This window comes from Seriola lalandi, unplaced genomic scaffold, assembly GCF_002814215.2.
Source record: "Seriola lalandi dorsalis isolate HSWRI2012SDOR001 ecotype SW California unplaced genomic scaffold, Sedor1 jcf7180002054927, whole genome shotgun sequence".
NCBI lineage: Eukaryota > Metazoa > Chordata > Actinopteri > Carangiformes > Carangidae > Seriola > Seriola lalandi.
This window is the reverse complement of record NW_019525479.1, coordinates 2,328,310-2,389,659: the sequence shown is the minus strand read 5'-3', so window position 1 is coordinate 2,389,659 and position 61,350 is coordinate 2,328,310. Positions and strand designations below refer to the sequence as shown.

At 41.2% G+C, this 61,350-nt stretch overlaps 1 protein-coding gene and 1 long non-coding RNA gene across 2 annotated transcripts; one reads left to right on the top strand and one right to left on the bottom strand.

Moving 5' to 3' along the window:
• Window positions 1-1,772: 1,772 nt before the first annotated feature.
• Window positions 1,773-38,456, bottom strand: LOC147817637 (uncharacterized). The gene is made up of 3 exons (XR_015436197.1): window positions 38,331-38,456; window positions 36,153-36,218; window positions 1,773-1,854 (listed from the first exon to the last, which is right to left on the bottom strand). It is a non-coding gene; the product is annotated as an uncharacterized LOC147817637 (long non-coding RNA).
• Window positions 38,457-39,662: 1,206 nt separating this feature from the next.
• Window positions 39,663-43,433, top strand: zfp64 (zinc finger protein 64 homolog (mouse)). The gene is made up of 6 exons (XM_023431706.2): window positions 39,663-39,903; window positions 40,063-40,230; window positions 40,339-40,485; window positions 40,644-40,706; window positions 40,800-41,051; window positions 41,136-43,433. The coding sequence occupies exons 1-6, from the start codon at window positions 39,882-39,884 to the stop codon at window positions 42,566-42,568; spliced, it is 2,085 nt and encodes a 694-aa protein (XP_023287474.1). The 5' UTR covers window positions 39,663-39,881; the 3' UTR covers window positions 42,569-43,433.
• The last annotated feature ends 17,917 nt before the right edge of the window (window positions 43,434-61,350 follow it).

Sequence of the window (61,350 nt, the reverse complement as noted above, 5' to 3'; positions counted from 1 at the left end):
CCCCCCAACCCCACCCCAAGGGGTAGACAACAGCAGCCAACTGCAGAAGGACGAGTGTTTGACTTGGGCTAATGAATTGCCTGGTTGAACAGAATTACATCATGCTTGTTTTCTTTAAAAGGATTTGACAGGTACTCAAATACGACGGTTGATGTTATAATTTAAACTACGACGCCACATGAGGGATCAGATAGAAAGTGTTACTGTAGATTGATAAAAATGTTACGCTGCCCAAGACATGCAGCATGTTTATTCATGAAAAGCTCATATTAAGTGATGTGCTTTGAAATCTAAGGAAAATCTACAGCTATTAAAGCCAGAACAACAGTGGCCTCTGTTTGTTCTCTTTGTCCCCGGTTAGAGGGCCAGAGAAGGAGAGGGGAAGTTGAAATGCCCTGCTGAAGTCAGCCATCAAAAGCAGGCCAGTCATGCAGACTCCTGTTTCAGAGTCTACTGAGACCGCTCCCAGGGACTCTTTGTTCCTTTTCAACCAGACTGCTGCTGTCTCCGCGCTCAGGGGGCTCACTCACCAGTGACAGCCACAGTCAGATCATACCCCCACAATCAAATACAGTTTTATTAGATCTGTCTTGCAGAGCGGCACTCCACTGCAAAAACATGTTTTGTTCTCTTTAACCTATTCCACCGGGGACACAAACCAACAGTGACACTGTCATTTGTGAGCAATGCAGTATGACTCCCTTGTGGTACAAATGTCAGATTATACCGTGCAGTACTAGTTATCCTCCCTAAATATAGCCTCTCTGGTATCATAGCCTGTCGCAAGAAATTCATGGCTTCACACACATGGCCTTTAGTGGAACCCCAGACACTGTCACAAACCTTAAGAAGTCGCCAGAATGAGACTAATTGTAAATTCATATCCGTCTGCAAACTCTCCTTGTAATTCTGAGAGGAGAGGCACCTACCCCCAGCTTGATCCTGGCTCGTAATGTGTGATGTGCACTTTTCAGTCCCTGTAGATATCAAATTGATTTGCACATGGAATTGCCATCTCTTATTAAGCTGGCATTTAAATGGCGTATTAGATTTAAACAGGCACATGTATTTGGAAGGTATGACCAGCCATGAGATGGTTTTAACCAGGGCTTTAAAACCCCTGAAAACATGCTTGATCCTGATCCTTGTTTGGTCACTGTGAGTCTAGCCTGATCAGAACCACAACCACAGAGTCCAGATGAAGCAGATTTTAATAAATCCTATAAAGCAGTGGTAATTTTGGCACCTGTTGTATATGTATATCAGTTTTTGTAAGTGAAAGTTTAGTCTCAAAGTAGTCTAAGCATTTTACAGCTGCCACCATCTTTGTTGTGTTACCGTGGATACATGCCTCATTCTTGTCAATCGCATGGTTGGTGGAAAAGACGCTGTTTATTTGTTCCCGTTCCCGTGTTTTCATTTCCTCATTTCCCCAAACTCGGGCTGTTTGAACAGAACTGCTCACTGCGCATCATTCCTGCTCACCTAGCCCTAGCATTGGCATTAGCATTAGCACAGAGCAGCAAATCATCCAGAAGCTGGATTTACTCACTTGTTCACTAAAACACTGTTCATTGTCTGGAGTTCAGCTTGAGAAGAGAAGCTAAAACACTGAATAACATCGAGATATTTCTGTAGCAAGTCGACGGTTGATCCCGACATTAATCCTGGCATTTACACATTCCTTCAAATAGCAACACAACACGGATACCCAACTTAATACTAACACTACATCCACAGCACTTGATAATGTTATGTAAGCTTACCTTTATGTAAGTAATATATTATTTCCTTAGTCCTGGTACTGGGGTCCTGGGACCACAAGGGGTCCTTATGAGGGTTCCTGGGGGTCCCCTGCAAAAGGGGAATAATTTATTTTCACTACAATTCCTTCCATTAGTAACACAATGACGGAATATATGACAATATGCTCATGGGTTTCAAACACTTTCTGTAACTAGAACATCTAAAAGCAAAATCTTATCATCTAATCTAATCATACTGGGGTCCATGGTCTAATTTGTGTCACTTTAGGGGTCCTTGATGCCAAAAAGTTTGAGAACCACTGACGTAGTCAACCGTCATTCTCATTTTCATGTAGGATACTTTCTGTTTTTTATCATAGATTTTGTTGATAAAACAATGATTGACCTGTAGTTTGATTGTTGCTTATTTAGCCATGAACATTCAGTTTTAGGGAGAGCTATTTAAGATTTGAAGCCAAGCAAGTTTTCAGGGACTTTAAATCCCAAATATTACTGGGCTATTAAACCATTAAATTACAGCACAGTTTTCTACAGAAAAAAAAGGAGTTGCTTGTGATCTGAAGGTGAGGTAAATCAAAAGCAGTCATCACTGTAACGTGATCGTCATTTCTTCTTGAAGAGCTGTTTGTTTTTCCCTCTTTTCCTCACACATGGCTTAGTATAATTCATGGGCTTTTTCATGCTGCTATCACGGGAGAGAATGAAACCCAAACAGCAGTTGAGATCATAGCCACAAAAAGTGAACAAAAACACCATGTTTTTGACTGTTTCATCCTCATGTCATTCATCTGACCAGCATTGCTCATATGCCACAGACTGAGTATGACGTATGTCCAGTGTGTCATGTCCAGCATGAGAGACAGCTTCTCGTGCACTGGCAGAAAGTTTCACTTGAAGAGGATGTAATAGATTTCTCTGACTGTTCAGTCTCAATATTTTATGGCCATTTGAGATTCTAGAAAAAGTTCTATCTCACACTTCAGACTTTATTCAAAAAAAATCTTCACTTTGTGAGTAATAAATAAAATCCTTACATTGTTAAAACAACAAAAAAAAAATCCAGAGCAATAATAATCTTATATTATTACTAAGAGGAAATCATTCAAAGCAGCATATAGTATTTTTTCTTTTCAGACATCCAGCCCTATAAATAATCAAGGCCTTCTCTGATCCCTCCGAGTAATTATCTGTGTTCTCTGACAGCCACAGGCAGCAGCAAACTGACAGGCCTCCATGAGGGAGATGTTGTGTAAATTTTATGAGTGACAAAGGAGATTAGTAGAGTGACTTTGTACATGTAACTTTGACCTCCTTGGAGCTGTGCATGCAGGAAGGTGAGCGGGAGGCAGGAGAGGAGTCACCCGAGGACTCGATTCTGTTTCATTTTGTGCCAAATCTCAATCCCACCGTCGAGATAAACACGTTAAGATAAAGTGATATAAAGATATTACATAAAGATATTGATTAGACAACAGTGATCTGACGTCAGAGATTGCCAAGTGTCAGTTGTAGTTCTTGTCTATGTAAGGAATCTCGAGCAGCGTGTATCCTTTCTCCAAAGTGTGTTTACATCAGTCTGTTGTCATATTTTGGCAGATGGTTGGGGGTATTGTGCTGAATTTGGGTGAAAGCAATAGTTTTCCACAGATATAGTGATTCTGGAGAGGCACTCATCAGTTAAATAGCAACCTGCCTCAACGATTTCTGTCTCTGAAACTCCCCCTTTATCATGCTCCTATTGTGTGCGGCTGCCGACAGACCAACCCTTAGCATTCTTTGCTCTGATTTGCCATTGATGGTCTTTCATATAGTGAGTCTGCTCGGAGAGGCTTTGGTTCCCCGTAATTACAGGGCCCGTGATTTCAGCACGTACGTATGTCTTGCCGCCGGCTCTGTGATTGTCAAGGAGATTTGATGGAGGCATCAAGCACATATGAGTGAAGGGGAACATGGTCGTGCCATCACACCCTTCTGTTTACCCAGGGTGTCAGAGGGCGGATGTCACCCTGAGAGAAAACAGAAGAGGTTGGCCTCGGTGGATTCCTCCACGTCTCTCTCTTTCTGTCTGTCTGTCTGTCTGTCTGTCTGTCTCTCTGGACGTGTTGTGGGAAGCGATGATAACAGGGCGGCTCGTAGAGTTCAGCAGCCACGCAGCGCTGCAAATCTCCCTGGCCATCTTGCACGGCTCACGCTGTTCAAACAGGTTCCACGCCGGCTTGTGTCTTGTCCTGTCAAGTGGCTGACATTCTGATTTAATCAACATCCACGCCTGCCAGATGAATTAGATCACTATCAAAAATGCACAGGGAGCACCATGTCCCTCACTTGTCAGAACCAAACTCATCTGCTCATTTATTTATTACATTCTCCATGAGAGGAGGATTGTAGCGCTGTGTGGGCTTAAGGTTGTCTGTCCTTGGTGCTTTGTTAAACTTGGATGAGCCCTGGGGACTTCTATAATTTTATCTCCGACTCACATCGTATTGAAAACACATAATGGTGGTCTGAAGAAGGAAAACAAACACGGCATTCCTTCCTCCTCTCCTCTGAACATCCGACTGTGATCTGCTCTCTGTGGAAAACCAACCAACTTCAATGTTTTAATTTCCATCCTATCTAGTTGTTAATAAATCTAAGATCCAGGTTTTCTAAATAGATACTGATATATCCTTTGTTTTTATTTGACGAATGACTGAAATGTTTAGACGTGTGTTGATTATGATTCCCATGGAACGCCACACCTATTACTCCTCTTTTTGTTTTTGTTTTTTTTTAGTTTGATGTGATGATTAAAATAAATGGGGAGGTTGAGTGCATGCTGGCAGAGCAACTGAGAGCAGCATGATAATGTAGTAACAGCTGAAAAAGGACTGATGTTGTGTTCACCTGATGGTATCAACGTTAAACTGCTCATCCCCTAAATGGAGATCATTTCTGGAACTATATGTGCTTTGTGGGGAAAATGCTGTGTCTTATGTCTATCACTGAACTCTTCATTAAATTCACTTTTCTTTTGTTCAACATTTGAAGCCACAGCAGGAGCCGCAATAGATATTGAACTGATGCTCATTGGACAATTGTGTATCAAAGTGATGGCCAAGTCTAAGACATGGGAAAAAAATCCATTTCATTTCAAGTTTAACAGAATTACTGAGCTTGATGTTGCCTGTGTATCATTGCAAGAAGGGGAGAGTACAGTATAGAGACGGTTCAGCGTGCTGCTAATGTGAGTGTATGTTGCATGAATTATCAGTGGGAGGACGGCTGTGGTTTAGCTGAGCTGAAGAGATTCAGATTGAGATGTCCACTCACGGCTCACTGGTTTGATATTTCCATCATCGACAGCAAAGGAGACTCTGACAGTTGGGCTGCACAAAGCCAGCTGTTTTCATGGTTTGAAGCGTCCTGAACGTGCACCCAAGTTGAAGGATTGGTAGGAGATTATTAACCAAAGTGACACCCAGAACACAGGCATCCACTGTTGGAAAATCACTGGGTCTCTCTCTCTCTCTCTCTCTCTCTCTCTCTCTCTCTCTCTCTCTCTAATTTTGGAGCTGCAGCAAAGTGCTCCAGCATGTTTGCGTCAAAAGTTCCAAATTGAAAAGTGTGATAAGGTAGGAGGAACATTAAAAATAGATAAACACACATCTGCGGACTAATCTGGACGTGAATAAAAAAAAAAAAAACACACACACATTCACACACACACACACACACACACACACACACAAAAAAAACAATGAACAGGGCGGGATGATAATCACAGCCATGCTTATCAAATGATTTGAGAATAAAAAGCACAGATTAGATCTATGATTGGGCCGGCAGATTGATGTCATGACATGACTGTATGATTCCTGATTTATTCAGACACGTAAACCCAGACTGTCTGGCCAAGTCTGGTCTCCATTAACAGACAGTGTTGTGCATCAGGTTCACCAACAGAAAATAAACCAGTTATTTAACTGTATTTATTTGATAATGGCATTTTAATGTTGGCCTAATTAAAAACAGTCTTTGAGTGTAGCTGTATTATCGGGATTTATGTATTGATAAACATGACCATTCAGACCTTTATTACAGGCTTTAGACTCTCATGATGTTATAACTACCTGCAGATTTATAAGTTAACACAAAGTTAATATTTCTTTCGCTTGATTCTGTGCAGAGCTCAAAGTGGACTTTTGAGTTAGTGTTGCAGTCTCTGAGGTGAAAATATTGGAGTGATTATACGCAAAAGAGAGTTAATACTTCATCCATTTTTATCACTTACTCATCCTCTAGGAATTCTGAATGAGCAAATTTATATTTCATGGGGAACAAAGTTTTCTACAAGTAGCGGCTACAAGGAAGGTAACCAGAGAAAAAAATAAAAACACATTGTAAACTACTTGTGCAGCCGGAATCCAAATTTCATGCATCTAATTGTATGTTATAGGCAAATTCAAAGAAGCTCTCATTTAGCAAAATTCACCAAATTCCCTTGGAGATATTAAGATAGAGAGAGTTCACTTACAATTCTGCAACATTTCTCTTTCTGTAACATTGCAGCTGCTTGTAAGGGGAGTAAAGAAAGCCCTTTATATATCAAACTCAGAAAATCACATCATGGTTTAGTTGGGATGAGCAGACAAACACCTGAAGCTTGAATTATGCCGACTGAGTATAAGTTCTTACAGACATTTTGACATTGTTTTGCTGTTGTTAAAATTGTTCTTTGGTAAACTTTATTTTGACAGCCACCTACTTGTCCTTTCATCCAAATTTTGATTACTTCCAGAATAATCTGATGGAGGGCAGTTACGACACACAAAATACCTGATAGAGCGCGTACTATTAAGGCTTATAACCACAGCGGCCCGGGTTTGAATACGACCCGTGGCCCTTTGCATGTCATCCCCTCTCTCCCTCCCTCTGCCCCACAAAAATATATATATTTCTTGTACTTTACCTACAATATTAAACACAAATTTGTAAACATTGTAATCTGGGAGGTTTTTTTTCAACTGGGGCCGCTCCAACATAAATATGCTAATTTTAAGTCTGTGAGGACTTACTGCTGTTGTCTATACCTCCAAATCAATGATGAAAGTATTTTTCTTAGCTTTCCTATCAAGGTACCAGCTCTCATTTCACATTTTATGATTACTATAAACTTTCCTTTTTCTGTATTCGACTACAACTGGGGATTATTATGTGTCAATTGAATAATAGTCTGTGCAGAGTGGGTGCTGCTTCATTGTTCTCCCATCCAGGTCAAGTTTGGGTCATTCCTGAATCTGATCTGAAAAATGTAACAATCTTCGGTGATGCTTCATACATGCACTGTAAAGAAAAGGAAAAAAAAAGGTATTTGGCTTCCCTGGATCAGCATTCTTTTCAGGCCTGTGTGCGGGAGTGAAAATACAATATCGTTTTGGAAGATTCCTCACATTCATCTTTGAATGAGCCTCTCTAACCTAACCCTCACTTTGAGCCACCTCACAAAGAAGAAAGAAAAAAAAAAATCCGGGAGGTTTAGGAAGAAATGAAACCCCCAGCGCTGCTCACTCATCTAAGAAACATTAAATGTACGGTTTGTTTACCCGCATGTGCACTTATGAATCCCAGGGGTGCCGCAACCTGTGTATAACTCACCCTTAGGGCCTTGGAGTATTTTTCACTATGAAATGAAATTTTATAACATGCGAGATTAGCCGACACTAATGCAAGGTCAAAAATAATAGAATCAATAGGCAGGCTTGGCGATGTTAACATTTACAGAAAATAATAGGCTGAAAAGCGCTGTTGAAAACAGAATGAAATGAGTCTCTGCAGAATTCTTATTGATGGCTTTTCATTATTTCTAATAATTTGACTTTCTTTTGTGTGCTGTTGCCGGGGGTATGGCCCTTGCTGTGGTGCTATGGTTTATCTCTGTATGTGTAGGTGTTTGTGTGTGGACGCGTGTGCGGACGTGCGCTTGTGCTTTTATGTGTACACGCACACGTTCCTTTTTTTTTTTTTTATGGTCAATAAACTGCTATTTTCTGCCAAAGTCTCTGAGCTGCTGATCAGATCTCTGGTCGTGGTGCAGCAGTGGCTGCTTTGGAAGATGAATCTCGGCGGATCGGCCAACTTCTTGTAGATCTGAGCCTCATGTCACAGTCAGAAATGTTTCACAATGCAAGATGTTTATTGCCTCTGACACTGCTCACTCCTTCAAAGGATGGGGCCGACATGAAATGAAGTGTCCAAGATAAACCCAAGTGAGAGTTGTGTGACCCCGTGTTTTATGGCCTATTGGAGTATTTGCAGTATCTGCAGCTAATTCAAGTGTGATTACAGGGGGGGGTCTGAGATCCCTCTCCAATATAACCCCACTCACTGCTATTGTCTTTCTCTCAGACTAATGAAAATAATGGTTATGAATGTTTTTGGTGCACTTTGATTGTCACATCAACTGTTTTTATTGCTGTCATTATGGTTTAACATCGCACTGTTAATTCTGTTAATTAAAAAGCTGATTGCTTTTGCTAGTCTGTGATCTCCATTTGGTGAGTCCATATGGTAGAGATTGCTTGTTGTAAATTTCAATGAAGCCTTATCACAGCGTCGCTATGTATAATCAAGCCGTACAAATGCTTGAATTGTCTAGAAACCCCTCTTCCACCACCCACCCCCATCACCCTCCCCTCGCAACTCTTGTCCACAACTTTCACTCAAACTACCATTTCTTTAAACGGCTTCGGTTTGGAATCATTACAGAGATTACAGGGTCATTGTTTGTTAGCAAAGTAAGCACATTTAAATGCACACAGCACAATACATGATATCTGATTTAAACAAAAACCTCAGTGTCCATTTAGGAGTGACTCTTTTTCCATTCTTAGATGACCACACTAAGCGAAACGCTGCAGTCATTTACTGAAGATGCAAACTGACAGAACACAGATGAAGGAAGCTGCATTTAAAAGCAATCTGGTGTGTTTTACGCACCAAGAAGCAGTTAATTAGTAGCCACCAAGCTCTTTGGCATTCAAACAGTACCACTCAAATACACATTACAATTTAAAATACATGTAAGAACTGGATTTGTTGTTTCGGGGTTTCTGCAGGTTTCAACGTGTTAAATTTAAGACTTCTTGAGACCTTTTTAAGACCTCTACGACTTCAAAAGGTTGTTTGAGGGTTAAGGCTGGTTTTACGGTTCAGGTTACAATTAAGTTTAGGTTAAGCGTAGAGTTAGAGTCAGGATTAAGCATTAATTTGTGAAGGGGTAAAAGGCTAGGGAATGTGTTATGTCAATGACTGTCCTCACAACTACAGAAACACCAATGTGTGTGGGTGTTACGGGAGTTGCAGGAGTTACAATACTGGGTGATGACTTCCCATTCAACTCTAATGACTTCATACCCTTAAGTTCTTAATTTTAGCGTTGTCTTGCACAAGGTGCAGCGGGTCTCATATTTGTTATTTTCAACTAAGCCAGATTCACTGAACTTGCACTTACCCATGTTAGATGAAAGTAACGTTTACAGAAACAATTTTAACTTATTACGTCTAGAAGTTGCCTCATTAGCCCACCAAAACACCGTATAGCGATACACTAGCTAGGTGTGCTGCACAGTTTTGCATTAGTGGTTTTTGGTTCCAAGTTGTTTTTGTTACAGCGGGATCAATACAGATTTTTCCCAAAAACACATTTAAGAGAGAGACTGAGGTTAATGCAACTTTATGAAAGTAACATTCATAATCCAATCAATTTTAAAGACCTGTCAAAATTGTAGTTAAGACATTTTAAGACATTAAATTCAGATTATAGGAGTTCAGACTTCTAAAGATTCTTTAAGAGACCCACAAAAACCGTGTGTTTGCTTTTGAGAAGTCCCTGCCTCCCCTCCTCTGTCTGTACACAGACTGAGTGATTACCTAAAGAACAGATTGGATTCGTTCTCGGACATCAGGATATAAATGTTACACTAAATATGGAAGCACGGGAGCCAGAAAAACTACATAAGGTTTTTCACAAACTTGGTAGAAATTAAAATCTAAATTGTGCTGACATTTACACAAGTGTGTGTGTGAGGTTTGTTTTTTACCAGACCAGATGTACTGGGACCTGCTGTCAGCTGGATCAAAGCCTTGTTTCCTGTATCTGTCCTTTGGGCAGGTTTTATACATAAAGACATCAGAGTTGGGATGTACTGGCCTCTGCTAGAACTCAGACTGGAATTAAAACGCCACAAACATGTCTTCCCATGCAAATTGTAAAATTCTTAACTTAAAAGTTTGTCAATACTACATTCCCTGCAACCACACAAAATTCTACCTGATATCAGAGCCCATTTAACATCTGTCCATGTTGCCAACCCCCCCTCAATCTGACTACATATATCTCTATTCTAAACAGAGGAGATCTCATGATTCATGGGGCGACGTAAAACACACCATTCTGGGTGAGCCACATAACTCTTGTCATTGCAGGTCTTTGAATTCTTGACAAAGCTTTTGCTAAATGATGTCCTCATGCGTGTGGAATGCCCAGTGTTTACAGAAGAGACGGGGAGAGGGTGCACTCACGGACACGTCTGCCCCCATCAAGCCTGCTTGGGAGTGGACGTCTATCAGTTCAGAAGTCAGCAACTCGCACGAGTCATCCATTCCTCACTCTCATTCCCCCTGACAGGCCGCGGCTCTGTCTCTTCTCCGCAGTATTTACAGCGGTGGAATCTGTTTATGTCACACAGATGTAAATGTTTATACTTGACGAACGCTGGCTGAGTTTTTACAGTCCGAAAAAGATGTGTACAGTTTTGAATGTGTGGAGATAGTTTAGCTTAATTTACTGTCATCATTAGGAATGTGAGATCTGTCTCAGACGCCGGGCTATTGGTTTTAAAGTATGGTGCCAGGTTTACATGTTTAATAGTGGTCTGTTTGTAGTGCCAGACCCAGCAGCATCCTTGTTAGGCTCTCGTTTGCAAATGCCAGCTGATGTGGAATAAATTAGATGGTTTATAGTTTGTTTTTTTTTATTTCACACATGAATAAGTTTCTTAAAGCTTTTTTTCTGCAACCACATGCTCAAATTCAGTTTTGTAGAATTAAAGTACAACAAAATGAACTGGTAGGTATCATGTACAGTACATTACTGGTCTAAAGTTATCCATAAGTGAGTGTGATGACCATAATGGAAATCTGGACAGAGTGTTATTACCAGGTGATATTTTGGTGAAAGAGAAGAGGGGCAATAACACCTTTAGGCAGAGCACTGCAGTCTTAATTTGTTAAAGCCATTGTCCTGAGCTCTTTTCAGAAGGCGAGCTATTTATCATTTAGGCGGCCGTTATTTTTAATGAGTCTGTTATCATTCATTTTAGGGCATCCCACCTTTCCCTGACACGGATAGTATTTCTTTTTATATAGGACATAGGATTTATGTCTCCCTCTCCTCTCTGCCTCTCTGCCTCTCTCCCCTGGCTGGGAGCTGTCAGCTGGATGGCAGTTTGGGAAGGTGCAGTGGTGCACTGCCCTCCACCACCAAGCACACAGGGGCCACGGGGCTCATAGAGCTCACACCATAACCTGCCTTTGTGAAATCACTTACACGACAGAAAATGTGTCCATAATATGGCCCTATTCTTCTTTCTGTTCTTTACAGAGGGTGTCACCAGCAGAGGACGTGAAACACTTTTCAGTTTTTAAACAAACTTACACAAACTGGCCACAGGTTCAACTACTATCATTTTGTATCCGTGTAACAAAATACATTCATGGAATTGGAAATTAAAGTCTCTGAAAGCTGAAAATCAGCAGCTCTAGACTGAGAAGAGGACCCAGCCTCAGCCTTGACTTGCCCCAGTAACTCTAAAGGTAACTCATTCAAACAGTATCTGTGATAGCTGCTGCAACAGATCCATGAGTCTGAATCACATACAGAAAAAACGCTGCACAGCAACTTCTGAAACTCAGAGACGGGGTTTTATAACTCTGCAAAGTTCTCACAGTGGCAATCACTTTATTTTTCACGAATGTGGGCATGCATGTATTTGATTGGCCAATGCACTTCTTTGCTAGATGGCGAAACTTAAGCCAAGTTCAACTTTGTTGCCAGGCAACCAAGTTTATACATTTATATTTAATAGTATATATTAAGCAGAGCTGCTTTTCACACTGACAGAGTAGTATGAACTCTGCACTCGTCCCACTATTCAGCAAAAATAATATCCAGTTAACAAAACAATTTTATTAACTTTTGTTACTCACGCAAGATTAAAGGAGCCATGCGTTTTTGCTATTGCTACAAACATCAGCATTAACAGCTGTTTACCAACCAGTCTGGAATAAATGTTGCAAGTTCAGCATCAAACTTCCTTCCTTCACTCACACTCACAAGTTAGCACGCTAACCAGCTAGCCTTGGCCTGTCGCATCACTTTCCGATAGCGACTCACTGTAGCCTCCCGTCTGCTCTGAAGACATAGCGCTGCTCACAGGACGTATTATAACCTCTTGTCTTGTAAACACAACAATGGCCGAAGCTACTGTCAAGCGACAATCACCAACACCCGAAAAACCATATTCGGCAGCAGGGAAAACTGACAAATAGCTCCTGAAAAAAATCCAAACTCTAAAAAAAAAAAAATTCAGACACAAACCGGATACTTGAAAAGAAAAGAATCTCACTACCTGCAAGTTGCGGACATGTCAAAACTGCTGCCGTTGTTACTTTTCTTACCTGTAGGTGCCGCCAGTTGGTCGGGACATACAGTTCTGATATTGAGCGCTGCAGATCTACTTACACCAAACACTACACTACATTACATTACTTACTTAGACCACCGATGGTCATCTTGTCCAACTTTTCAGTTCAAACCAGGGCTCTACAAAGTTTATTGTGAATGTCTGAGACAATATGAACTTAATTATTTAAATTCAGTACCTGTTTCTTTAGGTTATTGCTGTTATTAGAACATCATGATGTCACACTGCTGAAATAAATGTGCATTTACTTTTACTGTAACTAAGTGGCTCCTAAATAAAAGTGCATGTCTTGGTCATGCTAACATTAGATGTGTTTGTACTTCTACTTTACTAAATGTTGGGCTATGATGCCTGTGTTGATCCAGGCCATATGTAGCGCTGGCACCAAACTGAAATGGCAGGTGAAAGAATGTGCACTTGGCATTTCGCTCACTATCTCAGATGCACACACACACACACACACACACACACACACACACACACACACACACAGACACACAGAAACACACACACACACACAGGACATTGGCTCAAAATTTCCTGCTATAACAGAAATGACCCGACAGGTTTTGCACAGCAAGATGTTTTCTGCTCTACTACACTTTTGGGTGGTGGTATCAGGATGTCCGCTCAGCGCCAACACTTCCTCAGCTCCTCACAACATCATATGCCACAGCTATATCTTACTACTCAGGCCTCAACAGAATTCATATGCGCAATTCTACATGTGAAAACACGTGTTAATCTGCCAGACGATGCTTCCAGCGAAGGCCTGAGATGTGAAGTGGGATAAAGTAACAGACTAAGGCGCCCTTCATTGAAAGTTACTGCCAGGCAGCCGGGGGTAATACATCACAGCTTTTGTGAGGACAATGCTCCGAAGCCGGATCCAAGTACAGATGCATCATAGTTGCACAGTGAGCATTTTGTTACAAATAATGTTGTCATCAATTTTCATCTTTTGTTTAAACATATTAGTCTTTTGGACAAGATAGGTCATATTTCAGCAGGTTGATAAATTTTCTCCCCTCTCCTCTTCACAGAATGTGCACTTAATTAATTACACAACCTTTAATTGGACAGATTATTCCTAATGGTGGTACAGTGCTAAATGTACAAACTCTGAGAGGGCTCACAAGTAATTATTTTAATGCCACTTTCTCAGCTAGCTGTAATCAGTATATTTCAAATAATTAGTATTTTTCATAGGCTAAGGTACGGACACTCTAAAATAGACAAATTACATTTACATTTGTGTGCTGGAGTTTTTGCAGCTGATCCCTCATCTACTGCATCATTTCCATGTGCTGAGGCTGTACATTGCTGAGGGGTGTATGATCACCCTTTGATATTTTACGATATCTGGCGGTATTACCTCCTGTTTAATTACCTCAGTAATGTGCATTGATGTACATGATGGATTTTTACGGAAGCCCACTTCTTAACTATCGGATGCGGCGGCATGAATGATCGTCGCTGCCGCAGTGGTCTTAAGAGATAAATTAATAATTGTGATAGAGGAAGCAGAATACAATTAGCAAATGCGTCTGCGGTTAGCTAAAGAAGACAAACACAAACACGCTCACATGCTGTTGCATCACTTAAACTGCTTATATCAATGGATCATTTCATTTCATGTCACTTCTGACTTGGGTAATTCAGGCAAAAGAAGCTCTTTACATCAATTTAACTAAAGATCACCAATAATCTTATGAGCATTCCCACTCTGCTCTGCTCTGGAGGTGGAACAATTTAAAGAGGAAAAAGGGGGAATGATGGCACAGTTAAAACTTCACAGCTTGACTGCGAGATAAGGAGAGAGTGGTTGAACTAATGGCCGAGGCCCGGTTTTGAGGGTGCCTAGGCCTCAAAGTCATATAATTCAAAGCATGCAACGCCGGCCTTGCACTCATTACCATGACTGATCATACTGTCTACCAGTATCCTGCCCGCCTGGCACCCAGGACCTGCAGGTGGTACTTTATCTAATGTCCGTGTCGATTTCTCACGGAAAAATTTTCTTCTTGCTAAGCAGTCTGAAATCACTGCTTGGCAAGGAACAAAAGAGCAGAAACAATGCACTCAAATGAATAGTTGAACAACTGCATACAGCTTCTGTTTGTCAAGAAAACACAATGCAGCTGTACTGGGGTATATCAATTTGTTGTTTTATTGTTAGAAAGAAAAGAAAGGACTGTTCTTTTTCCAGTTGTAGTGGACAATATAATACCACCAAGTGTATTTCATGTATTTTTATGTATGTTTTTGCGGTGAGCGGCCAAATACCCCACCGCGCATTCCATCTTGACAAACCCTGATTTCATATATCTAAGTGCTCAAATGCCCAAAAATCATGCGTCACCGACCATCATTCTTCCCTCTCCAGCATCCATAGATCTTTTTTTTTTTTTTTGTTTTCCCCTCATTCTCCCCCTCTGTCTCTTGTCCTTCTCTTTTATTGCTTTGTACAGCAAAGCACCATTACTGATCCTTTCCAAAGCACAAACTAAAAATCTATCCCGTTGTCATTTGCTGCACCGTGCCATCTATCATCGGGGGTGCTTGGCAGCGTCTCCATACGAGAGAGGAGGTGCTGGAACAGGAGGCAGAGTCAAGGACTTTCACGCGCAACAAAAAACTTGTCACAATTATTTATGGCTCTTGCTGGGACACATAATAGGACACATCAAACTGCTGTTTTTTTGTGTGATGAGCGCCCTCACATCGCTGGCTCCCTTGTCGAAGTGGGTCACAGGCATCTCTTGCCTTACACATACAATTTCCAAGACAATGGCGGAGCACTTGGGGAAGTGACAGTGACAAATACTGGAGCCCCCACGGAAAGCTGGGCAGGCTGTTACATGAGTGATTGCGCCAATAATCATGCGGAGTTGTCACGTGTCTGTGGAGCAGGAGGGAGATGGGCAGCAGGGGTGGCAGGGGGTGGGAAGAGACAGAGCAAGAGAGGAGAGGGAGAGTGAGAGAGAGAGAGAGAGAGAGAGAGAGAGAGAGAAAGGGGGAGAGAGGGAGTGTGTGCGACTAAGACAGGGAGGAGCTGGGGGAGCAGCAGGCCTGTGTAGAGAAGTGGCTAACAGGTCCTGGCAAATCATTTTTTATTTCCTTATCATCCATCTCCCACTTCCTCCCCTCAGATGAGTTGCTGCTAAATGACTGTCACTTTGGACGGTGCTGTGATATGTTCTGCTGTAGCGCCCGTAATTGGGAAGGGGTCACCAGTGCCTGTTTCTCTGTGTGACCTTTCTTAAACTCGGCCGCCCAGGGAATTGGGCAGAGCCTCAGATTAAATTACTTCTCCAGCGCCTCGGCCCTTCACCTTAAGTGCTGGCACTTGGCTCCAGTTCATGGGAAAGAAGCCCCTTGTTCTCGCTTCAGCGCTTCAGGCGCCAAATGCAGACTTGCCCGGTTTGCCAGCCTGAGCTAACAGGAGAGAGGAGAGAGCGTCGGCCTGTGCTGTGGACGTACGGCTGAAAAACTCTGTCTTTACATGGTACCTACAGATCCTCTTCCACATCAAAATGTGGAACTGTATCAAACTGAGTCACACTGAACACTTCCTGGAGGGATGTCCACAGCAAAACTGGAATAAACAGTCAATTTTTTGGCCAGATAATATAGGATGTAGCATAATATGCAGGCTAAAGTACTTTCTTTGTTTCTTATGTTAGTTTCTGCTGTGAGTAAACAACAACATAGAGTTAAATGTGAAATCATCATTTGGCTGTCAACAGTGTACCCCCACCTCCTCCCTCCCGTCACCACTTAAAAAATGGCACATTGACCTGACACAGCAATGTGAGGAGAGAGGCAGCTATTCACTGCTCTGTTAGATATGATATAATGAGACGCCACCGCTCTGAAAGACTGACAGAAGAAAAAACACCACCCAATTGTTCTCCAAACATTGTGAGGACGTCTAAATAAAAATGTCACATTTTGGCTCGCTATCATGCAAATTAATGGCATATCTGGCTGTAAAATAGACATTATGTGAAATCAAATCATCTCAGAAGACATAAAAATGCTCTGATCAAGTGTTCGTCCTCCCCTTTGAGAGCCTTCAACAGCTCGACTACCTCCTCAATTACTTTGGGTGTCAACAGACAGCTATCTGCAATGAGGGCATGTTTTCCCACATAATGACAACTGATAGCTGGTGTCAGACAGGTTATGCTTTTCAATTTGTGTCTGGCAATAATAACAATTACAGCTCATGCAAGTCCTCATTACCTTACAGTATGAATTCATTTTGCTGTGCATATTTCCCAAAACACTCATCCCCACGCCCGTCATCTGAGACAGACAGGCAGACAGCAGGCAGGACAACAGAGGATGGAAAACAAAATGGGAAACTTTGTTGTCGTCGACCTTTGACTTTGAGAAGAATCAGTGCAGCCAGACCAGCCTCTGATTCACTTTGGCTGCTCGTGTACTTGATGCTGTTCTGTCCACTAATCCATAAATAGAATAATTGATTTGGAAAATATTGCAATATTTGGCTTTTCAGAGATACAGATTCTCCAGTTAGTGGAGAGGATTTTGTTGCTGTTTAACTAATTATGATCAAAGTCTATTATCATTATTTCAGCATGTCTGCAACAAGCTCTTGGCAGTGGACACACAGGTTGTGTGGTGAAGCTTTTGAATCATCTTATACTGACAAATATATGCAATGCATTTCAGAACACATTCCAGATTATATGCTATATTATGTGTTTTACAGTAAAAAGTGACAGTACTGGGACTATATCAAGCAAGAGTTTCAAGTGAAGTTTGAAACAACAACTTCACAGGTTGCAAATAAATGGTGTGAATTCAGCTTGTCAACATCAACACCAAATTTGCAGGCTAATACTGAAAGCTGTATCAGCAGGTTTGCTTTGTCAGAAGGCAGATCTACTTAGCTACTACAGTGATAAATTTGTACACAAAAAAATATGGATGAAGTTTCATTTAAAAAGTTCCAATTTTGTCTGATAAAAAGTCAAAAATTTAGGTTTGAAAATAAGAGACAGAAAATCCAACCCTCAGCCGGCTGACCAGTGGTGTAACTTCATCACTCACTCAGTCACTCAGTCAGTCACGGACATTCACACTTGCCCAGCTGTTGCGGTCCAGCCAAAAAGTTAAATTGAAATTAGCATTCATATTTTGTAATAAACTATTATATATGTCATTGATGTTTGTTTTGACTTGTTCACTTGTTTCTAAATTGTAGTCAATATAATTTATATTTCTTTAAACAAAAATGGGGAGAATTTGATTTTCTGTTCAACTTTAGTGATTAAGAAAGTTATTAGGCGAAGTGTGAAGTGTGCCATGTACTCACATTATATGGCTTCTGGGTAATTAAGTCCTTAAAAAACCAACTGCTGTAATATTCTTTGACTTTGGGTTGCCAGAGTCTGAAGTGGCCCAGTAAAGCGTTATTTAATTATTTGAGAATTAGAATTAGAGCAGAGAATTATTCCAGTGATTGGTGGCGCCAGCATAAAAGGCAAATGTCTAAAAATAAAGTCACTGTCCTTAATTTGTTTGGTTACCTTTAATTTTGTGTTTGTCCTAAAGTGTATCTAAAGTCTCAGTCTGGATCTGCACAATAAATAAAACAACTCTGTGACTGGTGGATTCAAGCTACACAAACTCTTGTGGCCTCAACCCTTTGGTCATCCCTGTGGGAAATGCTGCCAACTCTCTCTTAATACATGAAAATATAATGTTCTACACTGGCTGAACAGCTTTAAAAGTGGGTCATTATAGCTACAGCACATCCGTAAACAGTAAAAGATGGCTGAGTTGAGGGTCATTGCTTCTGTCACTGAGCTGCAGCCTCTCATTTTCTCTGTCTGGCATCTAGCCCTATAAGTCACTGCCCTCAGTCTGGAAACTGGCTTGGCATATACAACAAACACAGACATGTCTGGGCTCCACTCAGCACTCCATGATACAAAGCCCACCCACTCTGAAGAGCTTGTTTTCATGCTATGGCATGAGCAGTGAGGTATTGTCCATCTGACAGAAATTTCCCACAAAAAAAGTTATTCCAGGAGAAACATTAACCTGTTCATCAAGTTTCTATCTTTGTATCTGCACTTCTCACCTCTCCACCGCTCCTCTGCATGAGAACTTCCATTCGCAAAACTTCCCCTCCAAGAAATATCACATTTTACTGCAGATGTCAATCATGTTTTTTGGCCACAATCCAAATCCGAGTTTTTTAACATTGGATAAATAGCGAGTCCAATCCAATACTAGCAGTTATCTAAATATGTGTCTGACACATTAAAATAGTAAGTGTAACAACTAAATGGCACACCTTATTTTTCACAAGCTACTTGATCCAAACTCTGAAGGTCCCAATTCAAAACTATTACATTTATAACCTAAAATTATTGATATGATTTGAGAAAAGTTTAAGTGGGAGAATGTGACTGCTGAAATTCACATGATGCAGTCAGCTTGAGAGAAGACATTCACTCCGTTAGCGTTGTTGGGACAACAGAAACACTCAGTCCATTCACGATTTGTACAGTGTTGTTACAGACTGGAGGTTCTTCCCTTATGAATGATATTACGGAGTCCACACACTGGCTTGTAGGGAGCATTTTAACCAGATAACAACCAACTTTAATTTTGTCCTCTCATTATGTTACGTAAAAATTTTGTAAGCTCTTTGCTAATATGAACAAGAGAGAAGTGATAACAGAATTGTTACTGTCGGAGTTTAGCAAATATTTTTCTTTATTTTTACAGCTGTGCTTTGAGCTAAATGCTACCATGTTCACCATCTTAGTTTAGCGTGTTACAATGTTAATTAACACCAAACACAAAGTACAGCTGAGGCCAAATGAAATGTCATTAGTTTGCAGGTATTTGATGATAAAAGTAGTGGACATATTTAAATTTTGTCCTGATAATGGTGCAAGACAAGAAGTTAAGAAATTTAATTCATCGTAAGGAGGATTTGAATGTAATATCATGGCAATCCATCCAATAATTGTTGAGAAAATTGAGAAAACTACAACGGTGAACCTCATGTTGGCAATAGAGAGAAAATCAGGAATCACAGAAGTCAGTAGGATTCATCCTCTGGGGACTGTGAATTTATGTAGAAAATCCATCTATTTAGTTTGGATCAAAGCGATGGAACAAACCAACCAACCGGCCCACTGACACACCAACACTGCTGCTGGCAGGGATAAATAACTTACCGCACAAAGCCAAGACTAAACCCAGTCCTTATGTACCTGCCTGAGGTGCTCTACTCATCCCTGAAAGAGGATGATGTGACTTTTTGCTGACCTCACCTCACTTGAACAAGAACCGGTTGATGCTGGGGCCATGAACCTGGGGTGTTGCTACTCACTGTGCCACCCTGCTGTCCCTGTGCTGTACTGACCACACGGCTGTAATTTGGTTCCGGTCCATCAGTTTTTATGATCAGAGCAGAGTAGGATTTAGAAAAAAAAAAGAGATAAGAGGCTACATAACAAAGTGCTCTGACACACCTCTGTTAGTGTCATTTGAGAGGATTTGTTCTGACCATATATATACTGCTGCACCATACCTGTGACTGGAAGCCTGTGCCAGTAGATGCAACAAGTCCTCAAAATGCTTTACAATATCCTGTTTTATCATTACATGTTTTTGGGAAGTTAATAATGATTAGGGTTTTTTTTAAAGTCAGCTGTAAATGCTTTAAGTGGTCAGCAGCGAGTGGTGTTTGGGGGATTTAACATATTCCTCCAACGTCCTCCTTAATTCTAGTCGACATCTTCCAGCGGAGGGATTGCATTGCACTGGCATCCGTGTGTGTCTGCTCCTTTTAAACACCATCCATGTGTGGCCGGAGCCTCACTTGACAATGACGCAGAGTGATGCCTCCTCAAAAGCAGAGAGAGAGAGAGGGGATCTGTGATGAATCACGTCCCATGGAGGGAAAATGTGTTAAATAGTACTTGGACACTGCAGCATGATAATTTTCTATCACAGCAGCCTATAAGTATCTGACAAGCCCTATGCTGACTCGGCAGTCTGTTACAAAATGGCAGGCGTGCCCTTTTATCTCGGTACATGTTTCACAGCAATTGGACAATCAGCCACTGCAGTGAAAATCCATAGTATTGATCGGCCTGTATCTTCTCTATAATTCTCCAGCAGGAAATCCCTGATGACAAATTATATCTGCACCAGTTTTTGATTGGTGCTTTGATGTAAGCGATCTCCAAGGGCAGACTGAGGAACTGGTGGAGGCTTTATTAACTGAGTGTAACCTGGCTCTTTCTCGTCTCACACCTGCCCAAAGCCAGACCTTCTGTCAGACAGTCAGACTGCGATCAGCCAGTCAGTCAAATCTGCTTCAGCGACTCTGGATTTATAGCTGCACACATACAGGCCACCCAGCATCATCACAGACAGAAACGAAAGCAGACTGTTCAGAGGAATAGCTGGCTGTGAAGGTGACTGTCTACCTCCTGTGTCTAGACTTGTAGAACACACACACACACACAGACACACACATGCCAATACAAGCGTAGCACAATAAATCCTGCATCAGATATCACACAACTTTTTTCCAGTTTATTTCTAGATCAGAGGAAAGTCATTGCTGTATTTCATTACAATTTACAACATGTATACTGCTTCTTTTTTTTTTTTTTTTTTTACAAGTCTATCCTGAGCTAGTCGCTGCCTTTTACTATGCCTTTGTAAATTGTGCCGCAGTGTTAAGTTTCAATTTACTGTCAATGTAAGCGGCCATTTCATTCAAGTAGGCCCTGCGTTGTTTCCCCCCCTTACATCTGCTGTAATGGTGCTGCTACAGTGCAGCTAGCCATCTCCTCCAATCTGCTGCTTATGAATGTAAAGCAAAAGAGGTGGAAAAGGCAGCACGAGACAAATTAAATGTGATAGTGTTCTCTATTGATTCTAAACAAACACACATGCTCTTTCTCACTCTCTGCTTTTAGCACTTGATGTGTATAACGAGCCTTATCATTATGCACTATGTACCGCTGCCTCTTTTTTTTTTTTTCCCCTCAGTTGATAAACCTGACCACAATGCACTGCTCAACACACTGGAGTGCACACATCAAGAGGGCCTCTTCTAATCCTGCCGGGGTACTTAGCAGGCATCAAAATTGGCGGAGAACTTTTCCGAAATCCACTGTCATAAATCCGATGATTTTTTGAAAGGAGAAGGGGAGAGAGAGAGAAAGCCCTTTATTGGAGAGTCGGCTGTGTGTGCGTGTGTGTGTGCGTGTGTGTGTGTGTGAGGGAGGGGGGGCTGTGGATAATGTTGGACATAATCCAGCCTCTGACAGAGGAGGAGGGGGAGCCAGCATCGTTTACAGAGAGGCATATGCTCCCTCCCTTCACACAGACATGAACTACAGCAAAGCAACCTTTTACCAGCCAGTCAGAGAAGGATAATCTTTCCCCTCACAGCACAATGCGAGAGATTACATGGAGAACATGTCAGTCTGCACTGGATTTGCTAGACACTAGATCTCTTGTCCCTATCGATTTGCAGGCTGCTCATTCATGTTTTCACACGGGTCTCACAGGCATAGAGGCCAAAAGCATATGGTTGGGGAAGCAAGCCATTCTTTTCGTCTCTGCTCTCTCACCTTCTTTGTGTGATTGGGTGCTTCAGTCTGTGTGTGTGTGTGTGTGTGTGTGTGTGTGTGTGTGTGTGTGCGCACGCTTCAGTTTGCAACAGCATTTGCACATACATGATCGCGACAGTGTCAATGTAACACCTGCTCCCGGGAAATGCGTTTTGTAATCACAGGACAAGTTAACCTCGACACCACATACTGCAGATGTTGTAATCCCCGGTGCTATTCTGTCGCTGTTGATTTGCTTCGGCGCAAGCACAATCATCGCCCTCATTTTAGGGGTTATAGTTTTCCCTAAAGCTTTGCATTATTAATCAATTATTACATTGCGTGCCCTAACACAAACAACAGAAGCCACTGTAGTTTACACACACACACACACACACACACACACACACACACACACACACACACACACACACACACACACACTGCTGGACCCAGGTGGTTAGGACTTTCTCTATCATACACAGGGTGCTTTCTTCTGTGTTATTTTTTTAATTTTTTTTTTTTTTACGTGACGCGTCACAGCAATTTAACTGGTGCAAACAAAGCTCCATTGTTGTTCAGCAACTCAAGGAAGCATAGCTCCTTGGTTTATTGAACACATATGTGCCTAAACACATATAACGTTTTGACAAATTAGCAAACCATCCTTTGATACGGTCGCCAGTAAACTGCTTGTTCCATAATGAAGGCATTAAAGCAGAGGAGCAAGAAATGAGCCAAAAATGCAAGATACACTTATTTAGTTAAAAATCCCATATGTTACACTTTTCCAGTGTTTTATTTGAAGTTTTGATATCTATAAGAATATATATTTGTTCAGGCTTCTCTCTGGAGCTCTAGTAACAACAGGTCTGTGAGCCAATCAGAAGAGAGACACTGAACCTCTCCTCTGATTGGCTGACTGTTTTCTGAGTTATCGAATGACAATATAGCAGATTTCAGGTAAACACTCAGAAACTAAATCCTGCAAGGTTGGATGGTGGGTCCAGGTGGGCTGGGCGTTGGACATGGCTGAGTGGTGACTGATTTGTTGTGACATCATAAAGTTAATGAAGTCCTGACGACTCATTTTAAGGCTCAGTTTCTGAATTTAGGCTGTCTGCATTTCTCTGTGGACTGAGCACTTTGATACTTTCACAGTATTAATAAGGAACCCAGTGCCTGCTTTATCATCCAAAAAAGACATGGAAATCAACCTTTATACAATATGGGACCTTTAAAATAGGTAAGAGCTGACTTGAGACACTAGACATAATGTTTAATATAATGAAATATGTTGTAGAAATAAACTTTGTTTCTTAAAACTTCTCTGGAGGAAAGTTTCAACAAAGTGGCAAAGAAAGTCTTTGGTGAGTTCTTGGTCCTGAATGACAAAAGCCCCCCATATTTTATGCAACTTTGAAGAGGGCAGATTAAGGCCCAGAGCAGTAGACTTTGACAGAGGAGTCCAGTGGACTCACCATGCCCATTTTAAGGAGCAGAAAACAAGAAGTCCTCACTCATGCGTTTCTCAGTGATCAATATGCTAACTCGGGGAATGCTAAAATCGAGGCGGATGCTTGACAAAGATGGATAGATTTGCACCGTCCGTGAAATGTCACCGATTCAGTGGAGGATGTCACCTCAGGATCGCTCGGCTGTGTGATAAGCCTGACACATCAGCTCGGGGTGGGAAGTGGCGTGGCGCCACTCTCTTGCTCTCTCTTCCCTGTCAGAGCAGACGGATGACAACGACCACCGCTGCTGCGGGTCCGGTGGGACCCAGGTAAAAATGAACGCAATTAAAAAATGGATGAGTTGCAATCTGTGGAGAAAAGTCAATGTGTGAGGTTTCGGGTGGTTAGCGACTGAGTGGTCGCAGAAAAATAAAATCATTAATTTCAAGTGAGGGCTGTCAATCTAGATTTGATAGAAACCCTCTGACGTGCAGAAACTTTTATTTATTTATTTTTGATTAGTTTAATGTCTGAGCACTTGGGTTTATTTACAAAGAATAGACAAATACCAGCTTTTGAAACACCTGAAAGTAGCCACCTTGACAGAGTACAATAGGTCCACATCAACTGTGATTTATTCAGACTGACATACATCACTTTCATTTTCAGCACATCAGACACTCCTTGCTGGAGATTTCAGTGATAATGGGAACAAAGCTCTGTCATTTTCCATAGATAATGTAATTGCCATAGGGAATGAAGCCATAAAGATGGCGATAAAGGTTTTAATTTTACTGCCTTCTTCCAGATTTTGACCCTTTGCGATGCCCATATTTCCTCCCGCCCCGAGGCAGGCGCTCTGAGACTCTTCTCTCTATTTGTTCAAGATCAAAGGTCCGTCCAACAACAAGAAGCACTGACAGGTTGCTTTGGCATATGCTGGGCCCATGTATTGGACCACGGGGAAGGTGAGAGAGTGAGAGATTTCTAGCTTACTATTTTCCTCATCACTCTGTCAGAGCGGCTCATCTCCGGAGACGTTCGGCCAGTTTGTGTGGTCAAAACAAGAGAGTCACACTAGGGGGAAAACAGCAATCACCAGAGTGGTACTTTAGACTGACCCATAGCTTGACTTACTGTCAAATTCCCCACCTTGTTCCATTCTGATGATCCCTTTTGGCTGATTTTGACTGATTGGTTTTGTTTTGCCTTGCCTTTTGTTGTTCCTTGGCCCCTGCCATCTTCCTACCTTTCTCTGCTCGGCAGCAGGTATCATATCTCATATTGTATCCCAAACACTTTGATTGTAATCCTGTTGCTTTTCTGAAGGAAAAACACCACAAGCTGACAGAAGACAAAGCACTATCCACCCACAGGATCTCGGGTAACTAATAGCCCAGGTCAAAGTCTGTCCTTTTATTTATAATCCTCAACAGCATGAAATATGAAGGGGTAGATTGAGATGCATAACTTCACCCCCTTTTTTTGAAGCAGGAAGCCCTCAGACACCAAAAATGATGAAATGCTTTGGCTGAGAGGTAAACTATTAATAGACTCCTCCACCTGAAACTGTCACTGTGATCCCTGCTCTACCGCCCCGCATCCACACCAGGAGCACCTTTCAGGGACCTGTGAAGGGCTGCTGAGAAGGACTATCACATATGCTGAGGTGCACACGGCACCTACTGCACAGAAGGCACGCTCACCCAGAGACCAGTGTGTTTCATAATTGATAGTAGCGTGCCATGTGTCAGTACCTCGATGACGTGGATGTCCAGATATTCCACATTGTGCTGATTCTGGCCGTAGTATAACTGCAAATCTGTTACTTCAGTGTTGTTGAGTCAAACAGAGGATGATAGTAAAACACGCACGTCTGCATTTTTCATGGCCAACTAATTAGCCATTTCCCCTAAGAAGCACAACAAGAGCTCTTGTGTGTGTCACTGCCGTCTGCTGCGCGTCATGAATAAAACGCTCATTTTAAATATTTTGGGGACAACTTTCAGGATGTAAATCAGCCGGCAGTAAAGTTATGTCAGAGGAAAAAAAGTCACTGCTGGTAGCGACCACATTCCACAAATGATCATTTATTACCCAACACTATTTTTAAAGGGGGGAAATGGCAGCCTCCCTTTGTCAAATCTAACAAGGGAATAGCTTTCAGGTGCTTATACCACTATAACTCATCTCAGTGACCTTTGAGCAGGAATTAGGGCACTTTCATCCTTGCTCAGGTGCTTGTTGGAGTCCATTAGCATTTTTAAAAAGTGCTACAGAGTGTAAAGAAAAACAGGGAATCTTTCATTAATAGGCCTGGTGAACTTTAGCATGTTCGGTAAATGATGATAAATGACCTGATAAAGGATGATTATAGCATTGCTGCAGGCTTAACTTTAAAGCACCATCTACTGACTAACTAGCTGGATAGTGTGGTTTTATTTTTATTTTATAACACCCTATGTATATTTGCAAAAGTATTTCATATTGGAGCTAAAATCCGTGACAAGTTTGGGCACACGTAGCAGTCACAAGTTCATATTTCCTCCCTTCAAAACGTTCAGTTCCTCCTTTATCATTATTCCTCAATTCAACATGCTTCTCCTTCAGGGAAATTACATAGCCAACCACCTAATCCCAGTCGTGGCGAGTGCTATTCCACGCTAGCAGGACCAAATTAAACATCTCACCGAGATTGCCGAGAGAGACAGGACGTACAGTCGTCTAACCCATTCTCTATTTTTGAAGCTTCTAAATAATTCATAGATAAAACAAAACACAACAAATACCTTGAGACATGTGCTACCCACTAAGTTAATCCCACAAAATGAAATAGAACTTTATCTTGCAGCTCAAATTGAAGCAATACCGTGATATTAAAGTGTGAAAGAGAACACAAACACTGCAACAAATTACAAAATGCCAGGGGGACCAACAACAGTATTACAAGAGGACGGCCAAATACCATTTCATTTTAGAGTGTGGGAGTTCAATACTATCGTTATTGTCAATAAATTGTAACATGCAAGCTCGTTGGAGTCATCACCGGCACTGTCATATCTGAAACGTAGGATCTACTTGGGTAATTCAGAATTGTGCACAGTCAGAAATATCATGCAAGACCAGCAAAACTTCTGATTATAATGAAAAAAAAACCAAAAAAATCAACAGCTCCAAAGTTTTGCCTGAATCAAGCATGTAAAACTCTCCAGGAGCCTAATGTGCCAGGTCGTGTTGGGACGTCATACCTTCTGCTCGTTTTGTGTTACCAGTTTCCCTATGATCAAAAGCATTAATCTACAACAAAGGGGATATCCGAGTGCAAATATCATCTTTATATGGCCATTACTTATTAATCTTTATGTTCATTCCGGGGGCCACTAAGTCATGTCACCTTGATGTCCTCTGAAAAGCAAATGGCCCGACACAGTATATTGAATTACACGTTCTCCCCATTTACTGGAAAAGCAAGTCTTGAAGATAGCAAGAAAGGTGATATTTACAGTGGCCTGCAGCAGTGTGATGTGCCCCGCCAAGTCACAACTCAGGTGGGCCTCTGTGTCAGGAAGAGGACCAGACTGTGACACACAAAGACACACGGAGACTCGCACACATCTACAAATTGTAAAGAGTGAACATCAACAACTAGTAGTGTTGGTTTAAGCGATTCTCTTTCTGCACGTCCCGGGCATCTGTCAGTCAAAATGTGGCCTGTACAGTATTTGTTTCCTTGGCCTCTTTCACTATAGATATTTTGTCATGTAACAGGAGGAAATCATAAAATTATCGATGGCTGAATTCCATTTAGCTGTTTCAGTTTCAGGGTCCCGGTATTGCATGTGTATCGCTGGCTCACTGTCACGCTGTCACGGCTTACTGGGACACTGAACCAGAACAGAGCCATTGTTCGTGTTATTAGTAACACCTGTGCTTTTCCTGCTATGACAAGTCAAAATCTCTGCTGTGGGAAAAAAAAAAAAAAAGCCATATTAGATTTCAGTACAGGGCATTTTTTTGTTTGTCAGTTTCGCCATGCTGACTATCACTGTTACCTCGCTCAGATACGCAACTGTGGCTGCTGTTGAGAGGTCACTTCTCCCAGGAAACAACCTCAGGAAAACAGCAAATGCAGCAAACAAGAAACTGAATTGCAGATAAGATCTTGTGGAAGCCAAAAACGTCCACGATACGGAATAACCCAATTTTTAACACAATGCGATTATTAAGACAAAGCTGAAACCTATCATTTCTTTTGAAATTAATATATCATTCTTATTTCCCATCAGTAGTATTGAGTTGTGTTCATGATATGAAGCTGGTCAGTGACTTGGGAAGAAAACGCAACAGGAAAATCAGCAATTAGAGCCAAAATAATTAGCCGATTGATGGATTGGTAAATTAAGTATTATGATAATCAATTAATTGTCATTTTTCAAGCAAAAAAGCCAAACATTCTCCAGTTTCAGCTTCTAATCTGTGTAGGTTTGCAGCTTTTCTTTAAAATATACAACAGTAAACTGAATTACTTCATGTTGAAGACGTCAGTCTGGGCTGAGGGAAAGTGTGGTGGGTGTTTTTCACAATTTTCTGACAATCTGTAGCAAGTTTAATTGATTAACTGAAAAAATAATGGACAGATTAATCAATAATGAATTATCTTTAGTTACAGCCTTTTAATAGGTGTTTGGGAATGGTTGTTTTAGTTCAAGGTTGACAGTGTGTTGAAAGATTTCAGCTTTGGTTAAAAGGTTAGGTAGCTTAAACTCTGTGGTTCACAATAAAAAATATTTGAAAATTCACATGTATTTCTTTAACTTTATGCTTTATGATTTACATTTTAAGGCAGCTTTTTCATTAAAAATGAATCATTGCTTTCATGAGCTGGTTTTACTGTAGTTTAAATCCCTATTCATCAATTTGCAAAGCAGCAAATGAAACTTTATCTTCGGACACATTTCTCTGGTAAATATACACAACGTTTGACACAATAACCTCTGCTGCATGAAATTAATTACTTCATGATGATATGTGACTGTTAAAAGAACCACTTAGGAGGCAGATATAGTGTGGCATACAAACACGAAACACTTTATGGTTAATAAAGTGTTTTGATCATCATATATAGGACTGGGGGAAACAGGTGCAGATGAAACAACTGGAACACATGGTGGAAGCCAGAAGCTCAGCACACCTGTTCCCTCCCTGCTAAACAGCCTCGCAGCGGATCGTCTCTGGAGCACGAAATAACTTCCATCTCGCACACACAGCACACATTTCTCCAATTCTAATAGCACAGAGATGGAGAACAGACATTTGTCCCTTTTAGGGCCAATAGCAATGGTGATAAATGAAAGCAGGACTCTTTCTCTATGCTGCTGGAAGATCTTAATGCGTTTTCCCCTGGTCTGTGTAGACAGAGCACACCGCAGGGAGGGAGGGAGGGGAGGATAAGTAACTATAGGAGGTGGTAATGGTGTTGGTATCGGCTGGTGTTGTTTGCCCTAGCTGTATTGAAGCGATGGTCCCTGAGGAGCCTGGCACAGGGAGCTGGGTTTGTCAACCTTGTCTGAGGGACTTAATATGAAAACAACACTAATGAGAACCATTTCCATTGCTCTGTTTATTTTCAGAGATGCATTGAGCGGGGCATACGCACGGCTCAGTGATCGCACGTTGCATTGCATTCATTATGGGGCCCTGGATGGGCTACTGATACATTACACACAAACACACTTATAATTGCATTTTTTTTTTTTTTATTGTTCAGTGCTACTTTTAATGCTGCACTGAAGCAAAATAGGCTCCATCTGACCAAACAGATTCATAAGGTTATGCATCTGGTTGGCATTTTTATTTTCTTAGAAATTCTGACTAAAAGCTAAAAAAATTAGACATATTTAATGAGGAGTCAACGACGGCAGCAAAAACACTATATCTATACCCATACTGTAGATTCTATAGTATCTGAAGAGGTGTTCTCTTCATCAATAAATGACAAGCTTCAGCAGACAAGTATCATTTCCTCAAGCAAAATGAATCCTCCCGTGTCCATCTATTCACTCACAGACATGCCATTTTGAAAATCTCTCTAAAGTGACATTACTCTAGAGATTGAAACCACTATTTCATTGAGCAGAAAATTGCTATTGAATTTGGAGCTGAATAATTGGAAGCCATGTTCCAATGCAACCCCACTGAAAAAAAAAGGTAGAGTTATGTTTTACTGTCACACTCAAACCAATGACATTCTGAAGCTGAGCGGCACAAATGGTATGGGTATTGTTGGATGGGACATTGCTCTCCTTTGTATATGAGCCATATCAAGCGAAAGGGGTTGGGAGGCAATTTGGAAAAGGATGCAATTCGCTTTGATTTGATAGAAGGCCATGAATGGAATAAAAATAAATAAATAAATATCAGCGTTTTAAAGAAAAGATACGAGCATTCAGCTGTGTAGTTACATTTGTTGTACCTGTCAAAGTGCGGACTGCACATTCATTTGAAAAAATATTGGCTATACTGGAATATGAAACGGGGATAAATTCTTACAACCATTTTTGTACCAAATTTTCTTTGTGCAATCTTCAAGAGCAGAAAATTATGGATTAAATGTTTTTTTATAGATATAAAATGTGATATTTACGTGCATCTACATCAGAAGTGAGACAATGATGTGGAAGGAAATTTAACAGGCCTCTTTACAAAATTCACATTTACAAAACCACAGCCATTTAAGAAAAAGAATAACTGCCTCAGTAGCTCTTTATCTGTTTGCTGGATTTCTTATGTTGAGGTTGGTGGTGCTCCCTCTTCCCCCCCCCCCCACACACACACACTCTCCCTGCCCCTCCCTTCATCCAGTGATCGTTTTGTGAACCCGTTAGCCTGTCATTGGTTTAGAGACTCCAAATGACCCTGTGTTTCTGCAGAAGACTCATTCATCCCCTCCCTCTCCCTCCCTCCCTCCCTCCCCAGGCCACTGGCAATACTGATGACCACCAGAAAGACACACACACGCACGGGCACGCACACTTCTTGCGGACAGACATCAGCACATGCACATACACACACACACACGCTGATGGCTGCTGTGGTTTGCTGGTGTAATGTGCTTTGTTGTGTGGAGGTATCAATCAGAGGGGAGCAGATTATTAGAGTGTCTGAAAGAGATCAAACAATGTTGCCGTCTGCACCCACACATGGCTGATTTACAGGCAGGCTGATAAAGTACTGCAGCTCTCTGTCAGGGGCTACATGACGGCTCGCCGCGCTCTTAGGATAAATTATTGCAGAGGCCCGCGGTAATGTCTCTCCACCTAGCAACCAGCCGCCCCAGCCGCTGCCAGGGGAGCCCTGCCTCGTCTGCCATAATGGCACTGTGTCCAGGGTCAGCAGTTACTGTATCGTAGCGGGGTGGGAGGGATATATACACACACATATATATACGCACACACGCTTGAATGCATGCGCGTGCGTGTGCCTGCGCACGGCCTCTCGTTTGTCTCTACACCTGCCATTGGAAGCAATGCCAAAAGACACTCAGGGATGACTACAGGAGGACTGAGTGGACACAGGGGAGGTGCTGATGTCTCGCTACAATTTTGCAGTACAGCAACATTTTGAAAAACTGATGCCACGCTCCCAAACAAGACAAGCACTGAGAGAGGAGTTACCATTATCAAAATATAAAGCTTGGCAAGAACATTATAAAAAGCCATTTGTATCACTAAGTCTGATCTCACTTGTGTGATTGCCCGGGAGGCGATTCTACAGACACATTACTTCATACTAAGCTGTCTCTAACTGTGTTTGTCCTTATGTCATAATGCAGACCTGCACAAAAACAACCACTGGTGTTTTTATGACCAAACACAGAATCTGCTTGATCCACTTCCCAAAACAAGATGACATATTTTAAGAGTGAATTAGCTGAGAGTAACAAAGATAAATATATAGATAGATAGGCAGAAATCAAAATGAATAAGTTACCACACAGAAATGGATTTCACTTACAGATGACGCATAACTATTTTATATCCCGCCGAGTTCCAGGCCTTTTATTTACTCAACATGGCATTTTTTTTCCTGTACACTGAGCAAGGTCAGAGAGAGTAGAATTCGCCCAAGAAATTGGCAGCGAAGACACAGGGCTGCAAAGAGAGGGGAGAAAAACTATACCGAGATGCTAAAAGATAGATGCTGTCGATTGAGTGTAATGAATATTTTACTGAGACTTTCTCCATTAGAGCTTTTCAACAGCATCTTTCAATACAAAAAAAAAAAGAGGGAATGTAAGAAATAAAAAAAAAACAAAAAAACAAAAACAGCTAAAAGAAAAACATTTTTTTTTTCTTGAACTAAGCTGTTCCACAGTCAGGAGTTCAGAAACTGGCTTTGGCGAGTCGTCTGCCATTTAAGTGGTGACTGGGGTGATCGCCCCCCCCTCCCCCCTCCTTCCCCTGTGTTATCTCGCTCAAAGCAGTGCCATCCCTCCATTGTAATAATGCCGCTTCCCAGCAGCCCTTGGAATGACCTTTCTTTAATTAACTGCATCTTGATGAGCAGATCTACATAGAATGTGAAGGTTAATTAATGAAGTATCACTGCTTAGTCTTAAAACCATCACCTAGCGGATGACAGCCAGCCCACCACTCTCAATTTTACCCCCCGATCTCATTAGCAATGGTAGGCCAATGGACAGCTCGGCTCTGGCCAGCGGATCTCAAGTAAATTGTATCAAAGACAGGCCCTTTGATATCCCTCATATGGCTACCTAGGACCACGTTCTGACTCTACACTTTGAATAATATATGAGAAATGCTCACAAATACACAGGCACACACACACACACACACACACACACACACACACGCGCGCACACACACACACACACGCACATGCACACACAAGCGCACACACACAAACTCTTGCATCACATAATGTGTTCATGTTTTTCTCTGAGGTATGAATCTAGTCAGCAACCCCATAAATAATTCAAATGAAGGTAAAATAATATTTCAATTAAGATCCATGTAATCTGTTTCCTGCAAACAAATACATGATGGATGGTGATGGATAATTCTTGTATTATTGCACACTTTCATCTTGATAAGCTTTCGGTTTCCGTGTGATTTCATTTCAGGGCACATTTCAGCGTTGCTTATCGTCGCAATTTGGAAAGAAGATCCACATTAGCGAATGTCGCCCAACTACTGTAAGTGTCTTCGAGTGGCAGCTCAAGCTGGTAAAAGATGGGATGATGACGATGATGAGGATCCGGGGTCTACGGTTACAGCACATTTCCCAAACCTGGCTCTGCTCACACAGCTTTTTGTCTATCTATAATCTATGAGAGTGGAGGATGAGGTGAGCCATCACCTCAATATGCACAGCACTTAGAGCACAAACACTCGGCGGACATGTGACACCATCCATCACCATGGATGCTAGTTTTTTTCTTGTTGCTGTTGATTGCGAGGTTTCCCTCCTGGGTATCGTGGGCCAGGCGAGCCACCTGGGCTCATTTACCTTCCCACCTGGCCTGGACACTGGAAAATTAAACTGAAAGTATCCAAGATTACTACCCTGGGCTGGGGCTTCTGGCTCCTTTCATGCTGAATGAACGCCCCAGTCAAAAGGGGGGTGATTTTAGAATTCGTTCAGATTTTGCACACAATTGAATTTTGTGCAGTTCTGTCATTATCCTGCTATAAATCTGCCAGCTTGTATGCATCATATGCAGTTTCACTGACATCTAACAACATCTCTAAGTGACTGTGTGTGCTGCTGTAGCATTTACAGACGTGCATGTAAATCTCCATCAGGAATCACCGTTGTCTCTGCATCGCTGTTTCTCAGCACAGAGAAATATGACTGAGGTTCTCCAGGTAACCTTGCTTCAGCCCTTAAACTCAACGCATTAATGCATGGCTCGACTTCGGGGTAGCAGTGGAGGCACAAAACAACTTCCACAAGACAGCAGAGTTTGACAAGCATGTGTTTATCCTTTTTATCCAATATCTGCAGAATAAAAGAATAAAATATGACAGATATACCCAGACCATCTGGATACAGCTAACCCACAAGCAAAGCTACCAGTCTCTATTTGTGTCTGTTAGCACAACAACGTTATTGATTCTCACCATTTACCACCACAACCTTTTGAAAGCAGACACAAACTCGTATGTAAAAGCTGACACGGCTGACTTCATGACAAGCTAACAAAGAGTGATACCCCCCCCCAGCTGTCGCTTACTCCTGTCTGTGTATTTACAGAATAGAATAGAATAGAATAGAATAGAATAGAATAGAACTGAATAGAATAGAATAGAATAGAATAGTGTAAGTCTAAGCCATAATTGTATCAAGAATGACAATGATTTCCGAGCCTCATTTATGGATCAACTCTTGAAAAAAAGACGGTGTGAAATTCCATTTTGTTTCTCATAAATTGTTCAGGTTTTGCCAGAGTAAACTCGGCCCCTAATTGGTGTAGCTTTTTGCTACCACTGATACAGTGTCACACCTTCACTGATGACTGTCAGGTAAACTTTCTATATAGAAGTATTTCTCCGTTGAAGCGTCTATCTGATTTCCCTTTCAGCACCTCGAATGACACCCCACTAAAAGCTGGCACAATACGCTTCCCGCACACAACGCTGTCACCAAAGACAACTTGGGAGAAGCGAGTGTTTTGAGAGTTTGAAACAAAATAGCTGGTGCAGCATTTCCCCATTTCCGTCTGAAATCCTTGACACCAGAGGATTTACAGTGAAGTGAAGTGAGGTGGGTGCTGTATGGAACGAGCTGTGGGGGCTGAGTTAGCTGGGGTAGGGTGGGTGGATGGGGGGGTCCACGCTACACTCACGCTGACAGGGATCCTCCCTGTAGTGCGTGCTTTTTTTTCCATTAGTTCCTTACTCACTCTCTTGCCCTCCAGACCCGAAGAGTGAGGAAGATTTAAGTGGCCAGTCAAGTGAAATCCCCAAGGTTTGGCAGGTGTGAGGTCTGGCTTCATTATCTACAGACACCTCTGTCCAATTATGAGCCTTGCTCCCTCTGTGACGATGATGATGCCGCCGTGTGTGTGTGTCCATGTGTCTGTAGGTGTGTGTGCAGGGCATGAATAAGCCAGCCTCATTGTTATCTGTCTAACTATCAAGATTTTCCCTCCTCCATCATGACATCATTGACAACTTCACACACAAAAAAAAGAAAAATACATGTGTGCACAGACATATCATGCATGCATGCACACACACACACGTGTGTGCCATCTCCGTCCATGGCCTCGTTTCCTGCTCTGTTCTACTTGGGAGTAGAAAGCAACACCTGAAACCTACTTGTGCAATAATGTTAATGGTCGGTATCCGGCAACGATAATTAGGACTCGCTATGAAGAAAAACCAAAGCGCCACAATAAATTACACACAACTATCCCGCGGTCAAAAGTCTCACTGGTTTTGATACATCTCCATGGCTTCTCCATTTTGCTGACCCACTGGTTCCAAAATGTCAGCTACTACAAACTGGAGCACTGCCTTGTAAGCTGCTTCAAACAAGCACTGGGTCTCCTTCCCTAGCCTGATTTTGGACACCCCCTGCTGACACTACAGCAAAATACAAGACACCCACAGTGCCTTGCTTTTGAAGAGGACTCCACTAAAAAAATACTTCTGTTTTGATAAAAAATCTTTGTTTTTAATTGGGAGAGAAGATATTTCCTCTTCCTTCTTCTAAGTAACATTCACATTTTATATACCTGCCACTCTGGCCACGTTAACATTTATGCAAGCCTCTATACCAACAATAACTTCACTCTTACCATATAAAATTTCATACTACATAAAAAAATTTTTACAATTATGTCTTCATTTATATCCCAGCATGTTGCTTAGGGTTGAATACTCTCCTCCTAAGGCCTGCTATTGTCTGTGAAGCCACATGTACCCCCTAGTCTCTGGTTAGCCTGCACTCATCTGCAGCCCTATCATCTGCATCAGTTGGCAGATACAAAGAGCATAGCGCTGATTTGCGTGTGAGCATGTGCACCTTTTATGTGTAGCACTGCCTCACTTGCTTGCGTGTGCAAGTCTGTGTGTGTGTGTGTGTGTGTGTGCACGGTGTGCATTTATGTACACTGTCTTTTTATATGATAAAGTGGGAGTGTTGGAGGCATCTGATGGTTCCCAGACTTTGGCTCCGTTTTATCTGATGCTGCGATGGCAGCTGTTGACCAAAGGAATTCATACATGTGTGTATAATTTGTCTTATGGCTCAAAACAAACACGGGACTTGGGACATCTTTTACCCATTCAATTTGACATGACACAAACAGAAGGTCACTGTGTGCGTTTGGTTTCTGAGCTGCTTGATTATAATTTTAGGTGTGCCTATAAATAGAATGGACCACAAATCTAAGCACATTACGCAGTATTTTCTCAGAGTTGTGTGTATATATATATATATATATATATATATATATACTGTATAACAAACCATCAACATACTTGAACAAATGTTTGGCTGGAGCATGTTGCAGCACAGCTTTGAACTCACCATTTTATTTGTTTCCTCTTAATGATGATAATAATCTTAGGGCTGGCAGCGGCGAATGAGCCTCCCCTGAATCACAAAGAAAAAAAATGACATGAATTAATAATGAGCAAAATTACTCAAACTCTGCACACCACGACCTGCCGCAGCACGGTGAGCGGCGGGCCCTAAGGTGACAAAGCTGGATAAATATTTTATGTCTAAATATGATTTTGGGGTCCTGAGCCTGCTGTCTGACAATCCTGCCCAGATCTTTGCAGCACATGGCCAAACCATTAAGCTAAAAAGAGACTTGGAATCCTTTTGCAGCTCTTGTCTGGACAGAAGCAAAACTCAGGGATCAGGTTTATGTGTAGCAGCCAGCTTCTGAGGCTTGTGTCTTGCCAGTGAAGTGGGTAGACGGTGTTCTTTGGGTGCCCTCAGGTGGAAGCCTGGTATAATTGCTGTTGACAACCTACAAGTCATTGTGCAATTAAAGCATCTGCCGCTCCTGTGTGGCAGCGGGCTGTGATGCCTTGTGACAGCTCGTAGCCATTAAGCAACTGTAAGCAGCTGGCGTGCCTCGGTGGGGGAAAATAATGTGACAGAGGCACTCCCCCCTATTGTTGCCCTTGTCTCATTGGGGAAAAGAGGGACATTACATCACTCACCGAATACTCGGGCGTCTCAATGAATGGGAAAGGGGCACGTCTACAAATTAGAACTGGCACAGCTGGATGTCCAAATAAGACTTTGTTTCTGAATACAACGACTGAATAAGAGTGTATTGTTTTAAAAAGATACGGGGACGCCTAGTGAAGAAGCACCTAGCATGCAGAGTGAGATTGGTATGAATGTAAATTAGATCTTTAACAATTAACTAACTGATTAGTCAGTTGACAGAAAATTAATTGGCAACACTTTTGATAATCAATTAATCATTATTTAAGTAACTCTTCGAGTAAAAATGTAGTGGTTCCAGCTTTTTAAATGTGAAGATTTATGGCGTTCCTTTGTTTTATAAGATTGTAAACAATAATAACAATAATAATAATAATAATAATAGGACTTAGTGTCAATGAAACAAGCAGACCAACATTCGACAATGGACTTGAGGGTCCTTGGAATTCAATTAGATCATTGCTGAGGATGCCACATCTCATTTAGTCACACATGCTAGAGGGGTTTTTATTCATTCAGTCTTGCTCATTTTAGCCTAGCTTAAATTTAAAGCAGAGATGTAACAACACAGAAATTATGTTTATGTATTATATATTTATTTATGTTTTTACAGCTGTTAGTCAGTTGGTAATGACTTGAAATGCTTGCAGTACCTAGGTTTGCTCTGCACACACTGCCCTAGGTTGTTTTAGGGATGATGGTGCTGGACTATGGACCTCAGGCCAGCGATCTTATCCTTGAACATACATACAATTTTCAATATTTTCTGTTATTTTGGAGACCAAATGATTCATTGATTGATTGATTGAGAGATGAATCTGCCCAAATAATCGATGGATATAATTGTTGCTTGCCTTACTGGGTGTGACAACACACATTACTGTTAGTGCCTCATGAATAAGGCCTAATAATGAAGATAATTAAGTGACCACACTGCTCAACCATAACAAGAGGGAGGAAAATCTTGAGCTGCAAGTGTGAAAAGTAAAAAGAAAAAAAAACAACAACAAAACAACAAATTTACAATTCTTTTGATTGTGAAAATGAAGCCTAGATCAAAGCAGAGAGCACACTGGCCCATTCTCCACATCTGCGGGAGTGACATAAGTCTTTCTTTAATTACCACATATCTGACTCATTTGTGTTTCTCATGTAAATCTGGTCTTTTGATGTACATTTAACTCTAACTGAGTTTGTAGAGGGATTTATGTGCATATGATTTGCACGCCTTTCGGTCAGATCTAATTATTTATTTAATTATCTCTCTTTCATGTCTTTCAAATTTCCAAAATGCCCAAAGAAAACAGTACTTTCTTTTTTCTAATACGACACAAACAGTTACTATACAAGTATGTGAATCTGTGTGGACAATCCTGACAAAATCAAGTTCAAAGATGATGGTAATCAACTAGTCAGATTCATGTGGGCAGGCCATGAAAGGCCCTGCAACTCTGTGTGTGTGTGTGTGTGTGTGTGTGTGTGTGTATCTCTGTATGTGTGATCATGTGTGTGTGCACGCACCTCATGTCTGACTCAAGGATTTGCTGTTTCAGCAGGGAAGGAATCAGTCCTGTGCCTTTGCCATGCAGGAAAGTCAGCGTAAGGAAATTCCTGAGCTTCACAGTGGCAATCAGGCAGTTAAGGACCTGCCACTGAAAATGGAGCTGTATGTCAGTCACTTTCATGGCTTATTCACACCAGCACAACTGCTCTGGCATAAAAAGAGGCATTCTCATTCAGTCACCCCAACAACCCAGTAAATTGCCCTTACTTGAAAGATGGTAGACCATGTATATTTTAGTGTCCTACAACAACTGCTACATCAGAAAGCTTACCTCTCACACGAGGAGTAGTCTTTCAAGTCGTTGTAGTTATCACAGCTGGTGCTAAGGCTATATTCTGAAATGTGCTGACGCTGCACCATTGTGACTCTGAGGCAAACTTCGGTTAAATCCGAATATATTTTTAAGTGACTCCAACAAACACATAGTTTGTTATTGTGGGTCTTTTTTTTTATGCGACTTCCAATACGACAGGTGGCAGTAATGGCCTCGCTAGGCCTTCAGGAAACGACATTAGCCTAAATACATCCATGTATTAGCAAGAGAAGACTAACAATTAGCTTAATTTTTTCTCTCACCGAGGGAAATGTTGAGGTTTATGAGTTAGAGTTTTCTATGAGGAGGTCTTCCACTCTTTTAAAAGAACTAAACAACATTTTGTGAACATTTAATGTCCCGCCGCTGAATCCAACTCTTTAGTTCAGTGGTCATGTTGCTTTCAGGGGCTCGTAAATACCAAACGTCATGCCACACTTGTTATTTGGAGTAACGCAGGTAGCATATACATGGGAAAACCTCAGTCGTGCAATTGGTGTTATAATTAATCGACTCTCAGAATATACTGCTATAGCCTACTTAATTTAGAAAATGAAACAAACACCAAACATAACAATAATGGCAATAATACTTACATTAAAAATATTTTTCTTTGTTTGTTGGTTTTTTTTTTTTCTATAATTCTTTCTTTTTCTTTTTTAAATTGGCTATTGCAAAAAGTCTACACAGTAAGTTAAAAATAAATATGCCAAGGGGGGTAATATAGGCCTAGTGAAAGAAAAGGAAGAAAATAATGTCATAAAAATCTTTTGAAACTGTGATATAGCAGACAGCTTTTATATTTTGATTCATTTATATAAAACTTAGACAAAATAAGAAATACATTAAATAAATAAAAACTTGATCCTAGAATTCCTCTCATAAGCTAATTTAGGTTTTTCCCACTACCTTAAAAGCAACGCATGACGTCACCCGGACATAAACGCATGCTTATCCAGCTGCCGCAAACCCCATGAAGGATGTCGTAAACCCGCTCTGTATCAGTGTTGTCAGAGAAGTAAACTGTCATTGCCATTGATATAACCATCTCGGTAGATTTCAGAGTGTGAAACATGTAGTATCTGTGCTGGCTGCATGTACAGTCGAGCCGGTGCAGTTTAACATCATGGTGGACGTCGTGTAGCCTTTGAGGAGCAGGAAGATGAGCTGATCTCCAGCAAAAACAAGCTCGAAAATGTCAACATACAACGCCGAAGGTAAAGTGAAACAGCTATTAACAAGATCTCTAAATGTACCACATCTCTAACATCTCGGACGTAATATTGCAGATATCTTATTGTCAGATCACAAACGTATATCATACAACTTCCTATTGAAATCATGGGTTCTTGTTTTGTGTCTTCTGCCCTCTTAAGTCGCTGCAGGACACTCTGTTGTGGTGGAGGTGAGCCCAGATATCCATATCTGTGGCTTCTGCAAGCAGCAGTACAATAATTTTGAGGTCTTTCTCGCCCACAAGCAAAATGGATGTTCCCTACCCACTTCTGACCCATCATCCACCACGGTAACAGCCACTCTCCCAGGTAAAATACTGTGGCTCTGGTTTTATCATTAATAATTTGCATGCAAACTTGATTCACAGTCCGCCTGTTTTATGCACTGGGTATCTGTTGTACCTTTGTCCTGCTCAGATTCCAGCACTGAGTTTGTTTTCGAGGAAACCTACCAGACCTGTGTTATGAGAGGTGTCAAAAAGATCCTGACCAAAGCACAGAAAACACCTTCCAAAAAATTAAAACCTACCCTGACTTCAAAGAGACACAGCTGCTGTTTCTCAGGTTGGTGCCTCTCGCTGTTTATGACTGTAACACTTTCCTTCTTTTCCGCTGCCATGCAGGGTGAACTGTACTTCCTGCCAGTTGAAGTTAGATTAACTTTCCACAAGTACACAAGCTTCACACACCTTGTAAAAACACATTGTGTCTTGATCCCACAGGTTGCACTTTTAAAACACAGTATGGCCAAAAAGACATGGAGCGCCATCTCAAAACCCACACCGGTATGTCAGTGCCATGCACACGTGATGCTCTGCTGCTAGAGCCCTTCAGGATTAGATATTGACACGAGTTGTTTTTAACCATCCATCATCCAGGTGAGAAGCCGTTTGAATGTGAGCTGTGCCACAAGCGCTTCAGTCGGCGGGACAAGCTCAACATGCACAGCCGCTTACACACAGGCGAGAAGCCGCACAAGTGTAAACACTGTCCCTATGCAGCAGCGGACAGCAGCAGTTTGAAGAAGCACCTGCGTATCCACTATGATGAACGGCCCTTTAAATGCCAGATCTGTCCTTACGCCAGCCGCAACTCCAGCCAGCTCACCGTGCACCTCCGCTCCCACACCGGTAGGGAGTCAAAGTTGTTTTCTAGATTGCATTGAAAATACTTTAGTGTTATTTCACAATAGATTTTCTTTTTGTTTTTACAAGGAGATGCACCTTTCCAGTGCCAACAGTGTGATGCAAAATTCAAAATCAACTCAGACCTGAAGAGGCACATCCGGATTCACTCTGGTGAGAAGCCTTACAAATGTGACTTTTGTGAGTACCGCTGTGCCATGAAAGGCAACCTGAAATCTCACATTCAGATCAAACACGGCACTGAGAACTCCTTCCACTGCGTGCACTGTGATTTCAAGTGTTCCAACAAAACTGCTCTGCGGCAGCACTCGCGGGAACACCAGCCCACTCAGCCCATCCAGTGTTCCAAGTGCACTTACTCCTGCTCCAGCAAGGGGGCGCTCAAAGTCCACGAGAGGATCCACTCAGAGGAGCGACCCTTTAAATGTGACTTCTGCAACTTTGCCTCCAAGCAGCGCAGCAACCTTGTCATTCACAAAAAGAAGTGCCACTCAGATAAGCCAGAGAAAGGCAGCAGCGGGAAGGGAGGCAGAGGTGGAGGTAAAAGTGGAGGAGGTGACTCTCCAAAGCCGGTCAGCTCCCGGTATCGGGCCAAACTAGATGCAGCTCGAGCTTTCTGCTGCGACTCATGCAATGCTTCTTTTGTCAGGGAGGACTCCCTGCGCAGTCACAAAAAGCAACACAGAGACACTCAGAATGTGTTGCAGCTCCAGCTCTCTGCCCCATCTGATGCAGTCAATTTGGTTCCTGTTACAACCTCACAGAGCAACACCCAGCTCGAAGTTCCTCTCCCGTCTGACTCAATGGCTCCTTACAGCAATGCACAGCTCAAAATCATCGTATCTCACTCTCTGGGCCAGGAGAACCCCTTAATCCCAGCTGGTGTGGATAGTCAGAGTAAGACCAACATGGTCCTGCTAAGCCCAGAAAACCAGGACATGGTAGTAAACTCCATGATCCAACAGGTCAACCTGCTAGCACCTATGCAACCCCTCGGGGCATCTCAGACTCCAGAGGCCACCCTTGATTCCCAGACGGTCCTCTTGACGCAGCTCAGCCCTGAAGACACCAACAACCCGCTCCACCAGGCCCTACTGCAGACAGCCATAACCGCTCAGGGCTCCAGCAGCGGCACGCAGACTTTCATCACCACCTGCTCTGAACTGGAGGGCCTCAACGCCTTGATCCAGGAAGGTGGCACAGAGGTCACAGTGGTGACAGAAGGGAACACCACCATGGTGACCGCACCGACGCCACCCGACATGGTGTGCGGTCCATCGGAGGACTTGTCCAAACCAGGTGGGACAGTTACGGTTGAGGAGAGTGCCTTACCCTGTGAGGAAAGTGCATTACTGGTGCCAAACATCGGCCTGGGCAGCCAGAATGTGGTCATCCACGGCGTTCCATTGATGTCCACTCAACCACAGCAGAGTGCAATAGAGCAGCTCTCTCCTCACACACTCTACTCAGATTCACACACACTGGAAGGAATCCCACAATGAGTTGAGGGTTCAGTGTGTTTTTTCTAAAAATGAAAAGACTATATCTGCATCATAAGCTATTTCTTTGCCGGTAAGAACTCTCAAGCCTGGTTTATATTTCTGCGTAGGATCGACAGAGCCTACGGCTTGGCGCTCTGCGATTATACCGCCAAAACGCTAGTTGGTGGCGGGGTTTTATGTACTTCAAGTAATGAAATGAAAATGAAATGAAACTGTTGGGGTTTGAGCCAATGAATGTCGAGCAACTTTTACTGAAATTACCGCAACGCAGTAAAGAGAGAAGACGTCAGAGGAGATGGTGTGTACGACCAGTGAACCGATAGAGGCCGAAGGAGGTGAGTTTTCTGTCCTTGTCCAACCACTGAGAGACAAGGACGAGACTGAATTAGTGCTACCAAGCGAACCAATCACAGTTGTTGCGGTCTGCGTCACCGCAACATGAGATGCATGTCTGGATGCGGCGTAGGGTACGCAGCTATACTGTATCTACGGTGTCAATTAAACTCTGAAGTATAAACCAGGCTTTAGTATGTGCAGGCCATTAACATATAACATTTTTTGTCGCTAGCAGTTTTAATCATTAACCACTGAAGTAACAATACTGTTACCTTTGGAGATGTAGATGTTCTAATTTTCAGATATCAGAATAATGAATTGTTGTTGTAGCACATTAGTTCAGTTCAGAATGTCTTCATGTTTAACACTGAATAACTTTTGAATATGAAAGTTAATCATTAGGACGCAATTTCATACACTCTATTTTCAAGTGTAATTTTTGGAGGCATCCGAACTAAAATAATGTTTATTTTCAGCAAAACATCTTAGAAGAAATTCTAAAGTGTAAAAGAATAAAATCTGAAACAAATTGACACAAGCTGACATTGAATTTCTTGGTGCCATGTTTTTCTCCTGTTTGTCCAGAAGGTGGCAGCAGAGCGATGAGAGTAAAGGGTGAAGTTTACTCTGAAACTATATTCTTGCAGTCTTGTAGTATTGATTCTACAGACCTGTATGTGTAGCTTTTTCTGGAGATGAATATTTTCAAGTCCTCATTCTGAATCTACAAAGTAGATGTCAATTGTAGAAAACATTAGCCCGCATATCAAGGTCTTATTTTCTAAAAGCTAAGTTGCTCTCCCAATAGATTTTTCAATAAAGTGCCTGTTTTGCTTGCAGCTATCTATTATTCTGGCCAGTTTTACACTCAGACTTCAGCACTTAGTATTTGCAGAGAGTGAAGGCTGAACCTGAATAGGAGTCTCCTGAGAACAGTTGACCATTGATTTCTCTGTCGTCCCTCAGCGCTAATGGCTCTCCTGATGCAGACTGCTACGTTTTGTGTCTCAGCATGGCCACAAACTCAGATGAAGTTGTTTGATGAATGACTCTTTGCCTGCACTAAAGTTTCCCCTCAGAGTTGGTTTGTGTTTCAAAAGGTGAACTGTCTTCTGCCAGAAAAGGAAATGGTACTGACAACAAAAAGCAAAGAAATATAATGACAATACCCCTTTTGTCATACACTTAAAATGCTGTGATGTGTTGGATAATTCATCTTTTACCTCATACAAATTTTAATTAATGATGCCTTTTTTTCTGTGAAATCCATTAATTGCCTGTGAGTGGCAAGTGTTATACTAGTATAAGATTTAGAGATACCTGTACTTTACTTTAGTGCTTCCATTTAATGCCAATTTACTACATTTGTGTGAAAAATAATGTACTTTTATTCCACTCCAGCTTTGACAACTAAATAGTAGCAACTAACAGGTTAAAAGAATGGTATGCCATCTTGAGAAAAGCACATATTTGCTTTATTGTCAAGAGTTAGATGAAAAAATCAATGCCCCTGTTAAATATGAAGCTACAGCTAGCGGTCAGTTAGCTTAGGTCAGCATAAAGATGCATAAACAGGGAAACAGCTTGGTTCTGTCCAAAGGTACAGTGAGCATCTGACTTTTTAGCAGAGAAAGAGTCAATATTAACCTCTGTAAAATAGAAACTTGAAGTTTTTAAGCTTCAGTTTTAAACAAATGAAATAAAGCATTTTAAGAATGAGCATTAGAGGTGCTAGTAGGCAAAGTTTGTTACTTCTGGAGAAACCATGCTAGCTGTTTCAGCATGTTTCCAGGCTCTAAGCTAAGCTAGCTGTCTGCTGGCTATAGCCTCATATTTAGGTCATGTTTTGGTATCAGACTCTCATCTAACTCAGCAAGGAAGAGAATAATGAAAGTTTAAATAACATGATGAACAGTAACAGATTAAAATATACAAAGTTATTAAATGTAGCTCCTTTTCACCAAACTACAACATCAAATGTTACTTAATGCCTCAATACTTAAATACTTAAATAATATTATAGTCACTCAAGGGGCTGTTCTGCTGTGGAACAAGTACTTTTACCCTTGATACTTGTAGCACCCTGCATTTTACTCATTATGTGATTTAATTACTTCAGTAACCTTTTTAATGTTGGGCTTTTGCCTGTAATTAATTATTTTTATATTATTGTATTGGCATTTTTATTTAAGTAACTGATCTGAACGTCTTCCACCACTGAACTTAATAATGAATGTCTTCTACAATTCAGCAATCAAAGTCCCCAATTCAGGATAAATGGGAATATCTCCTCTCAAGTCTGACAAAAATAAGAAAATCTAACTGAGTAGCGAGTCAGTAGAGATTTTGTTTGTTCTGCTGTTCACAACTAATAACGAACAAATATTTCACAGCTTCTCGAACATTAAAAAAAAAAAGTTTTTTTAGTGAAAAATGCCTCCATTCATAATGAGCGCCTTGCTCTGCCTCTTCTGTGGGTTATGCTTTTGCGCTCACATTTATATTATAATCACACCTTTGATCTGTGATGTCACTGGTGACCCTTTTGAACATTTTGTGTGATTTCAGAGACGAAGTCTGTCGCCTGATCTTCAGGTGGAATTGCTAAAAAGCTCCTGAAATTCCATTATGTATGAAGATGAGCGTTATGTGGGAAAAGCAAGAAGTGCTCTCTGGTGTATCTCTTTGATCTATTATCTAACAAACTTCCAGGCCCTAATCCTGAGCACTCTTGAGGAAGAGAGCCCATTTTTCCCCCCTCCTTCTCTTGTTCCATATGTGACATCATGGCTGGGTTAAGTGCTTTTTCTGTGGGCTACAACATCTTTAGAGATTCACTTGAGGGGAGAGTTTGAACCATTACAATCATGCAAAACTAAATTTTTTGGCACATGTTGAATGATAAACAAATGATGGCATAACCTTATTTTAAGCACATGTTAGTTTCTGATTAAAAATAGAAACAATTCTATTATAAAATCTAAAGTTTCGCTCCTGTTTCCATTTTTTTTCAGACAGGTAGCAAGAGAGCAAGAGATCCCTTTATACTGTATGGCACTTCTCAGTTCCTTCCTTCCTGTGTTTGAGATGAGCCTTTGAATAGGGTCATAAACGTCTCCCCAAAAAAGCAATTTCCACTCACAGCTGCTTAAAGAAATCGTAAGTTGTGATGCATTCCTTCTGGACATAAACAGATCCAGAGTCTGCCAGGTGATAAGAGGGACAACAAGCAGAACTGGATCACACATGAGCATGAGTAAAAGAGAGCTGGTACTTTAAAATAGTGTGAACATGTCAAAGGGCTGTAAGTGAATTTAGTATTCTGGTCAATTTCTGTCATCAGAGGTGGTTATAAATCCCTCAGACAGCCACTGAGTGTAAACAGTTTTTTTTTTACACTGCGCTCCTCCAGATGCAATCCGTCACTCGTTTCTACGTTTCTGACCTTTGCTTTGTTTGCACACAATTTGCAATCCCAAGAGTAAATGGCATTGAATGCCTTAATGAAATTAACTGATTGGTAAAGTATTGATATGGATTTGTTTTCCAATGCAAGCATCTTTTTTTTTTTCCGCTGTGACACTATTGACATCTTAAGTGAGTTTTGATTTCTCAGTACACTGGAGGCTTTTATCTTGTCTTTGTTCGCTTCTTTTTGTCTGTGGTGATAGAAATACAAGACGATAGAGCAAGATGATTTGATCAGCCCCTGTTACAGCCGAGCAACAAAAAGACACCTTCATTTGCTTTTTCTGAATGCAATGTGATTATTTGTTAAGACATTATTAGGCTATTGTGTCTAAGAGTGGAATCAATCGCATCACCTTAGGGCAAATTCTGGTTGTGCCTCTGTGGGTGGTTGTATGTTTCATATTAGCCCTGCATGTTTTTATGTTTTGATTTACAGTTTAAAGCTCAAATCTACATATTAGACACGTCAATTTTCACATTTTCTGAAAGCATTGTCACTTTTTTGATTATTTATTATTTATTCATTTGGTATTTGAGCGTTCACTGTGTTGTTTTTATAATTTTTTGTCTGTCTTGGGTTGTCAGGAAGAATTACCCTGACAAGCTCTTGTTGTTTCTTTAAGATTTAAAGCAGCAGTGTAAAAGCCGTCCTCAGGGGGCAGAAACATCAGTGTAATTTTGAGGCAGTAGTCATGGCTGGAGTGAAAGCATGAAAGCCCGTAAATGTCCTTTAATGGACAAAGGAATGCTACAGTATCTCCTGCTCTGCAACACAGAGCCAGTTGGCTTTTATAACAATGTCCTTTATAAAGATGTGGGTTTCACCGTTTAGCAATGAGCGCTGAGTGTGATCTCGTGAATGCAAATAACCAGCTATCAGCTTTTGTGATTCACTAACAAAGACATTTAGCCATTGTTTTCCTGTCCCTGTTTCTGTGCCACTAACCCTAAACAAATGAGCGTTTGCATGGTTTTGACCGTGCGCATGGTGCCATGCATTGAAGGGGGAACAATCACTCAATTGTTTTCTTTTATTCCATATTTTTTGTGGGATGCAAGTTGGTTACTGGGAACAACTGGCTAACAAGTGTCTTGGGCCATCAGGTTTAAGCTCCGCGCGGATACAGGATTTGTTTTTTATGCTCGGTTTTGTGACAACCTCTGATCATTCTCACATGTCAGCATGTTGCTTTGTGTTTTCTCTGTCCGCATTCTCACAGTTTGTAGAGCAGGACAGTCAGTTTTTTGTGTGGTTGGGCATTTGTTTGCATTGCCGGCCTGTTATTATGGAGGGATTAGATTGTTCTTAAGCATTCAATAATCTAAGTTACCCTTACAAAGAACTGGAGAATTTGATTAAAACAATAGAGATAAATGTCTCTTTAGACTGATGTCATACTTGTTGCTTTATTTAATTGTAAGGCAAAAAAAGGTGTAACCGATGGGTGGGATTCAACATTTAAACATTAAACTTTTAAACGAATGCATGTGTGTTATCTCAATGTTGGAATATGGTGCCAGTTAAACTTGTGGCATAATCAAACAAACCTATTTCCAATTTTAGAAATGTCACTGGTTTCAGCAGATGGCTAGGAGCCAGCAACATATTTTCTTTGTTCACACATGCCTTATCCTAAGAAAACAAACATGATGGGAATCTGATCTTTACACATACAAGCCATTGTTGTGTGTGTGTGTGTGTGAGCGTGCGTGCAGATGCATGCGTATGTGCTTAGGTCTGTGTTTACCTTTCCTGCCTTTCAGAGCTTTTAATGCACAGTGATACTGCTGCTGCTGCCAAATTCATTCTTATGCAGTGTGGAAAAAATATTCTAGATTGGATATGAAGCAATTAGAAAAGCACTGTAAGTAATGTGGATCACTGCTGACATTCAGCGTCTCTGCGGGAATCTTTAGAGTCTTTTCATCATGTTTGTTTCCAAATTTCAAGTGATAAACCGCCTGAGCAAAGATGTTTTTTAATTTTATTTTCATATCTGCTGTGGTTTAGGTTGAGCAGGGTGAGCTTAGATACTTTAAATGTTTTTGCCTGTTTATCCTTTTCATTACTGGTGATGATTCAGTGTAGTGAGAGACTCAGGAAATGTCCCTGTTTTCATTTTGATATGGTGTGAAGAAAGGGGATGGTGATGGTGATGGGGGCAGAGAGAAAAGATAAGATGAAGGCTGTGCTTTTTCAAGCACCAGCATTATCACAACTAATGTGATTGCAAGAGAGGTCACTTCTATTTTTTTGTTGCTACATGTAATAAAAATAGAAAAGAAAATGTGCCTCCGTCCCACCATGATGTCCACCCAACCCCAGGATCTAAGTCATAGCCCGTCCATATTTGCTGTTTGTTTGACCCCTTGAGGGCACGAACCCTGGCTGATCCTTCATCTGAGGACAAAGCTTATGTTTGCAGTGACATAATAAATGCCTGTGCAGGGAAAACAATGGCTGATGAATTCAGCGGGAGTCGGGCACAGTGGACGGCAGAGACACAGAGACGTGGCCCGAAACTTCCAGTGTCATGGAAAGTTTTCAGACAAGGACCCACACCTTGACCAAACACACAGAGTGCTCCCAAAAATGAAGGGAGCTGTGGTCCGAAGGGATCGAATTGCTGCAGTTGTTTTAGTGGTAGTGGCAAGGGAGGGTCTGAGCGTTGCTGAGATCATCAGGTTCTAACACTAAATGTTTATATGAAGCTTTGTGACTGTTGGAGACAGTCAGAGATGGGGCTGTTGCTCCTTGAGGAAGAAAGACGCTTTGTTTTTATAGGCTGCCTGGAATGTGTTGAGGACTGCAGACATCTGCTTTATTAGCATATGTGATTCCACCCCCAGCAATGAAACTGCTGGTGGTCTGATAATGTGTCATACTGTGACTGATATCTGTAAATACAGGCTGTGTGAATGAATTATCACAGCTTCATGAGGGTTTTGCCTTTTCTTTTTTTCTTTTCTTTTTTTAAATCACATTCATAAATGTCAGTTTCCAGTGTAACCTGCAACTGAAACAGGAAGTTTGATAAGTGCATGTTTTGAATGTAAATTTTTTTTTTTTTTTTCAATTGCACCACACAGTGATTAGCACTGTATGAATGTGTGTTGCTGCAAAGTTTTAGTCTGGCTCTCCTGGAGCTTATTGGTGTGAAAATTCCTCAGAAGCATTCTCTCAGAGTCATTCCTGGGTCATTACAGATGCATCCCACCCATGCATGCATACTGGCTCATGGATTACCATTTTCTTTGTTAGGCTAATTGCATTATTGTGGCTTAAAAAAAAAAATCAAGTAGGGGGTATGTGAGGTTTTGTATGAATGTACAATCACCTATGGATGAGACTTATTTTCTTCAAATGGGAAAAAAAATAGTTGCCATTTTCATACTTAAAATTGATAAATGATTAGTTGCTGATTTTCAAAAAGCAATTATAAAATATATTCTCTCAAACTCTTTCATAATATTCCTCTGGTTTGGTGTTGACATGCAACATGCAGCCTTGGGCTATTTCCTGGCTCATGTGAGATAATTAATTAGCTTATGAATGATGCATCATTTCTCAAAAAAAGCTGGCTGATAAAGATCATGTGCCAAAGTCCCCTCAGAAAAGATATCGTCTATAAAACAGACCAGGCCCATGTAACCTAACACCTTTTAGGGAATGCACTCAATCAAGCCTATTGTTTCTACTAACATACAGTTCCTTCTGTGAGATAAGTACGGCCTGGCCTCAGAGATAACAGCAATGTCTTAAAAGCACAGATGAGACGTTCACTGTCAACACCTCAGTTTGTGATATTTTAATGCGCTGTAGCTCAGCTCAGTGGAGCAGCTCAGGTCATAAAAAGTGAAGGAAAAAATATCACTATAAATGGCAAGTTTGTGTATAAGTGGAAAGTTACAACTGCAGTGACTCTCCAGTAAGCCATTGTTGCTAATATCAAATTATCCCAGACTAATATTCAGACAATTAGTCAGGATATGATGATACGAGCCACTGCCGGTGGTGTGATTCACTTTAGGCAATCTGATGGGGACGACTTTTGAATAGGCTGCATAAATATTATGGCACGGAGGATGTGAGTCAGGACAGAGAGAATCCAGTTCACTGGACCATTACTGGAGTTGAAAGAAAGGAGAGGAAGTCAGTTTGGAGGTTTTGTCACCAGCAGATCTCTCTGTTTTAGGAAAGGGGTGGATACTGCACAGCTCAGGAATGTGGGGAAAAAAAACCTGACTGTTGGAAGGTTTTTTTTTTTTTCCATAAATAAGATAAAACTTGTCGAACTAGTCACCAGATTATAAAAAATCATACAAATGACATTTTTAATTTCATATTTATTTAATTTCACCACAAATATGATTGAATAATTCCTGACCTAAATATGCTTTACATGTGTCTTGAACAACTGGTTTTGTCTGCTTTCAGAAATCTGCAGAGCAACAGGTAAATCAGAAACTGACCCGGTCATCCCGCTCTCATGCTTCTGCCTCCATCTTCATCCCCACTACAAAGTTCATATGAGGCAGTTGTCCCCCCCTCAGACGCTCATCACCGGCGGTGGGAGGCTGATGTATCCATCTGCGCCTGCGAAGGGGGCGCTAATCCTTGACAACTGTGCCCCTCAGGCACCATATCTGCTGCACTGCTGGTCGTGTGATACAATAGGCTCCCCTCCTTTGTCCTTGAAATTGTTTTAATTAGCCCCACGGTGGGGGCTGGGGTTGCAAACAGAAGACTGACTCAGTGGGACTGACAAAAATCACAGGAGCATGATACCACAGAGATGACAGACACGTGTTTGAAACAGACGATCAGTGATAAAACTGATAAAAGTGACTCATCGAGACTCTTTTGAATATCAGTGAATGACAATCAAATAATTTCGGACCTCAGCTCAGTCTGCGAAAAATCAGAAGGTTTATGAATCATTTTTTAAGGGATCCCTAAAGTGGATCCATAAAGTTCTGACGTAATATGTTCGAATAAAAGTTTATGTCATAAGAATCAAATTATTCTGAGCTTTAATGAACTGATTTCCCTAAATCAAGACAAAACAGCAGTAGCAGTGTAGTTGAACAACCAGCGAGGAATCTAAAAGTATAACTATTATGAATAGTATAAATATCTCCTGCCAGGAGAAACCTGCTGAGAAAACTCTGAAACCTGTTAAGCTTGCTGGTCCATGATTCACTAAAAAAATGCAGTGTGTGTGTGTGGGTGTGTGTGTGTGGGTGTGTGTGTGTGTGTGTGTGTGTGTGTGCGCGTATATGCATGTTGTAGATAAGCCTGTCCCACTACCACCACCACACTTGCAGCATGGACCACTTGGACCTCCCAGCAGCCAGCCAGCCAGCCAGCCAGCCAGCCAGCCAGCCAGCCAGGCCTGCCAACAAGAGGTGACAAGAAACCAAGTCGTTACGTGATCCAAAGTATCATGTGACTTCTACAACGCCTCTATAATCCAATATCCATGTCTGTTGTGCAGGTCACTTTTAATTCAAGGAATCTCTGTGGAATGCCAGTTAAAATATTAGCATTCAAGGAAGGAGGGACAACTGTAATTCAGAGCAATGGTTTTTTAAAAGGTGACATAGAAACTCTCCCTGGATGAAAAATGGAGGCAGAAAAAACTTCCTTTGGCCTTTTATGTAAATGCTCTCACCCCCTTCCAAATTCAGCTCTCCTAAGTCAAACACACCCATCCCCCTCATGTTGTCCTCCTCCCCCTGCCCCTTGGGAGGAGGGGTGGTGGAGAGAGAGAGAGAGAGAGAGAGATCCCAAACCATCTGAATCCCTTTTAACTAAGTGGCCAGAGAGGAGTAAGGGCAATTATTCCACCATGATGCATTCCTTTTCAAAAGAGGATACCATCACTGTTCAACACGTGGAATGCGAGCTGTGTTATGGGCACTGAAGGCACGTCTCATCCTCCAACTAACCTGAGGTGTGCGTCAGAAACAGCCAAACAGGTGCTCACAAAGGCAGAAAGTGCTGCGAGCAATAAAAAAACAATATTCAGATGTTTACTTAATCAAAAGTATCATTGTCACGCTACAGAAATAATTGATTACATTATAAGATATATTACTATGCATACTATTACTGATCCATTAATGGGCAAGAATTCTAATGTTGTAGTTGCATCATGTTTTATAAAATGATCATATGTTTTGTGTGTAAAATCTTAATGTGCAAAGTTACCAGTAACTACAAATAAATACAGTGCAGTAATAATTACACTAAATGTCGAGCAGTAAATATAATGCAAATGACAAATTCAGCTACTGTTTATGATGTGCTCACTATATAAGTGTATGTTGTACGCTGGAGCTGACACTTCAAAGTAAAATACATTCATAATCTGCAAATTAACACTAAACTCAAAAACACTAAAATCTCAGATTATCGTTGCATATTCAGTAGGTATTTGTGTAGATAAACAGCTGTGAAATGTATATTATTAAAAAACACAAAACTGCCCTTTTGAGATTTGATTATCTAATCTTATGGGTCAGGACAGGTTTCCTGGCTCTATAATTAAACACAGGCGTAATGATAATGAAAAAAATACAGCTGTGGGGACATGTGAATGGAGAAGCCTACAATTAACAAAGATTAATAACAGTGTGCTGTGATGAAGCCCTTCCTCATACATCATCCCTCAGGCAAAAGCTCTAGAAAAGAAAAAAAAAAAGTGTTTGTTTGTTTTCGCTCCTCATAGTTATGCTGATTATAAGAAACTGGAGACGTTGCATTCTTGTCTGGGTGGAATTTGAAGTGCCCCCCCCCACCCCCCACCCCCACCATCACCACCTTTTATCATCAGTTCATTGAACATGGAAGAGAAGAAGGCATGTTGGATACTGATCAAGACACTTTGGATGTATTTTCAAACATTGTTAGATATGTGAACGATGATGAGTACTTGGCTTTGTCTGTCCTCTCTCCTGGTCTCCATGGTGCAGCACATTCTTTATATATTGCTGCAATCTAACAACCATATATCAACTTTCAATTCTTATCCTTTGTGGGCTTTTACATGTACAGTGTAATTAAAATAGTCAAGTTTTCAGTATGATAAAACCCCATACACTACAAATATGAAAGAAGAGTAAAATACTATATTAAATACATTGATGGTGATGTACTGTCTAAGAAAGGGTTAGCAGCAATAGCAAACACAAAACAAAACAAACATAAAACAATTGATAATATCTTACAATGTACAGTCTAAAAAGAAACTGCAACAGTGAAACAAGCAGAAAAATATTTAGAAGTAAAGCTGTAGTAAATAGTAACTAAAATCTGACTTGACTTAACTTGAATGTTTGAATGTCAATACAACTTCTTTTTGCTGATCTTCTATTTGCTCAAAATCATAGTTCGAGATCATTTAAAATCCTTTTCTTACACTACATAACCGCCTTTAAGAGGAAATTATACTACAAATTTATATATATTAAACACTCCCACACTTTATTATGAAAAAGTGAATGTGATTTTATTGTTGTGTGGTCTCACTGCTCATCCACCTGTAGCTTGTGCAGTATTGATTGCTCCAGACAGGCATTGCGAGGTCCACTTCCTCAGCGGTGTTTAATGGAGCTCATCGTCCCCGACCGATTCTCTCACCATTTCCCCTGAAACTGGACACTTCTGTCCATGTATCATCCAACAGCACCTTTCTTAGGAAGCGACTGGAGCATGGAGTGAGAGCTTTAACGCTCCTTTTTTAAAAAAAAAGAGTTAAGACAATGAGCGCAAGACAAATTTCCAGGCCAGCAGCTGTGTGGTGGGAAACACTTGCCTTTGTGCAGTCCTTCCCACAGTCACATAGGGGCTGTCATATGCCCAGCGTTTGTTTGACTGTTTTAGATGGGTTTTTGAAAGCATGTGGGGTGGAACCAAACACATTCTCATGTGTGTGAAAGTCAAAAGGTATAAAGACAGATGTAGCATTGCTCAAATCCTGTTCTCCTACGTCATCTGTGATGTTACTGGAGAGAATAAGCAACCAGATTTTGTTTTTCCCTCATATAAGCACCTGTGCTTTTTTTTATGTTCCATCAAATGTTTATGTTAAAGCAACAGTTTGACATTTTTGTTGTATTTTCTGCAACTCATCAACTGCAGGGAAGACAATATGTACGTATGCGTTTTCAGTTGTGTTAGTATGGACAGAGATCGTTTTCTGATACGGAGCTAAAACAGTCGTCTGGACGGAGCTAGTGTGGACGTAGCCTCATTAGTTAACATGTTAGATATTGTTTGTTCAACTGCCAGCCCCTGCAATTTAAGCTTAAAGTGTTAATGCCAGTCTTTGTGCTAAGCTAAGCTAAGCTAAGATAACGTGCTGTCGCTTCATATAACCACACATATATGAGTGTGGTAGCAATCTTCTCATCTAACTCTCAGCAAGAAAGCAAATAAGGTGTATTTCCTAAAATGTCAAACTACTCCTAAACTCCTTAACCCCTTAATTTTAGCATTTGAAAAAAGACATTAGATCAAAGTGTCTGTAGTCTGTGTCTCGTACCAAACTTCACAGAGTCTGTGTCATGTTAGCAGGCAGATTCTACACAGACAGCAGCCAGCTCAATGCGTCTGTGTGATAAGTCCAACTCGAGCCTTTCATCCTCCGGACGTTCGGACGGAGACACAGACAGGTCAGGGTTAATGATGGCCTGTCATTGCACCTTTAATGTACAATGTGTTGAGTAAAGGCTGTTTATTCTTCCACATAATGGTTTTCTGATGAAAAGAGACGAGTCATAATATGAATGAATAACTACGCATTCTCTATATATTTTCACTGGTTTATACAGGTTTATTTTTGACTTATAATGAATTAATTTCCCATCCCACACCACCAGGGTGATGTGATGTGATGTGATGTGATGTGATGATATTCCATATCTGAGCAGGCTATACTTCTCTTCTCTCCCCACAAAGAAACTAAGTATGAACAACATTTCCCTGTGAGAAGTCTGACTGTAATGGAATACTTGTTAAAAAGAGAAGAATGTGCTTTAATTTGTCAAGGGGATCTGAGCTGACAACTTTAGTAAAGTCCACTATAACAACCTTCCAGGGCCCCTGACCTAGGGAGGGAGTGACCCCTGACCTTATTTGGGCCTCTTTTATGAGGACTTTTTTAGGCTCCGGCCAGATGGCTAAACTATCAAAGGGTTTTTTATGAGAAAAATCTGCAGGCAAGAACGGAGTAGTATATTTATCTCATTGTGTGGAGGACGAAGCCTCTGGGACTTCCGACTATAGGTGAGTCGAGAAAGACTTGGATACACAGAGTGCCGCCCCTGCTCATCATTACATCTGAAGAACAGTCATTTATAAATATTATCCAAAATAAATTAGCTCTTTTTATGAATAGTATCAGCTTCTTCTAAATTTTCCAGGAATGGGAGCTGTTTCATTCAACCTACTGACCTCCATAATTTTCCATTTTAGCTTTTTCACATTTATCTCAAACACCACAACTGTACTCATGATCACAACCATAGAGTTGAACAGTATCGCATAATTGCAAGATATTGTTCACAAGGGTTTGGATTAGCTATGCTCAAATCATTTTTTTCTTTGTGTATTTCCATTATCAGCAGCTCACTATTGACTCAGTCCTCCATCCCAGGCCAACCCTGGCAGCAGCAGCAAACATGAAAAGAAAGATATTGATTTTATGTCTTTGCGGCTCATAATCAGCTGCTTGTCAATGGCAGCAATCAGACAACAGAATGGATGAACGGCCTGCTGTTGAATAAGGTTGTTGCTCCTCTTTTTTCTTTTCTTTTTTTTGTGTGTTTGAAAAGATTTTAATAAATGCTGCCCTGAAACTGATGTGACAGTGGCCGGAGATCACAGATGAGTGCAAATCAGTGGAATTTGTGTGTTTGGGGAAAGGGGAAGAGTTGTGTGTCCCAGGGTTACTATAACTTGCTCTGCTCGCATCACTCATGTGGCGTCTTTATGAGCGATGGGCTGTTTTGTTGGATTAGGTTTCTGGGTAAAGCATTTAGGGCTGGGTTTATAAGCAAAGAGCAATACATGACCAGCTTCGAGATCCCAGTAGATGTTTGATGTGAATACGAACTGGTGCAAGTTTGTGCTTGTGCATTTGCATGAATCTGACTTTTTGAGAATTTCCAAATGATCTAATGATAACAAAGCTGTAGAGGCCACACTGGTGAAAACCCTACTCGGCAGGAAGTAGAAGAATACCCACACAGCTGTTGTAGGCATTACCTGTTAGTTGTCTTCCTCAGAAACCAACTCAGCTTCTCCCTCTGAGCCCACTCATCATTTTTTTTTTTTACTTCTGTATGAACAGGAGCCTGATCATTTGCAGAGATGTATTCCACATGAGCTGCAGGAGGTTACACAGGAGGCTAAAAGTCACTGATGCACCAGCTCCATCATGTAAATACTGTATATGTAATAGATTCAATAGAATCTAAGAATTCAGTGCTAAAGTGACATTTTATTTTAATGTCAATATCAAAATTGACTATGTTTTGATATTACTAACCGTCCAAAATGATTACCTGATGCAAAGCAGAGACACCGATCAGTCATTTAGCTTTAAGAGCAGAATCTAACCCTTCATAAGTGGGGTAACATAAGCTGTCATTGGCCTGGTTGTTTTTAATGTGGCCATTCCTTCCCTTGATTGCACTCAGAGGTCGAGCGAGATCTGAAGTCACTGGAAGCAGTTAAAATAATAGGAGCTGACCATGTGTTTGAGGTTATATGAAGGGGAGGGACCCCCCCATCCCCACCCCCCCATCCCCACCCCCACCCTTTACACACAGAGCCAAAACAGTCACATAGGAGGCTCCTGCAGTTTACCTCAACCTGGAAAATAGAAGATGATGCCCATCAATAGTCAGTAGATATTACAGATAAAGAACCTAAATAAGATCAAATCTGGAAAATAAACTGAAACAATAACAACAATCCAGATTTAAAAACTAGTTTTAGCTGTAATCTCTGCAAAACTATACAAGTTTATTCATCATTCATTAAAACTTAAACTTTCATGTAAATTCATGTTGTGGTGTGTACAACTGTACAAACCGCCTGTTTACCCTCCCCTGCAGGGCAGCGGCTTCAGCACATGTGCACATGTATCTATACACACACACACACACACACACACACACACACACAGAAGCCCAGCTTTCAAAAAAATACTCACTGACTCACATGTACATACACTCCAGATCGCTGTCTCCACCCATTTTCATTCACAAAGAGAAGCTTGGTGAGGGAGGCGGAGCTGGTGCTTACCCGAAAATTTGTGTGAGTCACTGAGAGAGCACAACAGGCATCTGCCACGGGAAAGTCACTAGTTTGCCCAACTCATATTGTTACCGTGACAATTTCCACTGAAGATCCTCGGACTTCTGAAGAACATGTTTATCATAGAGATGTTTATCATTGTGGTTCCCTTTATGAGTACTCTGCTCCATGCCATTTTCACTTCACAGTTTGATGTGTGTGTCTTGCAAATGAGCTAGAACCAGAGTTATGAGGGGGATCCTTCACCTTAAGATGTTTTTTTTTTTTTTTCCCCCCCAGTTTCACTGTTAAATCTCCCAAAGTTTAGAACACAAAGACCCCTGAACGCTGGCCAGCCCACCCTGCAGATGGCCGGAGGATCAGAGGCTGTCAGCACGCTTAAACGAGCCAAGAGTCGAGGCTTCAGCCCTGCGGGGGAGGACAGAGCATGAATGGGGTATTTCCACCAAACTCTATAGCCCCCCACTGGGCATTTGTAAAATGATTTGTGGCAAATTTGTTTAATCAATATGGATGTGGGGGATTGGATACCCTCCTCGGACAGAAGTCTTTCTTGCCCCCTCCTTTCTTTTTTTTTTTTTTCTTGCTTGTAAATGCATCAGTGGTCACTGTGTAATAAGAAAACCCAGGGCTAACTTTTGTTTCTCTCTGTGTGTGACTGTGAGTGCAACACTAAGGGGATACATACCTGACAGGAGGAGAGACGTTATTGATCAGCGGAAGACTTGCCAAACAGCACAGGGATTCAAACAAGTCATACAAGTTTGGACACCTCATAATAAAGACTTGCTCTTTACATCTATTGCATGTTTGAAGGTCCTTTTCCTTTTGAATCAAGAGCCTAAAGTTGGAGGGGGTCATCTTTTGGTTTTACAAATAAAATTAACTTGACCTCAATAAATTTAAACTTTAGCTACTTAATATTTTTCTCAAATTATCAACAAATTTTGAGATTTTGATTGATTGTTTTTTGTCAGGTTGGGAGAAAACACTCTCAAAAAATAACAAGTTTTTAACGTCTTATATATGAATGTGTTCTTCCATCATGTAGGAAAGCAGCTCTCTGCTTCACTCAGTGCACGGTGGCTTTGCAGAGAGGCAGGTGGCTTCAATCCAATTCTACCGTGGCTGCTGTCCGGGAGGAACCAAAGGACAAAGGCTCTATAGGGTTTTTCTCCTTTTTTGTCTTGCTTGTGATTTACAGTTGTGCCTCCCATAAAGTAAACCTTCCTTCCCTCTCACACACATATATTGTCACACCATGTTTTTGCTCAGTGTTTCCTGATCCTGAGAGGAGATTGATGTTGCTTCAATTCTTTATTTCAGTGACTTTCTGTTCATTTAATCAGAACAGTTAGCAACAACATCCAGTTATTATGGTATTTCTGACAACCAGATAGACACAAAAAAAAACCACCATACCATTATACCAAAACATTTTATCCTCATAGCTCACACATAAGCCCTGCTCTTTGTTGTCATTTTGTTACTTATGTTTTAATTGTCTTAATATTTCTATGTTTTGTTGAATCTGCCTCTGTTTATCCACCTGTTGCATTTATTTCCCACCATGTTTCACCACTTAAAAAGCACAAAAAACCTACATATGCTGCAAACTAAAAAAATATATAATGCACAAGAAAGTCCTAGAAGCATGCATATTGTAGCTCTGCATAACTTCCTGGTTGTTATGCCCAGTTATTATCCGCAGCCTATCCAGCTGGATGTTTCTGGCTCTTCCTCTGGAATTGTTTGGCATGACAAACCCTGCACAGCACATAAGAACTTTTGTCACACACTTTTCGACCCCACTGAGGGCAGGTTGAAGTTATTCAACCGGCCCTCATGTCTCTCTGTCTCTCTCTCTCTCTCTCTTACTTCCTATCAGGGCTGTGCTACCGGAGCTTACCACATCAACAGTTCCTGGACAGATGTTGGCAAAATTCCTAATTTCATTCTCATTCTCTCAGCCTGTCAGTTTTGAAAGGGGGAAGCAGGACAGAAAATAATCGGCAGAACATCCTATAAGTCTGAGTGCGGGGGCAGCAGATGTGGGTGTTGGAGGGGGGTTGCCACTGGGCCTCCCCAAGGCCCATCTGACCATTGTTTGGCAGAGAAACCATTTCTGTGGTTACTATAACAACCATAATACACTCTTATCCATGCTCCTGCACAGCACTCATGGTAGCATGAGCTCTGATTCTTTCAACTTAATTGACAAGAAGGAGCCATAACACACACGTCTTTTTAATGGTTTTTTAATCTTAAAAAAAACAAAACAAATCTTCACCTTATTTCATATTAAACATCGTGAGACCAACAAACAAATGCAACCACAATATTTTCAAGAGCACAGAGTAACACAACCTGCATGATATTTAACTCATCTTATAGGAAATGGGAACAGATTTTAAGTGGCTGTGAGTGAGTGCTGTTGAATACAGTAGGCAGAGGCCGTGGGGATTAAGAGTTTCTTTCAGCAGTCACAGAAGGCAGTCAATACCTCTGAGGTCCGCAGCTGTCTTTGTCAATGGCTGCTGTAAACCTTACATTGAAGAGCCTGAAAACCCACCAGGTGTCTTTATAGTCTCCGAGCCCCCTGAAGAACGACCACATTCACTGTCAAGTGCTTTATGTTGCGTGTTTCTTTTGTGTTCAGGGAAGTTTTTTCTCCTTCAACACCCAAGGGCAACCTCTAAGAGGCTTTTGCTTATGCTAAACTGACCATTTTTAAAATGCAATTAAATTATTTCACTGTATTATTCTATTCGTGACCTGTCTGTGGTGTCTGTTGCCTCTTTTGTCAGTGACAAAAGGGTTAAAAGTTTAATCAGAATTAACAAAGATTCAAAAATTCAAACAATTTTTCTGCTGTTCATTCATACACATTCTTGGTATGTATATAAATTTGACCTGAATATGATCAATCAAAATAACAGCAACACTTTCTGCTTGGTTGCAAATGCAGAAGATGAGTCTGTGTGTGTGTGTGTGTGTGTGTGTGTGTGTGTGTGTGTGTGTGTGTGTGTGTGTGTGTGTGTGTGTATATACTGATGGGTGTGTCAGCGTGAGATCATGGTAACATGGGTGTGTTACAGTCATTAATGTTTCATCAGCATTGTACGTTTTGCTCCGGTCACTTTGCCATCTGGGTGCACTTTCCACAAAACTTAATCCATCATTGTGAATGAGCATAACATGTGTCCTGCTGTACCATGAACCAACCTTCGGTTACATTTGGTTTGAAAGCAAAAGCAGTTCATGGATTCACAGAGCTGACTTGTTTGATTCAGAAATTGTCCAAGACATATAATTTACATGAAAATACGTCCATTTGAAGTTTTAAATTCTTGATTTCTGACGTCTTATCTCCCAAAAGGAGAAAACATTCAAATTCAGTGTTTCATTTTGATGCATTTTGACTTAAATCTATCATTTTTATTTGTTACTATCATTTTTATTGAAATTAACACATGGAAATCACCCACACAGGAGCTGGCAGTGTGCTATTGTATTTGTGTCGCATTCTCATAAGCTAATTAGAAGTGAGAGAGGACTGATATCCTGCAGCCCCTCTGCTCAGCACTTCCCACCCTGTAAATGTTTATGACCCTGGCCCAGATTGAATCTCAGATTTGAAGGATTG

Coding starts and splice junctions, on each gene's coding strand:
- zfp64 (XM_023431706.2), top strand. CDS start 39,882: ATGTCAACATACAACGCCGAAG. Junction 39,904..40,062: donor GTCAACATACAACGCCGAAG/GTAAAGTGAAAC, acceptor TGCCCTCTTAAG/TCGCTGCAGGACACTCTGTT. Junction 41,052..41,135: donor GCACCTCCGCTCCCACACCG/GTAGGGAGTCAA, acceptor TGTTTTTACAAG/GAGATGCACCTTTCCAGTGC.